Here is a 71,298-nt window from a genome sequence, read left to right on the forward strand (position 1 = left end):
GTTTTTAATTTTTCGGTTTTTCAAATTTTTATGGATTTTTGGGTATATGAGAAAAGTAAAACAAAACAAAAACAAACTAGACAAAAGTAAACTAAGCAAAATAAAACTAGACGGAAATAAACTAAGCAAAACAAAATAAAATAAAACAGAGAGAGAGGTGGAGTGTACTCCCCAGGTGAACTTATGAGTAGAGCTATGCCTCCCCGGCAACGGCGCCAGAAAATAGTCTTGATAACCCACAAGTATAGGGGATCGCAACAGTCTTCGAGTGAAGTAAAACCCAAATTTATTGATTCGACACAAGGGGAGGTAAAGAATACTTATAAGCCTTAACAACTGAGTTGTCAATTCAGCTGCACCTGGAAAAGCACTAGTAACAGGGTGATGTGAAAGCAGCAGTAATATGAGAGCAATGGCACCAGAAAATAGTTGATACTACTTCCAATGACATGTAGAACGAGTATATGATGATGAGAGATGGACCGGGGTTCCCAGCTATCTACACTAGTGGTAACTCTCCAATAACAAGTGTTGGGTGAACAAATTACAGTTGGGCAATTGATAGGATTGAAATAGCATTAAGACAGAACATCAAGATTATTAATCATGTAGGCATGTTTTCCATATATAGTCATACGTGCTCGCAATGAGAAACTTGTACAACATCTTTTGTCCTACCAGCCGGTGGCAGCCGGGCCTCTAGGGAATCTACTGGAAATTAAGGTACTCCTTTTAATAGAGCACCGGAGCAAAGCATTAACACTCCGTGAAAACATGTGATCCTCATATCTAAGCCTTCCCCTCCAGTTGTCCCAATTTCTGTCACTTTGGGGCCTTTGGTTCCGGACATAGACATGTGCAAACAACTTGTAGATACAATCTAAGCAATAAGTATAGAGCTTAAATCTAAGATCATGCCACTCGGGCCCTAGTGACAAGCATTAAACACAACAAGATTGCAGCAACAATAACTTCACAAACTTTATAGATAGACTAATCATAATGTAACAATCCATCGGATCCCAACAAACACAACACCGATTACATCAGATGAATCTCAATCATGTAAGGCAGCTCATGAGATCATTGTATTGAAGTACATGGGGGAGAGAATACCAACTAGCTACAGCTAGAACCCGTAGTCCATGGGGGAACTACTCAGGGAGCATGATGGAGGCGGTGGCGTTGATGGAGATGGCTTCCGGGGGCACTTCCCCGTCCCGGCAGGGTGCCGGAACAGAGACTTCTGTCCCCCGAATTGGAGTTTCGTGATGGTGGCGGCGCCCCTGGAGTCTTTCTGGAGTTTCGTCAATTCGTATCGCGTTTTTAGGTCGAAAGGGCTCTTATAGGCGAAGAGGCGGAGTCGGAGGGGCCACAGGGCCTCCTCACACTAGGCCGGCGCGGCCAGGGTGGAGCCCGCGCGGCCCTGTTGTGTGGGGCCCCCAGGGCTCCCCTCTGGTCCCCCTCTGACTTTCTGGAAGGTTCCGGGAAAAATAAGGTTCTGGGCGTTGATTTCGTCGAATTCCGAGAATATTGCCCGAACAACCTTTCTGGAACCAAAAACAACAGAAAACAGCAACTGGCCCTTCGGCATCTCGTTGATAGGTTAGTTCCGGAAAATGCATAAAAACATTATAAAGTGCAAGCAAAACATGTAAGTATTGTCATAAAACAAGCATGGAACATCAGAAATTATAGGTACGTTGGAGACGTATCAACGTTCCTTCAAGTCGTTTCAATAACGATGGCAGCGGGAAGGTCCACCTTTGGGTAAAGCGGCCCCAATTCACCTACCGCATTGGCAATTGCCAGCAGGTCTGCCGAAGGATGACATACAAGGACAAGGGCGAGCGCAGCTTTAACTCCTGCAAGAAGTTGTGCTCGAACCAAGCTTCGGATCTTCTAGGCGTTACTAAATTCTGGCATTAAAGTCAATAGCGTGGGAGGCACCGCGTTCAAAGGGAACATCGTCTTCCAGATTACTCTCAGTCCTTTATAGCACTTGTCGAAGAAACGGTGGACCTGCTGGACCTTATCTTGGAACTTCGCGACAGTGGAAGCCTTCGAATGTTCTTTCCAGAAAACTTCATCTAAAGATGATAGTTGAGCCAATGCATTTACACGCTCGTGAATCCGCTTGTTCTCCTCAGCTGGGTTCAGAGCTATAACTAGAAAAAGAAACGAAGGAAGATAAGAAGATGCCTTTTCATGGAAAAACAAGGAGCAAGAGGACAAGGGCGCTTACAGTTCAAACTCTCTGTGGCTCTATGCAACTCAGCAAGAGCATAGCATTCTGCGTCAACCGCAAGTTCGTTCTTCTTCCTGATAATAGCAGCCAAGCCGTAAGTACTATGCATGCCTTTTCCATCTGAGCGATTCGATCCTTCATGCGCTGGAGTCGATCACTCTCAGAACAAGCACCCGAAGAATCATCGGTAAACGAAGGCACAGGAAAAACCTGCAAAAAATTGTTAAAAGGCATGATGGATTATATGGATTCAACACTGGAATTTACTCCCATCGGGAGCGTGCAAATAAAAGTGTTATAGCAAGAGGAGACTGGCAACATTGCCAGCACGAAATTCGTTACAACCATAGAAGTCTGATGACAGGACATTGTTTTAACTGAGCAAGATTACAAGAATAAAATCAAGGGGCCTGGGTCTGGTTTGACAAGCTTGGTCCAATGGACGATTTCTTTGCCGAGACCAGCTCAAGGAGCTGGCGAGCACACTTAAGTGCCGAGGTCGTAAAGGCACCCAAGTCAACAAATCGCCCATCTTGCTCTTTCGGCAGCTCTTTGGACATCTCTTCAATATTGGCTTTGAAGCCATGATCCATCATTAGCTGAAAGGCTAGGAGGGCACCGTAGGTACGCGAAGTACGTTTGAATACCTCGATAACCTCCCTCGTGTTGATGGCAAAAGCGTCGATCAGCTGCCCCAAGGTCTTGTTCTGATCAATCTTGGGGAAGATCATCGAGTGCATCCTCCCCATGGCTCCCTTACCCTTCTGAAGGAGGTCCTGAACGAGCTGGTGAGACTCGAGGGTCATCGACAAAGCATTTGCTGGAGAATTGTTCGGGAGCTTGTCCAGAGCTTCAGCAGGGATGTCAGCAGCCTCTGCAAAGAACGAAATAAGAGGAGTTCATTAACTAGGAATTGAATTAATAAAGCAAAAATCAATGAGAGAGCGAAAAGGGAATTACTGAGCAAGGCCAAAGAAGACTGGCGAAGAAGATCATCATTTTCGATCATCCGAGCTTCGACAACAAGCCTGGATGCTTCTTCATCCTTCAGCCTCTTCTTCAGGCCTCGAGCTCATTCTTTAAGGAGTCAACCTCCTGCCGAGCCTCGGCAGCTATTTTTATCGCACCCTCCAACTTCGAGGAGGAAGACTTGACCTCCTTTTGCAGCTGGGCCTTGTCAACTTCCAGATAGGTATATTGGGAGGCGAAGGCCTCCAGAGAAGAGATAACAGTTCGCAAATCCTTAAGAGATAAGGAAGAATGATTATTGGATGGAGAACTAATTATCAACGAACTAATAATTTGATCAAGGTCCACTCTGGAGATGTCGCAAATAGATATATCATTAAAACAAGAAAGGCTTACAGGTTTCCCTGAAGGAGAAGCTGTAACTGCGGCAGTCAAAGGAATCTCCTTCCCTTTGGAAAGGGAAGAAGATGTCGATATCTGGGCCGTGGGGGCTGCAGCAGGGGTCGAAGCCTCGGAGGCTGCGAGATTCGGCAGGTTGGTACAAGATTTAGCCTTCTTGGATGGAGGCTCGATGAAACCCTCGTCACTACAAAAGTGAGAAACTGGCAAACTTAGAATCAAATACGAATGACAAAGACAGAACATAACCCTAGAAAAAAGAAGCAAGGACTTACAGATCGAAAAGATCATCTTCGTCGGCAAAGCCGCCGGATGGTCTCTTTGAGGGTAGTGCCTCGGCCTCCTCCACAACTGCATCAACAAAGGCAACACGATCAGCGTCGTCATCATGCATTGACCCTGCTATATCACTTATGTCATCGGCAGAGGATTGAGGATTGATGAAGACAACTTCAGGGTTCATTGGATCATCGTGTTCGTCTTTTGGACTTGCATTTCCTTCAGTATGAGATCCTACAGGGACTGAGGAATCCCTTTTCTCGAAAGTATCGTTCGACAAGTCTTGCAAACGTTTGGGAGCTATAGGGATCTGTCGAAGTAAACAAGTGATAATAATGGCAGTTACAATAATCAAGAGAAATAGGACAATAAGAGCACGGAGGGAAAAATTTACCTCGGTTGGTGGATGATCAGCATTGAATGGTCGTTGGGAAGATATCAGTGGGATTGAATCTTCCTGGCTAAAGAGAGTGAGGCGCCGGACTTCATCAAGCAGTTCCTTTTCGGATAACTCAGCGATATTTACTCTAGTCTCGTCCTTGGGACCCGAATACAACCACATCGGATGAGCCCTAGACATGATCGGCTGAACTCGACGTTTTAGGAACACAGCGGCTACCTCCGTACCTATCATGGTTTGACCATCGGATTCCTTGATCCGAAGGAATCTGTCAAACAATTTATCGACTGTTGGTTTCTCATTGGGTGAAAGGATATTTTTCCAAGACTTCTTCGGCTTGGCTTCTAGAACATCAGAGAATTGGGGGAGCTGGGAGTCGGCTGCTGATGAGTCTCTGATATAAAACCACTTCAGCCTCCATCCTTGCAAAGACTCTTTCATTGGAAAGTTGAACTAGTTAACTTCTTCACGAGCAACAAACCCAACTCCGCCAATGATGAAAGATCCACCGCGGGAGTTGTATCTTTTCACGAAGAAAATCTTCTTCCACAAACCAAAGTGGGGCTCAATGCCCAAAAACGCTTCACAGAGGGTGATAATGATGGAAAGATGAAGGATTGAATTGGGAGTTAACTGCCATAATTGAATCTCATACACTCGAAGGAGGTGACGAAGAAATTTGTGAACGGGGAGAGAAAGACCTCGATACAAGAAGGATAAGAACATCACAGTAAAACCGGCGGGGGGATTGGGCCGTGAAGTCGCTGTAGGATAACGTTGCATAGAAAACAAAAATTTTCCTATCGCGAACACGAAATCCAAGCCAAGATGCAATCTAGAAGACGGTAGCAACGAGGGGATTATCGAGTCTCACCCTTGAAGAGATTCCAAAGCCTACAAGAGGAGGCTCTTGTTGCTGCGGTAGACGTTCACTTGCCGCTTGCAAAAGCGCGTAGAAGATCTTGATCACGATCGGTTCCGGCGCCACGAACGGGCAGCACCTCCGTACTCGGTCACACGTTCGGTTGTTGATGAAGACGACGTCCACCTCCCCGTTCCAGCGGGCAGCGGAAGTAGTAGCTCCTCTTGAATCCGACAGCACGACGGCGTGGTGTCGGTGGCGGTGAAGAAGTCCGACGGAGCTTCGCTAAGCTACGCGGGAGATATGGAGGAGAGGGGGCGGCTAGGGTTTGGGAGGGGGTGGCCGGCCACTTCAATGGGGCGGCCAGCTTGTGGTCTTGGGGTGGCCGGCCCCCTCCCTTGGCCCCTCATTATATAGGTGGATTCCCAAGAGTTAGTCTCCAAGTCTTCGAATAAGACCCGAACCAAAAACTTCCCATAAGGGGGGGAAACCTAGCCAAGCTAGGACTCCCACCAAGGTGGGAGTTCCACCTCCCATATGGGGGGGGGGTGGCCGGCCCCCTAAGGGGGAGTCCACTTGGGACTCCTCCCCCACTAGGGTTGGCCGGCCATGGAGGTGGAGTCCCATGTGGACTCCACCTTCCTTGGTGGTTTCTTCCGGACTTTTCTAGAACCTTCTAGAACCTTCCATAGAACCTTCCGCGACATTTTAATTCACATAAAATGACATCCTATATATGAATCTTATTCTCCGGACCATTCCGGAACTCCTCGTGATGTCCGGGATCTTATCCGGGACTCCGAACAAATATTTGAACTCCATTCCATATTCAAGTACTACCATTTCAACATCCAACTTTAAGTGTGTCACCCTACGGTTCGTGAACTATGCGGACATGGTTGAGTACTCACTCCGACCAATAACCAATAGCGGGATCTGGAGATCCATAATGGCTCCCACATATTCAACGATGACTTTAGTGATCGAATGAACCATTCACATATAATACCAATTCCCTTTGTCTCGCGATATTTTACTTGTCCGAGGTTTGATCTTCGGTATCACTCTATACCTTGTTCAACCTCGTCTCCTGACAAGTACTCTTTACTCGTACTATGGTATGTGGTCTCTTATGAACTCATTCATATGCTTGCAAGACATTAGACGACATTCCACCGAGAGGGCCCAGAGTATATCTATCCGTCATCGGGATGGACAAATCCCACTGTTGATCCATATGCTTCAACTCATACTTTCCGGATACTTAATCCCACCTTTATAGCCACCCATTTACGCAGTGGTGTTTGGTGTAATCAAAGTACCTTTCCGGTATAAGTGATTTACATGATCTCATGGTCATAAGGACTAGGTAACTATGTATCGAAAGCTTATAGCAAATAACTTAATGACGAGATCTTATGCTACGCTTAATTGGGTGTGTCCATTACATCATTCATACAATGACATAACCTTGTTATTAATAACATCCAATGTTCATGATCATGAAACTAATCATCCATTAATCAACAAGCTAGTTTAAGAGGCATACTAGGGACTTCTTGTTTGTCTACATATCACACATGTACTAATGTTTCGGTTAATACAATTCTAGCATGATATATAAACATTTATCATAAACATAAAGATATAAATAATAACCACTTTATTATTGCCTCTAGGGCATATCTCCTTCAGTCGCACCTAGAAGAATAACGTTCCCCTCGTCAGAAGAAATTATTCCGAGGCTCCGAGCCTTCTTCTCGTCGCGTTTTGTAGTAGTGGAAACCGGCGCTTGATGGCGCTGGCGGCGCCGGAGCTGGGGGAGGAGCATCTAACGCGCTTCTCCTCGACGGGTTCAGAGGAGTCTTGGTGGCGGCGCCACTGCTTGCATCACTTGTGGTGAGAGTGGGGTTCTTCTTCTTCACCATTGTGAGATCTGAGGAAGATCTGGAAGCGGCGGCGGCGTAGTAGTTGTGAACGAAAAGGATGAATGAGGAAGAAAGGACGCAAGGATGAAGTGTGGAAAGGGGAGAGTTTGCCCCGAGAGATTATAAAGTACAAGGAAGCCTGAGGATTGAGCGGGCACGTGTCGTTGTTTCCAATTTATTAAGGGGATTTCTTCTCATCATCGATCGCAGAAATCGAGGAGTCACCTTGGTAACTGCACGCAAGTGGTGGTCATTTCTTAAAACAGAACCGCGCAGAAACAGGATGGGCCCGTCAGGTCACGTCCTGTCAGTCAGAACTACAACAGTAATTACATCATCAGTGACGTCGTGAAGTCCGCTTGAGGTATCCGAAAAAGGTTAAAACTATCGGATGTCCAATTCGAGTCTACGCACGGATTGCGAGCATCCGTACCTAGACTCGGGGGCTACTCCCATCGGGAGCGCTGGACGCGCACCCGATAGAAGGAGATGGTGATGTTACAAGGAGGACAAGAATTATCAAGAGAGAAGAACATTCGGTGGAGGCATGCTTTAGTCTCTACCCGAAATATCTTCGGCTACACTCCGGGGCTACTGACATGGGCATTACCCTTCGGGTAACTGTTATTGACCTATCCTGTACGGCCCAACTGGAGGCCCATGAAGACACCCGATGGCAAGGTGGGCCACTATGTCGGTGCCGAAGAAGATTCCTTGAAGAACAAGACGAAGAGACAAAGAATACAAGGAAAGTCTAGAACTAGGGTCCTTGGTAACCTAGTCGTACCGGACAGATCTCTCGAGACCTGGCTCCCTATATAAGGGCCAGGAGAGGGGCTGCCGAGGGACACACAATCAATCTTAGCAACTTTAGGCACCATAAGTCCAGAGCTAGGTCCCCGTAGAACTTAGCCTCTCGACGAGATCACAGCCGAAACCTTCGGCACCCCATTGTAACCCGATATTTTCATAATCAAGATAAGACAGGCAGGACGTAAGGGTTTTACCTCATCGAGGGCCCCGAAACTGGGTAAATCGCTTTCCTCGCTTGTTTGATAACCGATGTCTCGTGTCAGCCTACAGAATTCCATGTACCCTAAGCCCCAAACGGAGGGCATTGCCGAGGAGTACCCTCGACACCAATGAACACACCCATGCTCGTGAAGGGGCAGCTTGGCTCATGTGATGGTGAGAAGGATGTGGATCAAAAGTTATACCGTTCCATGATTGGATCCTTGCTCTACCTTTGTGCTTCTAGGCCGGATATCATGTTAAGTGTCGGGATGTGTGCTCATTTTCAATCTGCTCCTAAGGAGATCCACTTGGTGGCGGTCAAACGGATTTTAAGATACCTTGTTCTTACTCCTCCTCTCGGGTTGTGGTATCCAAAGGAGTCAATCTTTGAACTAATAGGCTATTCGTATTCCGATTGGGCTGGTGATAAGGTTGACCGGAAGTCTACCTCCGGGGCTTGCCAATTTATTGGCCGATCATTGGTTACTTGGTCATCCAAGAAACAAAACTCCACTGCCTTATCCACCGCCGAAGCCGAATACATATCTGTGGCATCTTGTTGCACTCAGTTGTTATGGATGAAGCAAACCTTGAAAGACTATGGTGTGTCTCTTGGTATGGTGCCTCTTGTATGTGACAACGAAAGTGCAATAAATATCGCCAATAACCCAGTTCAACACTGTTGCACTAAACATATTGACATTCGCCATCACTTCCTACGTGACCATGTTGCCAATAGGGACATTGAACTCACTCATGTGGGAACAACTTACCAATTGGCGGATATTTTCACTAAGCCTTTGGATGAATCCCGGTTTGTGAACTTGAGAGGAGAACTTGGTATTCTTGATCCTAACAACTTAGATTGAACAACTTGTTGCACTATATTCTTGCATTTAACTAGCTATCTAGCTTAGTTGTGCAACACATATCGGGATAGTCATCTTACCATGTCTTGGTATGATGCATACCTATGTGTGCAACATAAATAGACTCAATGTCATTATATGGACCCAAGCATGTCTCTTCGAGGTCTCATGACATTTGTGCTTTAACATAGGGGGAGTAATCCCCCGTCCCTCATTAACCTCAACTGCAGAATGATTTCATTCTATGAGGCCAAATGATCTTATTGCAAAACAATTCTAAAATGATTTATGATTCTTCATATATTTCGAATCATGCCCATTGTTGCTATTTACATCTTGCTTGGATTTCACTCCAATGGGTATAACTAGAAAATCTTGCGTTTTCTACCCCATGTATGTGCTCCTCTTATCATGTGTCTATCTATCTATATTGTATATGTCATCCTCTGATCATACACACACAGATATACAAAAAGGCGAAAACGGACTGATGCCAGCAGTCCGGTCCACGCCCAGCCCGCGGCCCTCGGCCGGCCGACCCGATGTCCATCTGTCAGTCTGCCCGTCGGCTGACGGCTGTTTAAGTGGGACTGGGGGTTACCTGTTGGGGGTCTTCTTCCTCACTTTCCCCTTTCAACCACAACCTCCATTGGCATCACCCCGTCCCTCTCCACCACTCCCTAGGGCATTCCCACCACTAGACTCACCCCAAACTCCACTCCACCATAGATCGAGTACCTTGGAAGATCTTCACCAAGGGATTTGGTCCATCTCAAGCCACATTTGGAGTTCTTGGGCTTTTACCCCTCAAGAATCTCCTTGCAGTTCTTCTTGCTCCTTTCGGCAAGGGAGAGCAATGTCTTCGGGTAACACCCCTCCTCATCTTCCTATGTCTTGATTCCCTCATAGATTGCACATTTGTTGAGGGATTTGAGAAACTAGGGTTAGGGTTAGGGTTTGTCTAGTACCTCATGCCATTAGAATGTCACACACCTCTATGCACAGGTCTCACTCTACATTGTTGTAATATATGTACAAGTATATGAGCTTTTGCATGACTTTGTGTTGAAAATATGGAAAATACATATTATTCATCAGTGTCCGGCCTACGGCCCGGCGTGCCGGCTCTCACACCGGCCGGGCCGGCGTGTCGCCCGGCCAACCGGCTGGTCCGGTCTACAGCCCGGTTGTGCCGGCTGATGCACCGACTCGCCCAGATTTTCGCGCAACTTCGTCACAACACTTGTATATATGTTATACTTTTGGCCTCCTTATTTATGATGACATGTACACTTATCCCACTGCTATTCTCGCTTTATTTCCTCATTCACAGGAGATTCTGGTGATGACACACGTGTTGCTGCCAAGAGGGGCAGGAATGAGAGGCCCCCGGGGTGCCGAACGAGCACTCGTATGCCTAGCAGAGCAGCCCAGAGCAGTGGACCAGGCAGTTCTGCATGATGTAGGACCAAGTCAACAGGAAAGAGAAGGAAAGGCAAAGACACAGTTCCAGATGATGATCTTGTTGAGAAAGTGCCAACATTCAACGTTGGTACAATACACGTTGCTGCTTGGAGGGGACTCAGAGAGGAGAATCCCTATAGGTTCGAGGAAAGAACCTACAACAGTGGAGATAGGGAATTCTGGACCAACACTCAGTTGAATATATGGGACGATTTCTACAACTTCTCGGAGCTCATGAGGAATGGTGTCATTGTGCAGCCCAAGGCCATCAACAAGGAAGAACTTATCATGCTCCAAGCCACTCAATATCGCTTTGTGGTTGATACCTTGCAAAAGATGGGGCTGTTTGATCTTGTGTGCTTGAAGCCTGGAAGTACAAAGGGTGTTGGGGTGTATTGCCCAATCCTTGTCCGTCAATTCCACTGCACTGTCTTCTTTCATGATGATGCTGCTCGCACTATGACTTGGATGACTGGACATGAACAGTATACTTGCAACTACCTTGACTTCTGTCAAGCCATGGGATTTGGTGGTGGCCGTGCTCATGGTTTTCAGATTCACACTCAGGAGCAATTCACTCATGGGGATATTGCTTTCTGCTACCCTCAAGAGCCTACACATGCTCCTCCAACCATCTCAGGGATGTACTACTCTTATCTAGTGCCTGCCAAGACATTCCGTGAGAGTCTCATCAGCAAGTCGGGAGACTCAAGTGAATGTCGTGCCTACCATCTTAACCTCATGCACTACTGTCGTCCTGAAAATATTAGGACGATTGATGGATGTGACTTCCTCTACTGTGAGTTGAGGCGCTCTGTTCGCAACCGTATAACCCCAAACTATGCTCAGTATGTCCAGGAGCTCATCAATACAGTTGTGCCATCTCCTAACAACAAGAAAGATCAACTGATAAAGATGGAACCGTTCAAGATTCCTCAACAGGGAAACAAACTGGAAATCCCATCTATGATGCCTTGTGAGCGCCGGTCCAAGGAAAAGCATGACCATGCAGCTAGCTCTAGCTCTTCCGTGCGTCCCAAACAGGGTGCCTCTCGCTTCTTAGCTAGCCTATGGCAGATGTGCAGGAATACCAACGATGTTGCTCATCAAAGCCTTGCCCTGAACCAAGAGACTAGGAGGCGCCAAAATGAATTCATGGCTGCAAGAAACCATCATGTTCCTCCAGCTGGACCTGAGATGGAGCCTGTGGTTGCACCAACTTGGGAGATGCCTCCCATTGATGATGCCATGCTCCAGAACTTTGATCTCTCCCTGTTTACTCATAGTGGTGCTCCTCCTCCTAGGACTAGATCTGCTCCTGCTCCTGATACTGCTGGATATGGAGGATGATGAAGATAATGAAGAGTATGATGAAGATGATGATGAGGACTCCCCACCTACTGGGACAGAGTTCTATTGTTGGGAACGCTAGCATCCCTACTCTTTCCTTCGCCTTTTTGGTGTTCCGATGCCAAAGGGGGAGAAGAGAGTAGAGTCTAGGATCACGGGGTTCCTCGGTTGGTGCACAAGTCATGCAATTGATACTTTATTTGCTTCTTACTTGGCTTGTGATATTTGCTTGCTTTCATTTCCGGAACCATTTGCTACTTTAAATAATTCGTGTATGAACAAGTTATTGTATGCTTAATCTCTATGTTAGGATGATTATGCTTTATGCTTATATCTTGATATATATCTGTCCATACCATGCTTGTTTCCTAAAGATATTGGGGGAGCTTCTCATATTCTACAAATGGTGCACTTTGCATTCAAACGTAAACTCTCCAAGTGCACACATTATGGGGGAGCTGTCTTAATATCTTAGATGAAATCAAGGTTTGAGCTTATCATAATATTTATATGCGACTCTAGCTCGGTTTGTCATCGTATACCAAAAAGGGGGAGATTGTAAGGGTATTTTACCCTTATCCATTATTTTGGTAACAATGACACCGTTGCTAGAGTAATCGGACTAATACATGTCTATAAGATTGTTCCCAGGTATTACCCAAATAGGCATAATGGTGTATCAATGGAACAAGAAGGTAAAGGGAGACCCCCCCCCACTTCGACAAAAATGAAGAACGCCTGTTCTGCCTCTGGCTGGTCTGTGGTACGGCTTGACAGGCCGTGGCACCGGCGCCGACCGGCCCCTGGACCGGTGCCATCAGGGCGCTATCCAGTATCGCTTGCACCTCCGCCTGGTGCTGGCCCGACGCACAGTCCGGTTCGGACCGGGTGGTCCGGCCCCTCGTCCGGCGACGCCGACCTGTGCACCGGCCTCCCCGGCACATGCCGACTCCTGCACCGGTGACATCTGGGTCAATGTACTGTAAGCCCAGATTCCACCCCGGTCTCGGCCCGACGCACAATCTAGTTCCGGACGGATGGTCCAACCTGTGGCCCGGCTGGACCGGCCCGTGCGCCGGATGGCCTGGCCCCAGGCCCGGCAGATCGGCTCCCTCGACTGTTTGCTGAGCTGGACAAGTCACAACGGCTGGATTTCAAGAAGACATATAAATGCCCCTTCACCTAGCTCAGAATACTTAGGCACTATACTACAAACTGTTCTTGAGCTCTCTCTCTCTCTCATACTCCATTGGTAGAAACACCAAAAGCCTCTGATCTCCCTCCTCCTCCACCCAAACTTGAATCCCTCCAGGGAAAAGATAGAGGAGGTCTTGATCTATAGTTCCACCGAGCCAAATCTTGTTCCCCTTGTATTCATCGAGATACCTGCTCTCTAGGGTTCGTTGGAAATCCTAGGTGGGCAAAAGAAGTCCGGAAGCATCCGGGCTGTGGATTTGCTCCTGACAAGATTGTGTAGGTTTGGAGGCTGCCTCAACTCTACCACAAGTGAGTGAGCTATTCCTTCGTGGGACAGGCTCCGGAGAAGAAGGTGAGCCTTCGTGGCGTTAGGGAATCCTTCGTGGGACCCCCACCTATCCAAACGTGACGTACCTTCTTGCAAAGGAAGGGAACATGGGAATAAACCTTCGTCTCCGCGTGCTATCGGTTATTCCTAACCGATCTCTTTACTTGTGATATAACTGCATGTGAGAGCCTTCATGCTTGAGTCCTTGTATCATCATCTAGGGTGCCTCACCTAGTTTGCATTAGGCTCACCTTTATATTCCGCAAAGCCTAATATTGCAAAGAAAGAATTAAAATCTGTAGAAACCTATTCACCCCCTCTAGGTTTACCATCTCTGAACTTTCATTAATTCATATAATAATAGTACTAGGGTTTATCCATCTCCCCCAAGAACGGGATGAACTACTCACACATGGAGACAATCAAGAACATCATCATAAACTTGTGTATGGAAAAGGGATAACGGTATGAATCCAAGTACAAACCCACAATGGTAATGGAGATTATAATCTAATGGGATGGAGAGAATGAAGATGGTGATTCGTTGTGGATGATGAGGAGGGTGATGATGCCTTGTCCTCCAAAGATCCGGGTAGCAGCGTAGATGGGGCCCCTTCTTGATCTCCTTTTAGATCTCTTCTCGGGCGGTGTTCTGGTGTTTCTGGTTGCGTATATTCCTGGATCTCAGATCCATCTGCGGGAGGTGTATGTATTTGACGAGGCGGTGCTTCCGACGGGTGGTACATGCAAACCGTACGGGCAAGGTCCGCCCGTACCGATGCCCGTTAAACTTACAGAAGGTTGTCCTCGCATTGTCCTTTCGCCCATGCACATTATTAAGTGTAAAAATGATTTTTATCACGTCAAAATGCCAGAAAATGACAGTTTTCATTGATATTTCATTATTGAAATATTATTTGGAGATCTTGTGTAGACAAGCATAAAAGGGCGTGGTAGCGCGGTGAAATACAAAATCCCTACCACTACTTAATGATAACTTAATGAAATAACGGTACGAAAACATGCTAAAAATGCACTCATCAACTTCCCCAAGGTAGACTCTTGCTCGTCCCCGAGCAAGATAGAAGCTTAATGGACATAGTCATCTTTGTTCATGGAGCTTAAGTCGCTAAAACAAATGAGGCATTTTTAAGAAAAAGCATTATAACATAGGATGCAGAGCTAGGTTATGAACAACACTATACCATTCTCAAAATCAAATGACTTAAAGGCCTCCACACCTTTCGAGGTTTGATAGTAGACAAGAAGACTACTTTATCTAAATATCATAAAATCATGAAGTTAACTTTTCTTCATGAATTATACTATCAATTCTTTTTTTCTTTTTGCACTTTCTCTTTTCTTCCCTCTTTTTTCTTTTTTACTTTTACTTTTTTCCTTCCCTCTTTCTTTCTTTGCTTTTTTTTTCATGAAGGAACCAATGATTGTAAAACACTTTGTACATAATTTTCATGTATCCTATCAAAGCTTTCTGGTGTGGAGGACTATAAAATCATCATGATGCAAGTACATGCATATTCATCCTAATTCATACATCTAATATAATAACCATGATTCAATCAAGCTTCAAACGAAATAATGACTTAAATTTCATAGGATAAGAGTACTTCACTATCCAAAGGAAATACAAGATATAATAATAATAATGCAACAAGTTTCTATTCTTAGATGCATGACTAAAAATAAACTTGCTTAAAACGAGTGGTAGAATTTCGCGAGGCTCGGGATGATCTTCCCAAGCTTAGCATCAAGCCAGGCGGGATCACACAAACTCCTTGGGTGTACCTATTCCTCCTCTGGCGTGAATGATGCTCCACTAATAGTATCACGGACCTCGTCCAACAACGACGAGGCGTAGGCTAGGGTTAGCAAGCCATGACTTTTTTTTTACATTTTCATGTTTTTTCCGCACTATGTAAATTGTTTTATCAATGATTTTTTTTGGGGAAACAAATGCATCGAGCCGATGGGCAAACGGCCAGCTGGTCATTTTCAGCCGATTTCACGTTTGCGGCCCGATGCAAATCGACACAGAGGGCCACTTTTAGTGATTGAAATGCGACGGGACCAGTGGAGATGCTCTTACTACTATAGTTTCTAAACATCCCGGGTTTCTTTTGAGCTTGTTGGCTCCACTGCAAATATTTTTGGAGACTGCCGTTTATAAGAAACCGCTCCAACTTTATTATAATCATACAGGAATTTGCGTGCATGAGGTTTTTCTTTAGAGTTGGATTTTCTTTTTTGTGCAAATTGTCTCTAAGGTTCCGTCTTGTGATACTCAAGTTTGTAATATGAAAAGGGATTTCTATTTTCGTGCCCTCGGTTCTTTAGTTGTACTCAGTTTTCCCCAGCTCCTTAGTTTTTCCTCAGTTTTCCCCAAGCCCTTGTCTGAACCGCAGAAGGAGCTCGGACGGAAGGAATCCGTTAAGTTGACCGTTCCGTGCTGACGAGTGGGGTCGTGTCGTTTGTGGGGTCGCGTCGTGTGGGACCGCGTCGTGTGGGGCTGGTAGGAAGGGACCGCGTGGGACAGGACGAGGCCGTGTTTGTGTGGCCGTAGCGTGTGGGGCCGTAGCGTGTGGAGCCGTGTGGGTCCGGGACGGGGGCACGAGTGGTTTCTGTCTCTTTCGCCCAGATTAGCAGTTTTCAATGTACCTTTTTCCTCTCTATCGCTCGATCTCATTCATATTTGATAGCCCAAATTGGTAGCAAATCTAGAGCAGCTTCTCCTTCTGTTTTTTAACGCCATTCATTTCTTTATGCCTTCGTTTTTACCCAATCAGGTAGGAAATCTAGGGCACAAATCGAGAGAAAAAATATAGGATAAGCTGCATACAGCAACCAACATAGCATAGATATATTCAGGACAGATCCAAAAGTAGTACCGATAGATCCAACATAAGCTACATTTTACATGAAATTAAGCTGCTCTACAGATAGAGCAGTCACATACGTAGAGTGCAGTAGGCACGTTCAACGCCTCCGGGTAGCGCGTGTGACTCGCTTGGAGGTTGCGCAGTGAATCCCAAGTGCTTTGTGTTTGGCCATGTACGCATGCACGTTCACGGTCCTTCCAACTCTAGCGCCACATCCGCCAATGGATTCAGCATGGTTCACCAGGGAGTTGAAGTCGGTGGCGCGGAGCTTCTGTTGCGTAAGGGGCACTTGTAAATGCCTCGAGCAAAAGGGCCATCGTAATGGCCGGACTGCAGCCTCCCGAGGACGTGACGAGTCTTGGTGTGGAAGGACTCGTCGCCGGCTGCCGACGTCGCTGCTCGCACCTGTCACGTAGCACCAAAGATCGTGCAAAAAACACGGAGTCAATTGCAACGATGATGGAACAGAGAGTGAACAAAAAATCATGCATGATAATATGGGCTCGAAAAAAGAGGTAGCCTCGATTACATTGGACACACTTATATCCAGATTTGAGTCAGCAAACCAAAGATCATGCACAACAAATTTGTACACACCAATTGTTTACCGACCAAACCTGAATCAATTTATGCCCAAATATTCATCATCATCGGCACAAATCTTAAACAAAAGCAAATCACAAACACTAATAACGCAAGATCTAACACAAAAGGATCGAACTAGGAATGTACGAACAGTAATAACTCAAGATCTAACAAAAAAGGATTGAACTAGGAACAGACGAACCGTAATAACGGTAGATCTAACACAAAATGATTGAAATGAGATAAGAACAAGGGAACAAAGGGTTACCTCCGGCTCGTTGTCGACGATGGTGGTGTCATAGGGGTTCTCCGGCGCGTCGTACCGCACCGGGTTCGTACGGGTCCCAATCGACGGGATCGGACGGTGGCGGCGGCCGATGCGCCGGCTGCTACGTTGGAAGCAGCGACAGGGGCCTGGACGGGGGCGGCGGCCGATGCGCCGGCTGCTACGTTGGAAGCAGCGACAGGGGCCTGGACGGGGGCGGCGGCCGATGCGCCGGCTGCTACGATGGAAGCAGCGGCGAGGGCCTGGACGGGGCGGCGGCTGATGTGCCGACAATGGGCATCTCATTCTTCTCCATCGCCGGCGGTTTTCTTCGGGGTTTTTCTTCGGTTGTGGAGAAGATGATGGGACAGGAGAGGCGGTTGCAAGGAGCCGGTGAGAACGTGCGTCGAGGGAGAGAAAGAGGGGCTCTATAAAGACGAAGGTGGCGTGTACGGCAACACGCGTCCGCTATGCACGGCAACACGCGTCCGCTATGCACGGCTGCAGCGTGCACCGCTACCCGAGTCTAACCCTGGGACGTTTGGTGTACTCAGTTATAACCTCAGGCCTTATACAGAAATTTTATCTGTACTCAGTTTTCCCCTCGAGGACTTAGACCGGCAAGTGCAATATACTCAGTTTTACCCTCAAGTAGCTGGTCAACAGAGAGTCAACAAATGAGATTAACATAGCTAATTGAGTTATTTCATGCGCAAAAAAATCCAAAAAAATAAAAACATAGTGGCAACTACTCATGGAGTCTTCGTACGCAACCTGCCACCTAGAAAACCTTAACAAACATATATAAATCAAGTTTTACCACAAATTGCCACTTCTCAGAATCACTAGTGTAGCTATGAAGATGCATGGTTTTCCACCCAAACCCCTTTGCAAAACATCTTTCCCAAAACATAGTTTATCTAAATGATGCCATAATTGTCACACTCATGTATATTTGAATTGCAAATAATTTGATGTAGCCCAATATGAATTATATTGTACAAAACACACATTTTTCATTTTGTAATTCTTTTGTTTGAATCCCTTAGTCTATTTACTATTTATGTGCCCTTGGATTCTTAGTACTACTCAGTTTTGCCCTCAAGTACTGTCACAAATGCTCGAGAAGCCCAAACTTATCCCGATTGGTTGAGCCGTTGTCACACGGATCGACTCCACGAACCGTTGATCCACTGATCTAACGGGCAGTATACCCCTATCCGTCTCTTCGTGGCAACCTCTCTCTCTCTCTCTCTCTCTCTTCGTGGCCACCCATCTCTCTCTCTCTGTCGGTGGAGAATGCAATGACGAGTTTGCCACTTAATATAGTTTGGGATATAGTATTGGTATAAACATGAGGCATACATATTTGCGGATTTCGGTGATTGCATTATTTGTCAGCCCTCTAACAATTATCAACTATCTTGAGCTGTCCTTTTCTTTTAGGGAATATAGTTTGGGATATAGTATTGGTATTTTGAAACGGCCTAAAAGTGGTATAATTTTGTTATAAACATGAGGCATACATTTTTGCGGATTTCGGCGATTGCATTATTTGTCACCCCTCTAACAATTATCAACTATCTTTAGCTGTCCTTTTCTTTTAGGGAATATAGTTTGGGATATGGTATTGGTATTTTGGAAAGGCCTAAAAGTGGTATAATTTTGGTATAAACATGAGGCATACATATTTGCGGATTTCGGGATTGCATTATTTGTCACCCCTCTAACAATTATCAACTATCTTGAGCTGTCCTTTTCTTTTAGGGAATATAGTTTGGGTTATAGTATTGGTATTTTGAAACGGCCTAAAAGTGGTATAATTTTGTTATAAACATGAGGCATACATTTTTGCGAATTTCGGCGATTGCATTATTTGTCACCCCTCTAACAATTATCAACTATCTTTAGCTGTCCTTTTCTTTTAGGGAATATAGTTTGGGATATGGTATTGGTATTTTGGAAAGGCCTAAAAGTGGTATAATTTTGGTATAAACATGAGGCATACATATTTGCGGATTTCGGTGATTGCATTATTTGTCACCACTCTAACAATTATCAACGATCTTTAGCTTTCCTTTTCTTTTAGGGAATATAGTTGGTAATTTCGGTGAATGCACACACTAACTTTGAAAACAACTACAAGTACATGTAACTGAATAATGGATTTGTAACAAGGTATCCCTTGTAACAACTTCTAGCGCTGGTGAGCAATGATAAGAATCCGATCGTAATTATACAACCAAAAAAACAACCAGCCATCGATTAGCTTGCTTCTTCAACTCAATCAGCTGCCTTAATCGCTTGTTCATTTTCTTCAGTTCTCCCTTCACTTCCACCAGATTCGCATTGGGAGCATTAGGCATAATCGGAAGGTCCCTAATCGGAACGGCTCCTCTCTCCGCCGCATTCTCTACAAAGCAAGTCCCCCTCCCAAATTGCGCCCCCAATAACGCCAATTGATTCCTGCAATCGAAGCCTACGAACGTACACATCGATCCACTCGAAATGCCTGCATTTCTTCAAGATCTGAAAACAACAACGTGAACCCTAAATCCCAAATTCGAGGGAATAACAAGAAAATCGAGAGAAAACAGAGAAATTGGAGCGAGATCTAACCTTATCCCCCTCTCTATATGGCAAGCTCTCGCATGCAACGAACTCACGTCCACGGTTGCCGTTCTCGTCCGTCTTACAGATCGACCGCTTCGTAGGCTCTGGCGTGGGCGATCGGGGCATCTTGTCAAAGGCACGGGTCCATACTGCGGCCATGAAGAACGGGAGGTCGAAGAGAAACTAGACATCACCCGCCTACCGGAGAAGGGCTGCCGCTGGCGGAGAAGAAGAACAATGGGGCGCGGAGAAAGAAAGGCGAAGCAATGGCACGGGCACGGGCGCGGGGCTGGCTCGGGCTCCCATTTTGCAACGGTCACCTGGGTAAGCTGTGGGTCCGGCGCACTTAACGTGGACAAGTTGTGGGTCCCACGATGATCTGGATAAGTGAAGACGTGTCCACTGCGGGGCACCAACAGCGGCCCCACTTGCCAGCACCAACCAACGTCAACTAACGGGATTCCTTCCGTCCGACCTCCTTCTGCGGGTTTCAGACAAGGTTTTGGGGAAAACTGAGGAAAAACTAAGGGGCTGGGGAAAACTGAGCACAACTAAGGAACCGAGGGCACGAAAATAGAAATCCCATATGAAAATCGGAAGAGTCATGGCCTAAACCTTAACCACTGAGAAAATAAGAAGGATAACTGTTTTGTTCATCAATTGCATTTATATATACATCACCAATTGCAAAAGGGGAATTTTTTTTGGAGCGTCTATATGTAAGTTGATTGGCGAACTTTAGAGATTGTTTGCACTTTAGTCGTTATACAAACAATTATTTTTCACTGGACTTAGATACAGAGAAAATCCGAACATGAGCATCGCGGAAGAGTCATACCCTAAAACCTTAGCTAGCCACGTAAAATAGAAGAAGCACCACTGTTGTTTAATCAATATATACAGAGATTTATTACTCCGGGCAGGGAAGGATCAATGGTAGGTATCAGGAGTATCTGAAACCACAAGTCAGTGCATGACTCCGTTCTAGCTGATTTCAAGTTTTCAACTATACAACATAACATCATCATATCAAACAATGTATACATTTGAACGTGATTTACAACTCAAGGTTAATTCAAGAGCTAGCTTTCTCCATCCCTAAATCTTTTACTACTCCTTGAAATCGATTAATTGGTCTTCCAGGAACTCTGACACCACATCGAAGCGAGAATCGTGATTCATCGAAAGAGTCATACCCTAAAACCCTAACCATCATAAAATAGAAGAAGCAGAACTGTTTCTTCATCAAGAAGAGAGATTCATTACTCACGACAATCACATGGAACAGAATTACAATCCGCAGCCACGAGGTCTGCAATGGGGAGCATCCTGCAACCACAAGTCGGTGCATGACTCCGTTCTGCTAGCTGATTTCAACTATATGACGACGTAATAGCATATATCAAAGTAACAATGTACTCATGTACAACATTTTAACCTGATTTACAACACGTACAAGATTCAAGAGTGCGTCTCCATCCCTAACCCTAAATCTAGCACCTGAAATCCATCAACTGGCCTTCCAGGAAGTCTGGCACCACGTCGAAGCGAGAATCGTGATTCAGCATGTACAAGGACTCGATGCCAAGGATGATGTCCGTGGGCCAGTACCCCGTCAGCTCCTCGAAATCTTCGTTCCACTGCTGCACGTCGATGGCATTCGGGTTCAGGATTGGCCTGGCGAGGAAGACCGCCGACGCCGCCACCACGGACGGCAGGAGCTGCAGCAGACTGTAGTCGTAGAGCGATCTGTCGGCGAGGTGATGCGCCAGCCGCTGAACCTCCGAGTCTTGCTCTCCTCTGCCGCCGTGCCTGGTGAAGTGCTCGACGAAGGTGTATGCCGTGGGCCTGCTGAGGTCGTACGCCAGCGCCTCCACTATGCCGAGCTCCATGGCGATCACCTCCTTGTTGGTCGTGTCGAGCCCGCAGATCCCGGCGACGGCCGTGGCGTTCAGCTTGTGTGTTGAGCACTGCTCCTCGTATTTCGCGGCGGTGTAGACGGCCGTGGCGCCCAGGAGCTGGAGCGCGTGCTCCGTGTCAGTCTCCGGCAGGGTTCGCTGCGAGAGGACTCGGTCGACGTAGGAGACGGCGCGGTGCAGCGTGCCGGGGGCGAGGTCGAAGTAGCGGGTGAAGTCGTCCATCCAGGACACGAGCTCCGCGCGCCTGGACTTGGTCATCCGACCTCCCTGCACCGTCTTCAGATACTCCGGCGAGGGCCACTGCTTGGCGTCCTTCTCCATCTCCCGGAGGTTGACGTCGATGTCAGCATCGTAGTCGGACACCTCGCACGTCGCCGGGAGCTCGATGGAGTCGTGGAGTGCCGCCGCGTGATGGATGGGGGAGGAAGAAGCGAAGCGGACAGGTGGAAGTGGAGGAAGTGCGCCGATAGCCCGGAGGTAGGCGTCGTCAACAAACTCAGTCGTCGTCGACTGATCGACGCAGCCTGAGAAGACGGCGGAGAGAGGAGTGCCCGGAATAAGCTCAAAGCTACAGGGATCCATGGCTTGATCCAGATGGAGAAGAGAAGGGATCGACTATTCGACTCTAGGAGCTAGGGTACGAGAGGAGGAAGGGTCTGGGTCGAGTCCTGCCTATATATCCATGGCTCCAGGATTGGAAACCATATCGGTCTCGTAATACGTAGTGGGTTTAATCGCTAGAGTCGGATTCCAATTGCAACCGTGGAAGCTACGCTACTGTTGTTGCCGTCGCCCGTCGGTAAGATTTCGATCACGATTGGAATACAGGCGCTGCGCGGAATACATACGCGACTGGAAACGCGGCAATTGTGCTGACATATCCACCAATGGTATTTGCGAGTTTGGTTATTTGATGACCGAATTCCTTGAAAGAAATATGCATGCTTTTGCTATGTCTCACTGAGATTTTCTTAAGTCTAAGTCACTTACAAAATGTGCTTTCAGTTGCATTTTTCTGTTAAGAAAGTGCAATTGCACTTTTCTGATAGAAATGTGCAATTGCACTTTTCTGATAGAAATGTGCAACTGAACCGAGTTGCACTTTTCTGAGTTGATTGAGACTTAAGAAAATCTCAGTCAACTTAGACATAGGCACACCCACCAGCGGGATTGCTAATTGTATTTGCGAGTTTGATTTCCTCAGAAAATGCACACCAGGCAAATGGGATGCAAGATCAGAAACAATGAGGAATTCTCAAGAAGGCGAGCTTTCACATAAATACTGCTCAACTACGCAACTTCAAGATCCAAGATCAGAGCAAGAATTCACAAGGCATAATACTGCTACCAGAGGAATTCTCAAGGCAGTGAACATCGGTAGTTGAGCATCTTCACGATCCAAGATCAGAACGAGAAAACAAAGTGCCTGAATCCTAGTCCAAGTGGCTCTAGCTCTGAGAAAATCTCCTGAAGAGTTCTCGGGAAGCAGCAACAAGAGAGAGTAAGCTGGACTACTCCTACACATGGTATCGTCACCCTACACAGTGGCATCACATCGAGATCGTCTTCGCAAAATAGGAAAGCAAATAGCACTGCACCCTTCTCAACCCAGGAGCTCCTCTCTATTCTCGATCAAAACTCATAACTCCGTGTAGCTAAGTTGATGGAGCCACGAGGGTTACATCTTACTTGTTCTCGGCGTTGGTGTCAGTAGTGGCCTTGGCGTCAGCACCAGTGTCTTGAGTGATGCCGGCACTGGAAGAAGATGAGTTGCTACTGCCACCAGCGTCGGTTGGGTGGGCCACCTGCAGGTCGGGGGCCACCAGTATTCTTGATCCTAAAAACTTAGATGGAACAACATCTTGCACTACATTCTTACTTTTAACTTGCTATTTAGCTTGGTTGTGCAACACGTATGGGGATAGTCATCTTACCATCTCTTAGTATGATGCATACCTATGTGTGCAACATAAATAGACCCAATGTCAAAATATGGACCCAAGCATGTCTCTTCAAGGTCTCATGACATTTGCGCTTAACATAGGGGGAGTAATCCCCCGACACTCATTTAGCCTCTCTTTTACAAAGTAATTTCATCTTATGAGGCTAACTAATCTTATTGCAAAATTCTTTTGTTCTAAAAAGTTTGTGATTCTTGATATAATTCGAATCATGCCCATTGTTGCTATTTGTATCTTGTTTGGATTTCACTCCAATGGCTATGCCTAGAAAACATTTGTTCCTACCCCGTGTGTATGCTCCTCTTTTCAATATCTATCTATCTATACTGTGCATGCCATCTTCTGAACCTATACACAAAAATTCCATAAAGAAAATACAAAAAGGGGGTTAGCAAATGGCAGCCCGGCGCCAGACCCGATGCTACCGGGTCTGTCGCCGGCCGTCCCGGTGCACGGCCCGGTCTGCCAGCGCACACACTGGCCGACGAAAGGTTAAGTGGGATGGAGGATACCCCTTGGGGTTTCTTCCTCATTCTTCCCTTCAACCTCTCTGCTGCCATGGACGCCGCCCTACCTCTCCCTCATCTCCTAGGGCATTCCCACCATTAGAAACTACCCATAGTCCACTCCACCATAGATCAGGCCCTTTGGAGGTTATTCACAAAGGATTTGGTCTCTCTCTCTCAAACAACCTTTGGAGTTCTTGGGATTTTGCTCACCAAGCCCTCTCTTGAAGTTTTTCTTGCTCCATTGAGCAAGGAGAGCAATGTCTTCAGGTAATTCCTCTCCTCTCCTCCCTATGTCTTGGATCCCTTTGTCTATTGCTCCACATTTGAGGGATTTGAGAATATAGGGTTAGGGTTAGGAGGTATTAGGGTTAGGGTACCTTGTGCCATTAAAATACTATACACCTCCATTCATGGGGTTCACTCTATCTTGCTATCATATGTGTACAAGTACATGAGTTTTTGCATGAGATTGTGACAAAAATCTGGAAAATTTATAGCAATTATTATGCCCCGGCCTCTGGCCCCGTGTGCCGGTTCACACGCCGGCCGGGTCGGCGAGCCGCCCGATAGACCGGCTGCCTGACCGGCTGGTCCGGTCTACAGCCCGGTGCTGCCGGGCGACACGTTGACTCAACCAGATTTTTTCTCAGTTTCGTCAAAACACTTGTATACATGTGATATCTTTTGGCCTCCTTATTCCTGATGACATGCACACTTACCCCACTGCTATCCCCTATTTTAGCCTCCTTATTCCTGATGACAATACTGATACAGTTCAAATTGCTCGTTGGAGGAGACTCAGAGAGTCTAATCCCTATCGTTTCAAGGAAAGAACCTACACCGGTGGTGACAGGGAATTCTGGACTAAGACTCAAGCTTGTTTCTGGGATGACTTCTACATCTCTCCAAAACATATGAGGAATTTCACATTTGTGCAGCCCAGGGCTATCAACAAGGAAGAGATCCTCATGTACAGTGCCACTGAGTATCGCTTTGTGGTTGATGCTTTGGAGAAGATGGGACTTCTTGATCTTGTGTGCTTGAAGCCTGGCAACTCTTATATTACTGGGGAGTATTGCCCGACCCTTGTTCGCCAGTTTCACTACACAATTTTCTTTCATGATGATCCTGCTCGCACTATGACTTGGATGACCGGGATGGAGCAGTATTCTTGCAACTACAATGACTTTTGTGAAGCAATGGGACTTGGTGGTGGTCGTGCTCGAGGCTTTCAGGTTCACACAAAGGATCCGTTCAATCACAGTGATATTGCATTATGTTATCCTCCAGAGCCTGCCCATGCTCCTCCACTAATTTCAGGGATGGCTTCATGCCAACCCTACTGCTGAAGTAGAAAGCATCATATTCCGTTTTTTCCAACACTTGATTAGGAACCGAGCGCAGAAATTCCTTGAAGAGAAGGGGATGCCTACATATTACTCTTACCAAGTTCTAGCCAAGATATTCCGTGAGAGTATGATCAACAAGTCTGGAGATTCTAGTGACTGCAGAGCCTACCATCTCAACCTCATGTTCTACTGCCACCCTCAAAACATTAAGAGGAATGATGGCTGTGACTTTCTCTACAATGAACTGAGGCGTTCTATTTGCAATCGCATGACTCCGAACTTTGCTCAGTACATCCAGCAGCTTATTAATTCCGTTGTGCCCACTCCTTTCAACAGGAAAGACCAAGTGATAAAGATGGATACTTTCAAGTTTACCAACCGTGGTTACAAACCCAAGAGTCCTGACTTAATGCCTTCAGAGCGCAGGACCAAGGAAAGGCATGATCCGGCTGCTAGTTCCAGCTCCTCTATGCGTCCCAAGCGGGGTGCAGCTCGCTTCTCAAACTTATGACAAATGTGCAAGAATACCAATGATGTGGCTCATCAAAGTCTGGCTATGAATCAAGAGACTAGGAGGCGCTAGAATGCATTCATGGCTGAAAGAAACCACCCCGTTCCTCCTGTTGGCCCTGAACTAGAGCCACTGACTTCTCCACATTGGGAAATGCCTCCCATTGAAGACGCCATGTTCTAGAACTTTGACCTCTCCCTGTTTGCTCCCAGTGGTTCTTCCCATGCCGCTCCTTCTCCCAGGACTCGGTTTAGGACTGCTCCTGCTCCCGATGCTTCTAGGTCTGGCTCTGATGGGTCTGGTGATGATGAAGACGATGGAGAGGATGACGAAGAGGGCTCCCCAGCTACTGGGGATGAGTTCTATTGATAATATATGAACGCTAGCATCCATGCCCTCTCCTGTCTTTTTTGGTGTTCCGATGCCAAAGGGCGAGAAGAGAGTAGAGTCTAGGATTACGGGCTTCCTGGGTGGGTGTTGATGTTTTGCACAAGCCATTGCTACTTTATTTGCTTTTTCTTGGCTTGTGCCATTTGCTTGGTTTCATTTCCGGAATCATTTACTGCTCTAATAATCCGTGTGGACAAGTTATTGTATGCTTAATCTCTATGTTGGATGATTATGCTTGATGTTTATGTCTTGTTATATACTTGTCTATACCATGCTTGCTTCCTAAAGATATTGGGGGGAGCTTCTCATATTTTACAAATGGTGCACTTTGCATTCAAACGCAAACTCTCCAAATGCATACATTATGGAGGAGCTTTCTTAATATATTATATGGAATCAAGGTTTTAAGCTTATCATAATATTTATATGAGACTCTAGCTCGTTTTGTCATCGTATACCAAAAAGGGGGAGATTGTAAGGGTATTTTACCCTTATCCATTATTTTAGTAACAATGACACCGTAACTAGAGTATTGGACTAATGCTTGCCTACAAGATTATTCCCAGGTGTTAGTCCATCAAGCATAATGGTGTATCAATGGAACACGAAGGTGAAGGGAGACCCCTAATTCGATGAAAAAGGGGAACACTATTTTCCCTCTTCTGGCTGGCGCCTGGTCCGGTGGCACCGGGTGTGGCACCAGCCGGCCCGGCGTATGCCGGCTATGACGCCGGTGCACACCGGGCACCTTCCAGTAACCCCATGCAGTTCGCCCGGTGTTTTCCCGGCCCCTCGTACGGTTTGTCGGATGGCCCGGCGACGCCGGCTTCTGCACCGGTCGGCCCGGCGTAGGCTGGCCCCTATGCCAGTGCACACCGAAGACGTTCCAGGAAGTGGGCAAAATGCTAGTACGGCGGGTGCCGGCTGGTCCGGTCTATAGCCTGGTGACACCGGGTGTACCACCGGCTGGTCCGGCGTCTGGCTCGGCAGACTGGCCACCTCGACCAAATGCCGAGCTGGACACTTCCCAAACGGCTGGATTTCGACTTGGACTATAAATACCCCTTCACCTACCTCAGAGCAGTTAGACACTACACTATACTCTGTTCTTGAGCTCTCTCTCTCTCATACTCCATTGTTCCAAACACCAAAAGCTTCTGATCTCACTCCTCCTCCACCCAAACTCAAATCCCTCTAGGCAATCGCTAGAGGAGGTCTTGATCTATAGTCTCACCGAGCCAAATCTTGTTGCCCCTTGTATTCTTCAAGAGACTTTCTCTCTAAGGTTTCTTGGAAACCCTAGGTGGGCAATATCGTCTAGAAGCATCCGGGCTGTGGATTTGCTTCGACAAGGATTGTGAAGGTTTGGAGGCTGCCTCAAAGTCTACCACACGTGAAAGAGCTATTCCTTCGTGGGATAGGCTCGGAGAATAAGGTGAGTCTTCGTGGCGTTGGGAAATCCTTCGTGGGATCCCCACCTCTACAAACGTGACGTACCTTCTTGCAAAGGAAGGAAACACGGGAATACATCTTCGTCTCTGCATGCTTTCATCCCTAACCGATCTCTTTACTTGTGTTATATATCCTGTGAGAGCCTTCATGATTGAGTTACTTGCATTATCATCTAGGTTGCCTCACCTAATTTGTACTAGGCTCACATTTATATTCAGCAAAACATAATACTACAAAGAAAGAATTAAAATTTGTAGAAATCTATTCATCCCCTTTAGATTTACCATCTCTGATCTTTCATAGGTATTCTATGTGGCATGTCTTATTTGATTTGAAGGACCGAAACCAGATTTTGCAAGAAATCCTTAATTTAAACTGCATTTTATTTCATATGATTTTTTCTTTAGCTTTAATATTTTATTTTATTTTTGGAAAGAATGGGAAGCCTATGTGTTACGGCATTAAGAAATCCTCAATTGATTCCGGCAATAAACAGAGGAAATCACCAATTGAATTTCTTCATGGAATTTTCATTAATGCTTTTCCTGCTCTTGCATTTTTTAGAGCTCAGCAAGAATAGAAAAAGCTTCAATAACACTGAAAAAATCAGCGATACGAGCAATATATAAATACGCAGAAACACCCGCCTTGCTTCCGCGTCTTCTCCCTTCTCTCGCCCTCACACCTTTCTTCCCCACCTCTACTCCTGCCGGAACCCGTGATCCCGGCGCGAGCACCTCACGCGCACTTCACCTCATCTTCCCGGATCCAACCTCGTCGCACTCGCCGGAGTCCCGGAGCTAGAACCAACCAGGCCGTGCCCGATTCGCCGACCGCGTCGGTGGCCAGGCCCAGATCTGCAAGATCGCCACCGACCACGCCCCGCCTTCTCCGAGGTACGGTGGCCAAGCCGTACCCCTCAGATCCGCTCTTCTCCTCCACCCATCTCCGACGCGCCTCTGCTGATTGGCTGAAACGGTGCGGCGGCTCTACTGATGTTCCCGGGATCCCTCGGGCTCGGACGCCGCCGGTACTGACCGGCATCTAGTTGGTGGCGGCGGTTCGGGCGAGATGCAGCGGAACGGGGTGATGGAATGTACGGCGTGCCGGTCCCGGCTGGTGGTGCCGAGCCCGCGGAGCGTGTCCAGGGCCTACGACAAGCACCACAACAAGATAACCTCCAAGTTCCGCGCGCTCAAGTTCCTCCTCGTCGTCGGCGACTGCATGCTTGTCGGCCTCCAGGTGCGGTTCTACTTCTCTCTGTTTAACAGTTATCGAACTACTACGTTATCAGCTGCTCAATCGATCCATAATACCGTGTGTTGGTAAAATGGTCTGAGGCATTGTCTGCTTTTTTTTTTGAGATGACATTGTCTGCTTATATTTCCTGTAACAACTAATAAGTAATACTAGTAGGTTACATTCTTATGATTAGCTTTCTGTTACAAGTAAGTTGGAGATCTGTGTTCATGATCACGTCCGTCCGTGCACTCATTATATACCTCTTGGCTGCAGCCCATCCTAGTCTTCATGTCAAAAGTCGATGGGAAGTTCCAGTTCAGCCCCATCAGTGTTAACTTTTTGACGGAGGTTGCAAAAGTTATCTTTGCCCTGGTGATGCTAATTATTCAGGTTTGTTCTTGCTCCATTGTGCTTTGTTCGTGCACATGATACATGAAGCACAGTTTGTACACAATAGGTTTTTGGATAATTCTGAATTTTTTGTGCTTGTCAGCATGTTGCCTGCTTTTGGCATGTCTTGCATAACATATGTAGTTTTGCTTGCAGCATAAGTTCTTTGCTCATTTAGTCACTGAAGCAAAATGTACCACAATATGCTGTTTGGAATTTTTGTACAGTATTCCTCAGTCTGTTTTTATATGGCTCACAATAGCTGTACAGCAACATATTTATTTTGTGATAGCTTCTCTATAGATTATGCTAAATTTCTTACTTCTTATTCACCTCTTTAATGTTGTTGTACTATGTGACAGTCTCGAAAACAGAAGGTTGGGGAAAAACCACTTCTGTCACGTTCAACCTTTATACAGGTGATTTATCTGGCCACATGATGACACAGTTTACATTCCCTTATGTTATTTTATACTAGTATCTTATTGCTTGTTTTCCAAAAAAAAATCTATTTTTCCAATTTTCCTATGGCCACATAAAAAAATTACTACTATTTTGTCACATTGTTTTGTTATCTAATAATTCAATCATTTCTTTTGTAGGCAGCCCGTAATAACGTACTCCTAGCTGTCCCTGCACTTCTATATGCCATCAACAATTACCTTAAATTTATTATGCAGGTAAGTTTCATTGGATTAGAGGCAGAGTCTTGCAGTTGCCATGACTATTGTTTGCATTGCCTTATGAGATGTACAGTTATCACCTGACATATTTTACCGATATTGCAGTTGTACTTCAATCCTTCAACTGTGAAAATGCTAAGCAACCTAAAGGTACACTTTTCTCGTCATACTCAAGTGTCATGCTTTAGCTATTGCTGTGTATGCACATATATCACACGTTTATGGTCCAAACTTCTCTAGGTACTGGTCATAGCTGTTCTTCTAAAATTTATAATGAAAAGGAGGTTCTCTGTAATTCAGGTAAGGTTGAGGTTTACATCGTGTGCAGTTATTTATGCACTTTTGTTTTGATTTGAGGATGGAGTTTGCGAAACTATTTTATGCTTTTTAGATATCTTGTCATCTACTATTATTACTTAACTTGATTACTGGGTTAGGCTTCACCTGCCTAATTTTCATGTGATCTCTTACCCAATCACATTAGGAGTGTTAATTTACATGGATTAATGTACTCTAAACTTATTAATAATTGTTTAGAACCATTATATCATAGATTTTAAGGCATTGCCAAAGGGTACAAAACAAATACACTATGAAAACATATTTCATGATAGATCTACTGATATGGATTTGGTATTGTAGATATTGATATATTTTCCTCTTAAGTTTGACTGAAGACGAAATCTATCAGTCATATATACCCGGCTGGATGGTGTATTTAGAAGGCATTTTTCATCCCAAATGCCCTCAACAAAGTTAGCAATGGAAAACTTTTGATCTTCTTACTGTTTTCGCTTCAGCCTCCTTTTGGGACTTGTGGTCCATTCCAAATAAGTCAGCAGGATACCGACTAGGGTTACAAGCTGTGCCTTCCTAGAATTGGCATGTCCTATCAACCATTTATTGGCCAAAACCATAAATTTCGTACAAATGACTGAGAAATAAAAGTGATATTGACATTTCCATAAATTTTAGCATAATGTCTGACGAGAAAAAGTACATCAAAAGTGTCAAGAAATGTCTGAGTGTCAGCCTTATAACTTATCTCCTCCGCTCTTGTTTCAAATGTTGGCAGTGGGAAGCTCTTGCACTATTGCTTATTGGGATCAGCATCAATCAACTTCGGACCTCACCCGCGGGCAGTACAGCATTTGGTCTTCCTATCACTGCTATCGCATACATCTATACAGTGATTTTTGTAAGTTGCTGCCAGACCATCTGGTCCTTAATGTTTTATCTATTCCTTCACTCCTTTTTATAAGCTCTCAACAGACAATGAGCTTAAATTACTGTATATTCAGATGAAACTGTTAATTGTGTAGGTAACTGTTCCATCACTGGCTTCTGTCTACAATGAGTATGCCATGAAAAGCCAAGATACCAGTATTTATCTTCAGGTACTTATGAATTATGATTGTGTAACAGCCGTAACTGTCATTTTTTCATTCTTCTGTTCAACTATCTGGTAGCTCCTTTTAGTTTTCCAAACCTGTATTCTAAGAGAAGGACTCATTCTTATTTTCATATCTGTGATTGTTTCTCTAATTCGATGCTCTTTTGACATGATTCACAGAATTTATTTCTGTATGGATATGGTGCGATATTCAATTTCCTTGGCATCCTTGGGACGGCCTTATTCCAAGGTATGAACCTTTGGTGAATGCCAATATGTTTATGCTAGGTTGATACTTTAATGTTACATGGACAGGGAATTTGTATGCTATGTTAGTGCTTTCGTAGTAGTGCAATCCTGTAGGGACGGGAGTTGGGTATCACTTATTCGTCTCAGCTCATGCCCTATCTTCTTGTAGGGCCAGAGAATTTTAATATCCTGCAAGGGCATTCCAGGGCTACAATGTTTCTCATATGTAACAATGCTGCACAAGGCATTCTTTCTTCATTCTTCTTTAAGTATGCAGGTAAATGTTCTAGCTTCCAGTCTTTCTTTCGTTTAAATGGTATTTTTGTATTCTCTATGTTCTTCTATTATTCTTGATTATTAAATTAAATGACTAATTGAAATTTCGCTGCAGACACAATTTTGAAGAAGTATTCGTCAACTGTTGCTACCATTTTTACTGGCCTAGCTTCTGCTGTTTTTCTGGGACATACCTTGACCATTAACTTTCTCCTGGGCATATCAGTAGTATTTATTTCAATGCATCAGGTACCCTTACCTATTTCTGAACTTAATTTCATTGAGCAAACCTTCTTCCTCTTACATTTGTTTAACTGCTGTTTGTTCCCAGTTCTTCTCACCACTAGCTAAAGTCAAAGACGATAAACCAGGTGAACCATTGGAGTTGGAAGTTACACAGAATCATCGGTAAGTTTTGACCCTTTGAAATCATCGTAGTTTGAATTTTAATCAGTTTGTCTGCCTTTTTTATACTGAATCCTTGATTCCCTAACCTTTGATATGTGCACCTGAACGAATTTAAGCTATTATGATGGCAAAGTGATTTCCAAGTTTTTTCTTGACTCATATGATGCTTATTATATCACAGGTCATCTGAATCTTCATTTGTAAATATGACTGCTGGTGCTGCCGATGATGTAAGATTCTCTCTTACTTAAAGAACAATAGAAGCAACATTTAATTTTGGACACTTAAGTTTTAAGTTGCACATGTCATTTCAGGCTAGCCATCGGGTTGGAACTGATGAGAGGCAACCACTATTGCCAATCTGAACGTATACTTTTAAGGTATGCATGGCTTATTTTAGCCAAAATTTGTATAAACATTGCTAATTTTACATGCCTTGTTTGCTCTAGCGACTAGAAAAGAGTACATGCCATTTTTTTTCTGCCCATATGTTTATGCTTCTGATATTTGAGCATCTTACAAACCAAGTTCTGAACAAAATAAACATGTCTCCATGCCTACAAACTTGTGCATATCTAGGATAAAAGATGATATTAATTCGAGGAGAATATGTGACAGATATCCCGATCATAAAGTAATAATGTTATGAAACAGGAGTCGCATGATCCAAACATAAGCTTCCATTGTTTTGGAGGTAAGTTTGAAGATTAAAATAATCCATTGGCCGCACTTGCTCTGATGCCGTCTCCATAATTAGATTTTGTTTTTAGGATAAGAAATTGTAAAAGCAACTTAAGCTTGCTTAGGTTCTTTTTGTAGCTCGCTAATCCAGTGCTAAGTTTGTGGATTTGCCGGTTTTGTAAGAATTCTCACTAGCTCCTTTGAACTCCTTTTCTTATGTCTCTGCAGGTAGGATAGAAGACATTCTATTTTTTGCGGTGTCACCAATGGCCGGTCGGACAGCAGATTTTGTGTAGTGCTGTGAGTGAAATAAACTATTGTACACTGTAAAGGCAAAGAAAGAAGTTACGAACATGTTTTCCCTTTCCATTTCATGATTCTTTGGAGGGGCGCATGGCCAGGTGTGGCCTTGTGGGGGGTGGCCGTGGCATAACGACTTTGGATAGACAAATATAAATACCACAGCAAGTCCCTAGTACGATACACATAGAAATCCTTTCTTTTTGTTCTTCCGAACTCTACACTCAGAAGTATTAGTGAGATATTCTTTTGTATCGAAATTTTGAGCTAAGTTACTGATCATTATAGAAAATTATTGAACTTTGTTTTGCTTATGTTTTCAGTTACCTGTTGAGTTTTTTTTTTCAATAGATACCCCTGTTAGGGATGCAGTGGCTTCCCACTTATATCCTACCTCTAGTGGTTTCTAGTTTAACTTTTTGCTGAAAGGATTTACCTAGAAATATTGTAATGATCTAGAACTAGGATATATTGATATCCCAGATGAGTGAACTCGTAAGTTTGTAAGATAAAGGGTTTGATAGTAAGAGTTGATGTTATCCAGTTGCACAGGAAGAAGAGAAGACTGCACTGGTCTGTATGGGAGGTCGATCACTGGCTGCTGGCGAAACGGGGTTTTGAGCATTTTGTATATCGGGAGTGAATCCCGCTACTCTACCAATTTCCCTCTTGGGGAATAACCATGACTGCTAATTGTTGAGAAAAACCGAAAACAGAGATTTGTTATTACCAAGCAGAAAATGTAAGAGGAAGCTTCCCATTCTTTGGCCTCGTTGATCATGCCTAGTAGATTTAGTAGTGTAATGCCGTGGATGGCAGAAATCTCATTTGTGTGCTTGTACTGAAATGCCCTATCTATGCTGGCCCAAACTGCACTCCAGTTTGATCACACTTTTGATTTCATGTGGTATGCATGAAGGCAATTGGGATCTGATCTACCTACACCTTCAGGATCAGTAAATCACATTGGGAGCTACACTTTGTAAACTAACTATGTTTCAGCATTTTTGTTACGATTGAACTGTAACTAGATGTGTAGATGATGAGAGGGGGAAGCTGAGAAGTTACTCTAGGTGGCACAGCAATGAGATTTTGGCTAAAACCAGATACATTCATCGGATTTGATTATCGGTTTAGTGATTCATGGGAGTAGTGAAGCTTCGGCTTGTCCCTGGTTTTGTTAGCCATTAGCTCCCCGTTGATGCCTGAACATGACGAAGGCGAGTTTGTTGAGAAGCACAAGAGAAAGCAGGACGAAGAATAGAGAAGTGCCGACATATCCATTACTCATGTTTGTTTCCTGCATGTAACGAGTGGTCCTTTCGTCCATTCTTTTATCAAAGAAAGCTGTTTTTTCTCAGGTTCCAGTGGGTTTTAGTAAAAACGGAATTTTCATTCAGCTGCGGTGACTAGTTCGTACTGAAGCAGCAAGTTAATCCACAAGCCCCAGTACTGCTGGGCAAGTTGAAGATGCCCTACAAAGGCTCATGTTGCAGTAAAGTTTCGCTGTTGACACTCATGACATCACCTTTTCTTTTTTCCTTTTTGGTGGCTTGACATTTTTTTAGGGTAATGACGTTCATTCATTTTTTTTTTGCGACGTGTTCATTCATTCATAACAGTAACACGAACATTGTCTTGTTTACAAAGATAAATGAATAAAAACAGGGACCGGGACAGAGGAAATACTCGCTCCTGCGCGCGTAGCAAGAGCAGCAAGGTCATGGGCAACCCCATTTCCTTTTGTACTCCCTCCATTCCTAAAAACACTTCACAACTTTACCTAGATTTAGATGTATATAGACACATTTTAGTTATAGATACATCTGTATCTAGAAGAAGTTGAGAAACTTTTTTTGAACAGCAAGAATACCTATTTTTGAGAAAATGCACTCAGATTTTTTTTTAAAAAAAACGAGGCAAGACTTGTCATTTTCATTAATAGAGAAGAATAGGTGGCTGGTTTATTAGCAGAAAACCTGCCAAAAACCGGTACAAACACCCATACCGACCGTCATGGAACACGACCGTTGCAAGAGCACACATAACCACCCTGGCAACCCATCAAAGCTTGCACAAACACCACTAAAGCGAAGATCGTCATTGTCTCATGGAGGTTGCTCACCAGCGTCATCGTCATAACTTCGCACTCCACAGCGACTCCAATTTCCCCGAAAAAGCGACCACAAAAGAAGAACTTGCCAACCATGGGCGCCGTGGCCAGTACGGCCAAGGCTGTAGCTGCTGCTGCCACCGGTTTCCGTAGCGTGGAGAACCACAACTGTAGTTTGCGCAACACCACCGCCGAGGTTCCAGCGACGATGATGACAGTGACTACGACGTGACAGCGCCAGCGTCCCCCATATGGGTCAAAAAATAACTATGTCGGACGCTATATGGGGGACCCGAGTGAAGATGCTCTTAGATCATGCATAACAGATTTCAGCGTGGAATACTGTGGACGGGACAAAGCTCATTTGGTATATCTACTGCACTTGTACAGAAATGACATATCTATGCTGGCCCAAACTGCACTGCTTGATCACACTTCCATTTCTTTGGCATCCATGCATGGTAATAGCGTTCTATAAAACCAACTTGCAGGGCAAATCATGCATACGCTATGCCATTTTCAGTATAAATAACCCCCCCCCCCCCCCACCCCACCCCCCCACCCCCAAAAAAAAGATCTGTAAAACATGGTACGAGCTCTACTTTGTATACTAATTTTGTTTCAGCATCTTTTGTTACAATTGAACTGTACCTTGATGTCTGATGGTGAGAGGGAGAAGCCGAGCGGTTGCTCTAGGTGGCAAAGTATGGGATTTTGGAGCAAACCAGATACATTTGTGAAGAAACGAGAGAAGTGAGAGAGGGTGAAGTGAAAATGGATGCTTTATTGATTGTGACTGCAGGCTATATATACTAGCCGAACAGACGTGGTACATATGTCGGTTTACATCTTTCCGTCGCTTCGGAAGAGTCACAGCGACGGTTCGCTATAGACAGCGTTTGGACAACACGAGATTCTAACTGCTAGGCAGAATATTCCATAGAATATTCCTATACAAATATAACTGCCTAATTAGCCTGATACTAACGCTAATAACAGTTCCTAACACTCCCCCTTGGACAAACGTTGTATTCCAAGCTTCATTGTCTTAAGAATCTTTATATGTCTTGAGTGTTGCAAAATCCTTCTTTGATCTTGAAATCTTGAGAATCATTGATCTTGTATAGTCTTATATCTTTCTAAATCCTGTGGAAAAATATAAGAGGAAAATATAGAAATTTTGATATACCGTGGGTATATTATTCTCTCATTAAAACCTATATGAGAAATCCGTTGGAAAACTCATAAGGAAGAGAATACAATATTTATTTATCAGATGATAATTAATAAGTTCAGCTATAGGAGTTTTCTCCCCCTGAACTTTGCATTCATTTTCAATATTGTTCTATATAGAAATCATATGCATTTGAGTAATACAAATGCTATTATCTTGATAGATAATGGTAGATGATTCTGTTGAATCTGAACTACATAATATCCGTCTAGATATGATTGCGAACACATTATGTATTGAATAGACTCTGATGATAAAATCATCGGCATATACATAGGTCATGTAGAATCCAGGGAGGGATTTTCTTAACAACTAAATGTATGCAATCTTATCCGAGTATCCTTTTGAATAGGGAACTCTCATAGTCGATTGTACCACACAATCTTCGACTTTATTAATTCATGGAGTGACTTTTGATTTTTTTTTTTTTTTTTTACACAATATATGTTGTGATTGTTCTTGGACATTCATATAGATATCCAAGATGAGTGATCCATATGAGTATGAAATCACCGCGTCTATCAACTGCATGGATAGTTTATTTGAACTGCCAATAATATTGATATCGAAACGTAATTCCACTTATACCAAGAGGGTATGTTACATCATAATCGATGTCGGGTCTCTGCGTGAACCCTTTGTGCTACAAGCCTCGCTTTCTCACCACCTCATTGTTTTCGTTATGAACGAAAAGTCACTTGTCTTCCAAGAGGGAAGATGACTATGAGGAGAGTCTATTACTGTGGTAAATACCTCTCTCTTGTTGAGCGAGTGCTATTCTTATTTAATTGCCTCCTTCTAGTTGAACCAATATATGAGTGCATGAGGCACTCTACCATGGATTTTGGTTCAGGGCCCTAAAGGTTTAGCAATCTAAGAATAAATATTTGTCGACAAATGTAGTCTTTATGTTATATGATTCTGTTGAATCAAGAAAAATTGTGGAAATAATATTTACATCTTTTTAACTCCGCGTGATTTCCCATAACAATGGAGTCAAGGTGTTTCGATTTCCCAACATTTCAAATAGTGTGCACATTTATGTTGGGTTTGGATGATGAGCATCCGTTATGTTTTATTCAACTTGAGGTTGAACTACATTTACTAGTTGAGGATATAATTTCCTCTATTTCCGCGGATACATAGGAGAACTCATTTCTCATGTGATCATGTTTCTCCCCCTAATGCTCTCATTTGGGGAGAATAGTGGTGGTACGAGATACTTCCACTTTTATGGTACATTGCATGCATGCATAATGTAATTTCATGACGTTTTTGTCATAGGTAAATGTATGTGGCAGATTTGTAATGTGTTGCAAATATATTGAACTTTATGTTCAGTTAATAAGTACGTGAATATGAGGACTGAATGTCTGATGGCATTTCTAATTTATCGGCATTCTTTGTGGTACGAATCTCCCCCTAATGCCGAAAATGTCCTTATATTAAGTGTAATCAGCGTATGGGTTATAAGCTATTCTCCTGATAGGAGCTTGAGATATTCATGATTGACGGACAATAAATAAATAGTAATATCTCACATAGATCCTATACGCTGGAGTGGTGACATTGGTAAGAACCAAAATATCGCAGATAGGAAATACTTGTTTCATTTCCACGTACTTACTGCAAGGGGAAGCAGTATGATATGCAGTTGGAATGATCTAGAATAGATCTGCGCGTGTAAGACCGCAGGTCTCCAACAAGATGTTGGTATATTAAGATTATGTATAAAGTGGTCATTGTAATTTTAAGGTGAGAGAGCCTTAAAATTATTTTTCTCATGGCACATGTGGTGCACATAAATTCTGATGACTTGAGATTTGCAACTTTTAAGTTGTGACCAACAGAATTGTTAATAATTTTCTTATCATACCTGTTCCAGGATGATCAAGGCAATCTTGCCAAGTCTTGAATTTATCAAGATTTTGAAAATTATCTTGTAACATAAGGTATGGGTTTTATGTATGTATAACATAATCCGAATGAAGGTATAATCAGGACACAAGGGTGCATTCTGATCTACAATAATAGTACCTATAGGGAGTATGAATATGGTTCTTTAGGAACCAATAATTGTTGTGTTATGCCTATTTACGGTCATAACATCGTCCTTACTCTTAGTAAGAGTTTGGAAATGTTTCGTTTCCCTTAAAAATGATAGAAGTGGTGGTACCACTCACTTAAATAGGATTTTTTTTTTTCATCGGATTGTTTCCCGTAAATAGAATTGAATGTATAGAATATATTTTTACTCATATATTCACCAACATAGTATTTATGTTACAAATATCAAATATAAATACATTGCAGTATTATGTCTGATTCACATAATACAATATACATGGTCTGATAGACTTTTATTCTACATAGTCTGATAGACTTTATTCTACGTATTGTTATACAATATAACAGTTTGTAGTAATTTAATGGCTAAATGACATCAAGTGTTTATGGAGTTTAATTGAGGTCTCCAAAAACATCTTGGGTGTAGTCCACAAGCATGTCTTCATCGAGGATGATATCGTCTTTTGGCTCGAATTCTTCAATAGAACTTTGAGATGGACCAACTTGAGAGTTGTCTTGTATGTCGTTGAAGTGAGCTTCAGCTTTGTTTCCATGAACTTGTTTGACTTCTTTGCCATACTTCATGTATAGTTCCACGAGGTGGTCGGGCATACTGCATTCATTAGTACGATGATTCGTACATCCACACATTTGACAAGTTTGAGAGTTGTCATTTTGGTTATTTTTATTAAATTGACCATTCCCCTTAGATGGACCGTTGGTCTTTTGACCATTGTTCGGTTTCCACTTTCCCTTGAATTTTCGGAAGTTCCGTTTACGGTTTCCAAATTTACTAGTAAAATGAGCATTAGCATGTGCTTCAGGGATTGGCATGGCGCCCGTTGGGCGAGCATTGTGATTTTCCATGAGAAGTTCATCATGCTTCTCAGCCTGAAGTAATGTGTATATAAGCTCAGAATACTTTGTGTATTTCTGTTGACGATACTGCTGTTGCAATATCCTCATCGAGGGGTGGAAAGTGCATAAGGTTTTCTCTATTAAGTCCTCGTCTGAAACTTGCTTATTGCAAAATCTCAGTTTGGAATTAATCTTATGCACTGCAGAATTATATGCAGCCACAGACTTAAAGTCCTGGAACCTTATGAGAGACCATTCTCTCTGGGCTTCCGGCAACATTACTGCTCTTTGTTGGTCATATCTCTCCTTTAGGGAGTTCCATAAAGCTAGTGGGTCCTCTTCCATCAGATATTCAGTTTTTAAATCAGGATGGAGGTGGTGCCTTATGAAATGCAATGCCACATACTTTACCACTTGTGGTATTTCTGGAGCATTTTCAGGGAGTGTGGCAATGCAAGGGCCAAGGTTACGTCCAGTCAAATTTATTTTCATATCCATGGCCCATGATAGATAGTTACTTCCATCAACTTGTAGTTCTTCGAATTCTTTCTTATTGATGCCAGCCATTTTTCCTGCATGTATAATCATGCATTTTATTAATTTTACTTGATAGTAAAATTATTTTGGTAAACAAAAATTTTGTTCTAGAGGAACAATTTTAAGCTGATGCTTTTCGAACCAAATATGTGTAGATCTTCGAATTTGAAGTTAACACATTGTAGATAATCTCCATTTTATGGAGTACATCTCTCAGTACTAGGAAGCATAATCTGACGTATGTCAGTAGACGCCCATCTAGCACCCTGTGTTATACTTTGACTGTAATATATTTGGAAGAGCACTTTGGAGATAATCATTCATTGTAACGACAAATGAATATACCTCACAGTAATGGATAATCTGTATTTGTACAGTAGATGCCATTACCTTGTGATTCGCAAATATGATTCGAGATAGTCACATTTTTATCTCTTAATGAGAAATTTGCACGAAATTTAAATTTCAAATGCAAAAATAAAATTATTGTACCAAATAGACATGTTAGAATATGCTACAGGCACATATATAAATAACATGTCATATTTCTTATTCGAGTAGACATGAGGTCTAGAATATAAATTTTGCAGTACGATAGACGAACTGAGGTTCCTAAAGTATTGCACACGGATACAGATACAGTGGCAGATCTGCAGCTTCCTACAAATATACAGGCTACTGCTAAAACGCCTAACCAATAACATGTTATTTATTTAATATTAGCATGACACGTAAGGCCTTTTGCCCCACAAGCCTGTGTCAGCACCGCTTGGAGTCTTGGACCAGCAGGTCAAAGGGGATCGTGACTCGTGAGGAGTGGATAACGAATCAGTTCGAGCGTCTCCTCCTACCACTGCTCCCCTGCTCCATGCCGGTGCCTACGGGCAGTGCCATCAGCGGCGGCTGGCCCCTCCATGGAAGAAGAGGGGCGCCTAGTGGTGGCCTCGTCGAGGCGGAACTCCACGGCGCCGGTGAGGCCGAGGGCCTCTGGTGCCCAAGTGCCCGCGCGGATGCCATTTGGGCGGGCCGCCATGGTCGATGCGAGGCGGCGGAGGAGCACGCGGGCTTCTGACGAGGGCGTCAGGAGTGCGAGGGATGGCGCCTCGTCTTCGTTCTTCTCCTCCTCCATCACCGGTGCGGGGAGGTCGAGGTCGGGGAGAGCCCGAGGGGCGCGTGCGGGAGCCGCGGCGACTACCTCCTTCTTCTTCACCAGTGGCGGGTGCGCGTCCACGAGAGCCGCAGCCGACGACGAGGAGAACTCCAGCACAGGCACTGGTTCATAGCCCGGCGGAGCGAAGTGCTGCATGTCCTCGTCAGATGGCGTCGGGGACGGGAGGCACGGTCCGAAGCCGTGGCGCATGCAATAGTACATCGTCGGAGGTGATGCCGGTGGTGGCGGTGGTGCCAGGAGTTCCTCGTCGCCGAAGTCGCGCTCGGGGTCGTCCACGAGCCAACCGGCGCTTGGTCCGCCCAGCAGCCACTCCATGGGCGGGACGGCGAACTCCGGCGGCACCGGAATCAGTTCGTCGGCGTCCGCGCTGATATTTGAGGCTGAGGCCTCGTCTTCATACACTGCGTCCACCACTTCTTCCGCGGCGACCTCCGGCGCTGCGACGACGGCCGGCTCTGCAGCGGCCACCGGGGTTTGTTCCCGGCGCACAACAGCCGTGGTGCTTGGCCCCGGTGCTCCAGGGGAGCGGTGGCGCTGCAGCGAGCGGTTGCCATGACGGTTGTGCTGCTGGGGCGCCCAGCGGTTGCCACGAACGCGGCGGCGGAGGCCACCGCCAGGGCCGAAGCGGCGACGGGACGCCCAGCGGTTGCCGTGGTGGTGGCGGCGGAGGCCACCGTTCCACTCCGGGCGACGCTGATGGCGACGGTCGGAGTTCCAACGGCGAGCGGCAGCGCGAGTGAAAGTCCGGCGGGGATAGCCGGAGCGACGGTGTTCCCTAGCCACAAATTGAGCGAAGGAAAAAGCAAGTTGCGGCAGGGAAGCCATCTTTACTCACCTTTCTCTGTTCTTCTACTGTTGCCTATTGCTTTGGCAGAGACAAGTGCATGATAACGTGTGAAGAAACGAGAGAAGTGAGAGAGGGTGAAGTGAAAATGGATGCTTTATTGATTGTGACTGCAGGCTATATATACTAGCCGAACAGACGTGGTACATATGTCGGTTTACATCTTTCCGTCGCTTCGGAAGAGTCACAGCGACGGTTCGCTATAGACAGCATTTGGACAACACGAGATTCTAACTGCTAGGCAGAATATTCCATAGAATATTCCTATACAATTATAACTGCCTAATTAGCCTGATACTAACGCTAATAACAGTTCCTAACAACATTCATCGATTTCAACTATTGGCTTAGTAATAGACTGTAGGAAAGCTTTGGCTTTGTCCTGGTTGTGGTAGCAATTTGCCCATCAGGGTGGATCAAAGAAGAGTTTGCTGAGAAGTAAAAAGAAGAAATGAAGGTAGGATGAATAATACGAAACTGTCGACATATCCAATACTTATCACTCATAAGCAAGGCTGCGAAGAGGGCTGTCAAGTGCGTCGGATATAGGGAATTGCATAGATAAATAGAGTTCCCGTCCGTAGTGACCTGGACATGAGATTAGGGCGAGACGAGCGCAGTCAAAAGTAAAGAAAACGCACCTTCAAACAAAGAGTTCAACCTTGAATTGCACACAGAAGGATCCTTTGCCCTCATCTACCCATAAACCTTTGACGCTTCGTCTCTGTCAATCGCGACTGATTAAATATAGGTCGGTCGAACAAACTGAAAGTTACCAAAATAATAAGAAATTTTTCAGTCAGAACTTTTGTCTTGTAGATTATGTGCCAACGCTGTATGAAGTTTAAACCTTATTGGCGTTTTGAGTATAACAGGATTTTCATTCGGTTAAGTTTGCTATTTTCTTATGGCCACGCACCAGAATCTCTACAGTCCAGTTGGATTGAACCAGCAATAGCATATGAAGGCAACTCAAAATGAGGCAGCCAATTTTGCTGAGCCCACTTCAAACCAAACCAAACCAAGAGGTTTTGAAAAATAATCTCAGGAAGAACTACTGAAAAACAATGTCTGCATTCCATACATTCACTCCAGAGGTAGCAGTGACTATTCCTGCTGAATGTTAAGGCGGCAGAGCAGCAAGTTAATCCACAAGCTCCAGTAGCTAGTTAGTCCTTGCTGATGCCCTACAAAGGCTCATACTGCAAATACTGTTTCACTCTTGACATTCATTCTACCATGGCATCAGCCTTCTCCTTCGTTGGAGGGATTGGCATTTTTAGCTTTCTTTCTACCTGCGGAATGAATCAATATAGCTTGAGTGAATCTTTCAACCGGGTAAACATGGAAAAACCAATTCGAAGATAGAAAATGGGAGCAACATGTTTGTGTTTGATGTATCAAGTTACTTGAACATCATAGTAACTAACCTTTGCCTTTTAGTCTTTTGATCTGTATCCTTGAGTTTTTCTTCACATTAAACTTAATCTGAGGCTTGTCTTTTCCAGTTTCTGAAGATGCTGTATGTAGAAGTACAACGATAAGCAATAGGAGGATGACCACATATATTTGTCTAAATTTGGATGTATTTATACACTAAATAAATCACGTCTAGGTACATCCAAACTTTAAAAAATCAGCGACATCTTTTTGGGGATGGAGGGAGTATATATATACATAAGTTATGGCATCAGAAAGAAGAATGAAGTGACAAAACAAATATAGGCAGAAATGACAACAAACAACCCAGAGACATTGTTACAAAATAAAACAATGGAAGACAACATAATTCCCTCCATAAGCAGCAGATAGATTAAGGTCCATCAGCAATCAAGATTGCTTATCAAAGTGTCCAGGTACAAAACAACAACATCATTATTTTGCAAAAATAAGGACATAATATTAGACCTTCCAAAATAAAAAGGGGGACATGAGTAGCCCAACTAAACTAGTCGGAACCTACATGACATGTTATGCAGCCCTACCATAACAAAAATCTATGAAGAGTAAATACAGGCTTTTCTTCACAAATGATGAATACAATCTTCAGCGAAGAAAATGAACGTGCTAAAAGTCCGTACACGAGTACATACATCTGAACAAACATGCATAAATTCATCACAGCCATCTAGGCACTAGCACAAATTAGACTATGAATATAGATCGGTACTTTTCCATCACTAACTCTTATTTTTTGGGAGCATTTCATCACACCAGTTAAGGCATCTTCCTTGCTTTGCTTACAGAATAAAAATAGCCATGCATAACTATCAAGATAATTCATGAAATCAAGAAACAATTAGTGAAGCCCCCACTCCTATGGAATAAATACAATCTTGGCATTACCAGGATAATCACGTGAGGCGTGATGATACAGAGCACTAATCTTTTAGCAACAGAAGGTTAACAATTGGTATGTAAAAACAATAAATAGCAAATGGAACTTGTGCTATACACCAGTTGGTATAGATTGGCCTCACTACACTTAAGCTGTCCAGAATGTTTTAGACTCTTAAATGTTATTCTGATATTTTGTCTGCATAGAATCTTAGATATATTTTCTTTGCTTGACTTGAAATTGGATTAACCGATACAAATTGCTTGGGGACATATTTCATGCTGAAATATAGAATGCATTGTTCCTAGCTCGATTGTACGATGAACAGGCTCAATTGCACCATGAACTGCCCAATTGAAGTTAACAGAAACGCACAACTCTTAGCTCACCTACAAATTCTAGATAACTCAAGTTAAATAACCAACGACCATGGGCCAATCCTCACGAATGATTAGTACACTGAACTCTCGTGCAAACTACCTAAGACAGACAAATAAACAACTGCCTAATTTCCCCCACACCAGGCTCGAACAATCAAGCAAACCAAGAAGCCGTACCTTCAGCAGACACCATGTCGACGTCCCCCATGTTGTTCTCCAGAGCCTTCACCAACGCAGCCTCCTTCTGGTCCTGCACCCGCCGCAGCCAAGCCCCCACCAAACAAGCATCAGAGAGCCATCAGTACAACAATCACTAGGACGGGGAGGCGGCAGGAAATCAAACCCTACCCGTTTGTCGCGGCGCTGGAGCTTGCGCTTGCGCTTGCCCGAGATGACGTGGTGGTCGGTGCGCTGCTTGAGCTTTCCGGAGTTGGGGTCCCCATGGGCGCGGCGCTTGCGGTCCTGGCTGTGCTCGCGCTTGTTCTTCGTCACCACGTTGTACTTGGCCATGGCGGCGGGTGGGTCTGGGCCGCCGCGGAAGAGGGAGGGGGAAAGAGGAAGCCGACCGAACCCTTCCGCTCCGGCCTTTAACCCTTCTCTACCGCCTGGAGATTCGTGCAGGTACGGATGGCCACTCGGCCCGAACGATTTTCTCCACCGCTTCGGGCCTGAATGGTTGTTTGCATAGATGCCGTTGGGTAAATGCAATCTCTAATTTATGTTGTGTATAAGTTGTTTGGTTGCAAATAATTTCTACTTGCATAATTGTGAAGCAAAGTCTCTAGCATTTGGTTGCTCATAAATTGCGTTTCAGCAAATGCAACGGTCTTGTGGTTATATCTAGCTTGCCGAATACGATCATCTCCTACCTTCCTCGGTGAGCTTACCCAGTTCACCGTATATGTCCACAAGTTGTTCCGCGAAATAGGAAATAACATGATAACAATCATAGATCACATAATCAACAAGACTAGCATATGGATATGAGTTCTAGCAGTGGAGCTGCACCACGAGGTCACGAGCAGCAGCTCATGATGCAGCATAAATTTATCAACCGAGGGGTTACGTAAATACCGCCTCGCAAAATATAGAGACGTGCCATCGGTGCAGATCAACCCTAGCCACTCCAAAATATACATCATGGATGCGGTGTTCGTCATCAGCAGCAGAGCAAGCAAGACAACAAGCATCCAAAGCTCTAGCTTCTCACAGATAATACTTCGTCGGGAAGGTGTTGAACCAGGCCATCCTTCCATCATGGGTCGTCGCGAGATGCCTGGTCACCTGTGCCTTGCGATCCATGAGGTGGCTCAGAGCACGGTGGACTGCGGTGGGAGTGAGCAGGGCAGCTGGAACACCGCCTTCGTAGATCTTCTTCATCTGAGCATAGTTCTCTATGGGCTTGTTAATGAGCTCCGCGTCCCTAGGTAGAGTCTGCGATGATAAGGTTACTTAGTTCTTCCTTATGTGCAAGCTAACAACATCCATCATAAATGACTTAGTGAATGAAGTGCAAGAGAAGTTGCAATGCGCTAACCTTGGCATACACATAATACACATCATCGTCCATCATGATAGTTGATATCTTCTCCACTCAGGGCACCCCCTCCATCTTTTTGAGCCTGCAAACATGAACCCACCTTGCTCTCCAATGCCTCAAACGGTAGACCTGAGTGACACCAACCTCACGGCCAGTGAACTTCAGAACAACATGTACAATCTCCTTGAGGTCACGGTTCCTGATGAACCGCACTCCGACCTTCTCTTCCATGACCAACTCGCACAGCCGATTCAACACGGAGGTGGACAGAGCGGCATGCCATATCATGTTTTTTTTCTTCCTAATAGTGCAGTACCTATCAGGAACCGGGATGTACCGGAGTGACACAACATGCATCACAAACTTGGACGACAGATCAGGGGACTTCGTGTCCTATACATACAATCAAAGTAGCAAAGTGCAAGAACAAATGGTAAGCGAGCTATTTCTTTCACACATAGATGCTCTCATGACAAAATTATGCAAGAATGGTAATCAAGCAAGCATGGTAAGAAGCTTCACTCAATATCCAAATATGTTGTGCGCACAAATAATGACCATAACACAGTGTCTTCTTCCAGATATAATTGCATAGCTGGTACAAGGAGTAGTTGTACACATTGTAGAATCAATCCCCGTACCAACTATCGCACTTATAAATGAACAACTTGGCTTAGAAGAACGCATAAATATGTGTTCGATGAAATAACGGCCATTAAAAATCTTAGGAATGCACTAAACGCTTACAGATCGAAGCAAGAACTAAGCAAAACAACTACACTCTTACAGATTGAAGCAAGAACTAAGCAAATCTACTCTACTCTTACAGATCGAAGCAAGACCTTACAGATCATAGCATAAACTTAACAAAAGTACACTAAAAGTAAAAGTACAGATCGAAGCAACAAACTAAGGTAAACTACTATAGGTTTTACATATCAAAACAACAAGTAAGCAAAACAAGTAGATCGAACCAAGAACTCTCTATCCCTACAAATACCGCTCTGCCCATTTTGTTGGATGATGGCATTGAAGATCAAGTTGTGCTTTTTTTTATAATTTTTACGATGTTTGGTAGATGTTCTTTCAGCACCTTGTAACTATGTTGTTGTGGCTTTACTATGTTAAAGTTGAGCCTTTGGCCTTATTGTTAAAAAAAATATGTGCCACCCAGTTAAAAGGTAGAGGGCTTCAAAGTACAACTAGGCATGGGCAGCCCGGCCCGGACAACCCGGCCCGAACCGACCCGAAAATCCCAGGCCGGACCGGGTTGGGCTTGCACTTTGTATCGGGCTCGGGCTTAACTTTTAAGCCCGAACGTCTGGCCGGGCCGGGCTCGGGCTTGCAATTTTCGCACTTTAGTGTAGGGTCGGGCCAAACTTTTGCCTGTTTGCGCCTGGTTTGGGCTTGATTTATGGACCCGACGATCGGGCCGGGCTGGGCTCGGTCTTGGCATTTTACGTTCGGGCTTTTCGGGCTTGGCCCGAAGCCCGGCCTGGCCCGAGTTTTGGCCAGGTGTACTTCAAAGGAACAACAAAGAGATCGCATAACTGTGCAAGTATTGTAACTCTTTATTTCATGGATGGAATAACAGGGTTACAATAAAAAAAAAAGGTACAGTACTATCATATAGCATAAAACTGAATTTGCTGCGAGATTTATTCGATGGCATGGGAGGAAGCTTCCGTCAACTGACGAGCCGGTAACAGTAAATAGTCCGACGGGCTCACGAATCACGACTGCTTGGTCGCAGCGCGGTGGTGGCCAAGAGCGTTCCTCCAATGGAATATCGTCCAGATGATCGACGGGACTGCGAGCGATTCGGAGGATCTAACAGTTAGTATCCATCTACATATGAGGTAAGTAATCATCAGAGGCGAGTTCATTACCGGCAAAGAAGCCGAGAGTGCCGAGGCTTGCTGCGGTGATGGTACGGTAAACCAGGTACTCCACGACGAAATGGCCGTAGGCGTAGACGAAGGACAGGAGAGTCGCTGCGCAGAGCGGCCTGTTGTCGAGGTTGAAGGCGCACATGAAGCAGAGCGTGCAGGACAGGAGCGTCCACACGCCGACGGTGCGGCCGTGTACATCGGTCACTGCACGCGCACACGTACGTACGTACTACCGATTAGTTAGGGGCAAGGCTATGTATATATGACGAGATATAGCGATCGAGGAGGAGGAAGATGACCGTGCGTGCCGGAGTAGGTGCCGGCGCGGACCGCCCGGGCGTCGAAGAAGCCGGACCAGGCGAAGCCGAGGCGGACGGCGCCGACCACCACGAGCCACCACCCGAGCGCTGGCAGCGCGGCAAGCTTCCTCCCGGCCACCGCCACACCCATGTCTGGCTCAAGTGCGGCGCGAGAGACGCAAGGGAGTTGGTAGGAGAAGACAGCCGCGAGCTAGCGCGAGAGGGAAATGAAATTGGTCTGACGTTCGAGGTTCACGAGTCGATGCTTTATTGCCGCTTCAGCCGCGGGTAGAGCGTCAGACTGGTCTTTTGTTTCTAACAGAGGAATACATACCCTGCATATGATCCAGAACTTCTTTATAAAAAAAATAAAGGCAAAATCTGTCTTTTTTTAAAATTTAGAATAAGGTGCATATTTAATTAGTGAAAATTGGGAAAATCTATACAACAACGCCAGCGTCACAGGACCACGTTCACACTGCTGGGACATTGCCAAGTCAAGTCAAGATGCGAGAACAACCAAACTCAAGTCCGTAAAGACCAGACAATTTTTTAACACTACCAGACAGAAGACACCATAACTGCTATGAGATGACGATGACCAGATACGGGAATTTTGAACGTGGATGAAGAAGCCAATCCTCCAAAGAGCTGCACCAAAGAGACACGCGTGACCAACTTCAGGGCAACCTCGTCTTCCACACGACACAAGGTTGGGGTCCTAAACACTATCAAAGTTTCGGGGCCACCGCCCCGACATCCGGATGCTCTGCCACGCCCAATGGAAAATCATCACCACCTTTTGTAACATTCCAAATTTTAAAACAAAGAGAACATGAATTTTCTTTTTCTAAAAATGAGAACCAACAAAAACTTTTCTTACATAGAGTGCTCATACCTAATACTTGTGTTTTGCCATGATGAGTGTTATTATGCTTATGTGCTAAACCCTAAAACCCTAAAGTGATCAAGTGAAGATCACCAACCAAATAAAATAAAAGAGAAAGAAATCAAATAAGAAAAACCCTAAACCCTAACCTTCTCAAAAATCATTTGGATCTATTTTGAGAAACCAAAATAAAAGGAAAAGACATATGTGGGCATGTAGCCCTAATATGTAAATTTTGAACCCTACTTTTCTTACTTTGCTAAATGATGGTGAACCATTGCAAAACTTACCAAACCCTAAACCTCATCCCTCTTGTCATCAACCTTTGAAAAACAAAATAAAAAAAGAAATGATCTTAATTAAGAAAAAAGGGGCATATGCAAGCCTATGACTACTTTGTGTAAATGCTAAAACTTTGTTTGACTACCTTGGGTAGATGATTGGAAATACATCAACACACTCAACCAAGTACTTACCAACCAATTCAAGAGAGAATTAAAATAAAATCAAACATATGCATAGAGGTATATGTGGCACTTAGCCAAAATATCAAATCTTACCCTAGGCATCCCCATTGCCCTAAAATGGTTTGAACCTTTTACCCAACTCAATCTAACACCAAATAAACCTCACTCTTGTCAAAATGAAGCAAAGAAAAAATAAAAGAATAAGAAGTAGGAAATCACAAAACCCTCACATATGGTTTATGCCATTTTTCCAAATCTCTGACCTAGACCAATTTGGCCTTCACCATTAGTTGTATTATGTTACTAAACACTTATTACAACTTTTGGAATCAAAGAAACACAAATCAAATCAATTTCAAACTCAAATTGTGGTCACATATGATAATGGTCAAATCTGCCATTTATATTATGGTCACTACTTTGAGCCCCTCTATCTCAAACTTTTCAAACTAAACTTTCCCAATTCTGTGCATGTCATCCAAGAGAACATCAAGGAGAACAACTTTGGTAAAGACCACCATGTCAAATTCATCTTGGATCAAATTCTATGCTCATGCAAAGTTGGAACTTTTTATCAAATGCAACAATCTCACTTTGTCAAATTTTGCTATTCTTTGATTTTTAAAATTCCACCACCACACATGGTTGTCTCTGGTCATTTACAACTTAACCAAACTCACCACTTTCAAATTTTGAATCCATTTGAGCTCAACCAAATTTGGGCAAAATTTGCAAATTTCAAATATGGAATAACTTCAAACCCTATTTAAAATAATGTTTTGGCCAACCCTACTGCCCCACTCGACCCTACCTGGTTCCCTTGTCCCCTCTCTCTCTCTCTTCACCAAAATAGAACCCTAGGGAGAGGAGCTAGCAAGCCATGGGCATGGTCATGCCGGCCATGTGCCACACGTCGAGCCACCCCTCTCTCCCTTCTTCCCCAACCACGACCACCGTGTCCTCCAAGTCCCCCTGGATCTCCTGAGTACGATGGTACTCGAGGTGGATCGCAAGGACACCGACACGCCCCGAAAATTGCGCGCCCAGATCAGCCCAGCCATGCCGATGACGTCGCCCACGGACACCACGGGCCACCTGTCGCCTCGCCGTACCACGGCACCGCCGACCGCCTCCGCTCGCCATGGTACTCGCCACGCTACGTGGAGCGCGCCGGACACGCTCGCGTCACCTGCATGTACCCGCCGTCGCCGGAGAGGACGATTCCGCCCGCCACGGCCGCGTCAGTACACGCGCGCGCGCGACCAACGTACACCCTACCCTACCGCACCGTTGACGCTCACTGAGTCACCGTGACATGGTGAACACCACCGCGTCGTCGCCTACCCCTTCGCGCCTCAGAACGCCGTCGCCATCGTCGACCTTCCCCGCACCCTCGGCCTCTCCTCGCTGCTCTAAAAGGAGGACTCCTCCTCTCAAATCGAGCACGCCATTCACTTCCCCTCATCTCACAGTCCCTCCTCGCCACCTTGCCTCGCTCGATTAGCCACCGTAGGCCACCAATTGCAAGATCGCCGCCGCTCACAGTAGCCGAAGCTCGCCGGAGAAGGAGGCCGCCCCAGACGACGCAACTGCTTCCAAGAGCTTCCTCATCTACTACAACGTCGCGGCGCACCCCTCCGACGATCGCCGAAGCTCCGACGTGCTCTCCGACCCCCTGCCACCGCCGCCAGTGAGCCCCCTTCTCGTCGGAGACGACGATGCACCAGCGCCGTCGATCTAGCCTCTAATCCGACGATCCACCACGCGCGTACCATTTCGCGCGTTTAAGAGACGCTGACGGGTGGCTCCCACCTCGTCAGACGGCCCACGTGCACTGGATGCGTTGCTGGGCCAAGTTTCTCTGTTTTGAATTATTTCGGCCCAAGTTCATTTCCCGCCGGCCCTTTTATTCAAATCTCGTTTAATTAAATTCAAATCAAATTCAATACTGGACATGACTTTGAAATTAAATAGAATCTGTTTGACTTGGCCAAATTTAGCAAATTTGATGTTGTTGGAAAGCTACTGAAAAGATCTACAACTTGCCACTGGTCTCACTATGAGATATGTTGTAGAATTAATGTGACAAAAATAACAAGTCAGAGACTTTTCAGTATTCAAATAAATCTTAAAAATCAACCAATTTGAATTTTGAAGTAAATCCAATTGATATAATTCACATTTCACTTGAACTAATTGTTTATGCAAAAATATGGTGTGGTCACTTTGAATGATCATGGCCTAGCTTAATTAAAGGACTATATGGCTATTTCTAGTCAAAGATATTGTCCAAAACTATTAATAAATCACATGGGAGTTTTTCTCTCATTTAAATCTTGTCATGAACAATTCAAAATGAGGTAGAGACTCTGATCATTTAGGTCTCATATGAATTGTTTGATGATATTAAATCTCTACCATATTGAGATTAAATTGTATGAGGTGGTACACCTCATTTAAATCATTTTCTTAAATGATAAGTATGAAGAGGTTGACTTTGGTCAACCTAGGTCATATATTATTCATGAGAGAAATTAAATCTTAATAAGATAATGAGAGGAAATTATTTCTCTAAGTAATTGAAAATAACACCTAAGTTAGTATGAGAGGAAATTATTGTTCTTAGATAAGAAAAACACATCTACCCACTTAATAGTAATGTGTGATGCTAGTTTAAATTGTGTAAATCATGAGTGTGCCTAGTTTAGTAAATAAGTTTGGTATGATGATTGTGTACCCCGTATTCGTATTTTAGACGCTAGTACCGAGGAGTATCAAGAGGAGGAGGAGGAGGTCTACTTCCAAGGAGAAGAAGACCACTTTGACCAATTCCCCAACCAAGGCAAGATAATACTCTTGCAAAGTGCAAAGCTCACCATGGGCAAGGCATTACCCATTTACTTTATGTTCATGATCCTATTTCCCAGTTTTACTTTACAAGCTTTACTTACCTTTGTTTTATCAAAGTACTTTTTGATTCATGATTCATTTGGTGAGTATTGGATTAGTACAAGAGTATCAATGTTAGCCTAGAAGCAAAGAAAATTACTTAGCACCCCTCATACTTAGATGCTAGTGCTAAATTAAAATTGACTACTCTAGATGGGAACTTGTGAGTTTGAAAGGAATTTGAAAACCTTGGAATGATGAGTCATTCTATTGAAAGATTTTGAAGGTGAATGTGACTTGTGAAAGACATGGTGAACTTTACAAAAACTGATGGTTGGGTTCGGATGCGATACCATTCCAATTTTACAAGTACCCCCACAATACCTGATATGGGTAGGGCTTAACTAGAAGTTTATGTATCTTAGTATGGGTTGCCTCTACACAAGAATCATCGGGGTTATTCCAAGGGTTGCCTCCAAAGAAATATGAATGATGTGAAATGACGTGATTATGAGGTGAATGTCCGGCCCAAGCCCTGTGCAGTTCCCAGGCTGACAGTTTGTCTTCACTGGGAGGCCAAGCTCATGGGGAGAGATGCCTATTCTAGGGTATGTAAGTGAAAGGTTATGGTTGGTAGTCCGCACACGGAGTGTGATAAATCAGGACCAGTTAACCCTGACGGATTATTGCAAATGTTGTGGCACAAGTGTACGACCTCTGCAGAGTGTAGAACTATTCGAATAGCCGCGTCCACGGTTATGGGCGGTTGGAAAGGCCATACTATTCCGTCATCAGACCCTTTTCAAAAATGTGACATGTGAAGGGTGACTTGTGATTTGAACCTGAAATGGTGACTTTGCCTTGAATCACAACCAATGTTGTAGGAATGACACTAATGTTCCCACTTGAGTTAGTTAGCACATGAAGAGTTTTTATTTCAAATACTTGTGAACTAAAATTGGCTTTATGCAAAAGAAACTAGAGCTTAGCATCCTCCTTACTAGAATTGCTAGTACTTACATTAGTATTAGTTTGCGAGTACTTTAAAGTACTCACGCCTTTGTCCCTGGCTATTCAAATGGCTAGACTATGAAGAGGAACAACAGTATGAAGAGGATGGACAGCAGGACGTCTACGACAACTAGGACTACTCCTGACGTCAAGCGTTGGCCTGTGGACTATAGAGTCCCCTTCTATCTACGCTTCCGCTATGTATTTGTGATGTGTGTTGAAACAATAGTTCAACTATTATTGTAATATTGGATCATGTGATCTATTTGTAAGACGACTATGATATGTAATGAATGATGACTTATGATATTCAACTGTTATGTCTCGCAACAACAATATTCCTGGGATTGCGATGTATGACATAACAGGCATCTGGACTTAAAAATCCGGGTGTTGACACCTTTCGGAACTGCCTTCCTGACTTGCCACCACTCGCTTTCGAGCCACGACGCCGCACGACTTGGCCACCCGCAACCCCAAGCTGCACCATGGCAAACTGCTCGCAGACCATGAACGACGCATCAAAATGGGGGCTGCGTAAAAGTCAAATCGCCTCCGCTGAGACGAATCGAAACAAGCCGCCAATCTAATTGCCCGAGCGACACAAGATTGTCAGCCACCCCTGCAAGCAACTGCTCCTCACCATGAAGTGTTGCCCACCAAGATTTTGGAGGCCGCCTCCCTCGGCACACAAAATCATCCTCTCGGGGCCGCTGCCCTAGCATCCACCGTCCCGGCAATAGTAGAAACACATGTCAACTGCTAATTGCGGGTTCTCCAAAACGATGCCCACAAGAAGGAAGTGATTTATCGACCGCCGTCCTCCACCCGTGAACCAGAGCTAGTGATTTTTCCTAGAGAGCGCAAATCCCCATGAGTTAGGCACTTCGGTGTCCCGGTTTGCTAGATTTTCCCCTTGCTTGGTGGGAGGAGTTCTAGGAAAAGAGAGATGACTTTCAGAGCAGGTGCTTGGTGCGCACCCATATCTGGACCGTCTATACTGCATCAAGATCCGTGCTAGCTCTTGTTTTCCTCTCTCAAACAACTTCTCATTTTTTGTATCTCTCAGAGCACACAATCTTTGAACTTGAAAATTTGCATATCACTTAAACATAATAACTAGAATATGGGAAAATATTTTGGATTTTTATGTCATTGTGAACATATACATTTCAAGAATTTAATTTGAATTTTAAATAATTTGAAATTTGAAATTGCACAAAAAAATTCTGTGCTATTTTTGTCCCATTCTATTTGTTATTTTTGAGTGACTTGCAAAAAAATCAAATCAAAATGTTACATAATTTGAGAGATATGAAAAAGAAAAAATCAAAACATGTGGGGATGCGCATAGCGCTCTCACACTTTTTCCCTAGAAAAAAAGCCTAGTATTGACCTTGTTGGTGCTGGCAGGGGTGGCCTCCGGCGAGTTCCTTATTGACCTTGTTGGTCCCATAATAATAACACTATGTAGTAGATCGAGAGCGAGATACACCAATACTCAGCTCGGTCATATTGGCTGAGGGCCTCTACATTCAAACTGTTTTTTTTTTTAGGAAAATAAGTTTGGGCCTCTACATTCAATTTTTTTTATTTAGGAAATGAGTTTAGCTTAACTAGTTGGGGATACAAAACCAACACCTGAATTCAAATCCCCAAAGATGCGAGTTAAGATTCCTGTTTATACTTAATGACCAGACTTTCTTAGTACTCATGCTATTTACAGTGTTGGAAAAGGCGATGCATAGGAGACGCGTACTCACGCTTAAGCACTAGGCGATGAACAAATGCCTCGCCTAGGACATAAGTGGAAGTCTAGGCAGGGCAACCATGAAATTGTCTTTCCCATAAAGAAATCATGCCATATTTCACTGTTGAGACATATGAGCCATATTCTAATGGTAGTTGATAGTAATTTACTCATTAACATGCTCTAGATTAATGTGTATTCACATATGATAACCTATTTACACACATTATGGTACAAACTATATGACCGCCTAGCTTGCGCCTAGGACGCTTAAGCACCGTCTAGGCACTAGGCGCTAGCGCCTTTTCCAACCTTGGCTATTTATCACGAGGACTGGGCTTGGTGTTTAACCAAGATTAAAAGTTGTAATACTCGTTCTTAAAATGGATGTGTGCATACTTAGTTGGTGCAAAGGCTGGCAAGTGAAATTATCCCCCACTTTTCGCTGGCTCGAGTCGCTCGTAGGGGGCGGATGGAAAAAATCCTAGCCGCTGACCCCACCCCTCCTCCCATGCATCTCCCCATTGCTGCCAGAGGAAGACGCGGGCAAAGCCCCTCCTGATAGATGGTGGTGGCGGGCTCTCATCTCCGAGCGCGACTAGCGATGGCGGGGAGGGAGGGATCCTCCTTCCCGCATGGTGGGATCTTCGGTCGGAGCTTCGCGGTGGCCCTGGACTCGTCTGGCGAAGCTGCACACTAGGGTGGCGGCCCCAGACTTCTTCGGGGACCTTGGCGATCGCCGTGGCCGCAAGGGTGGCACGACGCCTGGTTCGGGGGGGGGGGGGGGGGGGCTCAGTACGGCTCAGACCCTCATCTTCGTGTGGTGCGGGTGGTGGTGCCCACTGAGATCTCTGGCATGCTACTGGGAGCCAGCGGGCGGCAACGTGGGGGTCTGCCGATCTGCTTAATAAAGGACGTGGTGGTTCTTCTCGAACCAAGACAACGTTCTACTTTATGTCGGGCCTCGTTGATCTGGCAAGTGATAAGTTACGGAAGGCTCCGCCATGATTTCCATTTGCGTATGATGCATGTAAATTGCTGGATATGATCGAGATTCGGTAGTATACGCCATTTTTTTGGCTGTGCGGGTTTGGGAGGGAGTGATGAGAAGTTTCACTGGTTTTACATTTCCATGGAGAAGATAGTGGCGGAGAATGTCATGACAGCTAAGGCCTGAGGTTTAATAATGGCAGACCGAGTCTTTATCGTGAAGAGGACTTTGCTTGATGTTTCTTGACTTGCAGAAACAACATCGGCAAGCGGGGGCATCAACACATGAGTACATAGTTTTATATTTTTAAAATCTTAGGTTTGGCTTTAGTTGGCAGTGCGTGGAAATGTCCTTGTTAAAGACATTGTTTTGAAAGCGCAGATATATTTAGATGTGAGAAGTTCATGCTTTTACTGGCTTTTTGGCCGTTGTATGTATCTTTTATCTCTAAATAGTAGAACCCCACTACATGATTTTCCTGTGATATGGTGAAGCCACGTCACCCATTGACATGTTTTTCCAGATATCTATGTCTGGTGGTCCAGGTATCCTTCAATACTTTCGTTTCAGCTTCTCTTCAACACCACTTCCGCCTCCTATATTTTCCACGGCAGGTCTGCGCCATAACTCGTATTGATTCCCTCATCTCCACCTCCTGCGTCTAATGGTACTCCCTCCTTCACAGTTTATTAGGCGCGCGCGTACCCCTAGGTCATCAATTTAACCTATATAATTTAAATTATATAATACAAAAATTATATCATTAGAAAATAGAACATCTGAACTTTCTAATGATATAATTTTTATAATATATAACTAATGCTAACTTGATCAAATTTACGACCTAGGGGTACGCTCGTGCCTTATAAACTGTGAGAGAGGGAGTACGGAGTAATCACAATTTGCACCGATTGATTTCCACCCCCTCCTCATCTTCCCATCAAACAAACATATGAGTAACTGAAGCAAGTTCTCTCCATTTTAATAAGTGGACCAGCCCCATTCTCTTCATCATCTGCACAACCTCGTGGATGCGTCCCTGCTCGAGATTTTTCAGGTTTCTCAATAGGATAATCTGAAAGCTTGATGGGACGAATTTAACTCTGGAATGTCGACATCAATCTATGTTTGCCGCGGGTGCTGGCCCTCGCTGTCTCCTGTGATCTGTTTCAGTTTCCTCCCCGCCCAGCCTCCCAGGTTCTTCCTAATCCCCCATCCCCAATCATACTAATATGTTGCTTCTTTACTACAAGATTACTATCCTGCAGGTTATTTGTTGGAATGACTGTAAGGTCACTTTGTTAAAATAGCACTACGGCTGTAAATCACAAGAAAATGGATTGTTGTTCCAAGTCTCCAGCTGAGTGAGGGGATTAATGTCTGCAGGTTCAGCTTTTTTCTACCATTGTATCTGCAATGCAATAATCTCAATGAGTACTTCTCTTTGAGCGGATTCATGAATGTTGTACCAATGTCTATTCCTCTCATCCTAGGTATGCTGTTGTGTGCAAGTATACCGTCTGGAATCTCAATCATCTTGGTGAAAAAGTATTGATTTATGTTGTGCAAGTATGCTCATCACAACTCTTGGCCAACATAAATGGAAGCCCCCTGTCTATATTTCTTCATAACTTCAAATTCTCACAAGTCTGAGTTTTGGAAGTTTCACCACTGGGAAGATATATTCCATTTCAAATGACCTTGCCACCTACATCTCAGTCAACCACTAAGCCCAGAGAGCATTCATGATTATTCCGGCAGTATTTTCATTTGATGAGTTGCTATTGATGCTGTTGTATTCTTCAGATTACACAGGCTACTACTAGATAAATTCGCAAAAGAAGATGTATTGCTGGGGGTGTGATTTACCGAGCTAGATGTAGAGCACATTCACAACAGGGAGATGTTATGAAACAAAACCCTATACCCTAATCTTTCCCTTCTGAAACAATTTCTATTTTAGTCTGTAAGTGCAAGACACAAGCAGGGAACCTATGTGTGGCATCACTCGACTGGCGGTGCAGTTCTAGCTCTCATCATGCATCATTTTGACCACTTTTCAGATACTAAGTTGTGTTTTTATCTACTAAAAAAACTCGCCGAGTTGATGTGGATGCGTGTGTGCTAGAGCTCCCATCTATGCTTATAGCTCACCAGTATTTTCTCACAACGTTCTCAATTTTCTTTTGTAAGGTATGGGGCGATATATATCTTTTGCGTCAGATTACCATAGTAAATTGATTTATATGTACATGGAATTTAGCTATCCTATTTAGCTTCTTTACATTTAGCCATCCTTTTAACTGTACACGTTTGTAGTAGAATCAGCTTCGGATCGTATCAAGAGAAGTATATTATTCTTTTAGGTCTCCATATATCATGGTATATATGAAGTGTGGTGTGCCATTGTTATATAAGTATATTTAATTTAGCTAGAATTTTCACATGTCGTTGTGAATGTGCGGGTAGGCTTATGCGGAGTTTTCTTTGGTCAATGTCAAGCTCCGATGAATATATCACTCCGCCAAAACTTCAATGTCAGTAAGTGGACAACAAAGTAGTAAAAAGATAGGCTTTTATAGTCTTAGCCTTTAGCATAGCTGAAAATTTGGTGTCATTGGGGAAAATGCAATTATCCGGTTAGCATCATATTGTAACCTTTGTTTTGTTGGAAACCGTTGTAAGAAAAAAATATTTTAGAATGAATACATTGCTATTGTTTTATTGGTTTGACTTGCTATATATCTATCATTTGGTTCGCTGATCTCACAAAAATCCTATACCGAAGTAGTAAATTCATTTTCCATTATCTCTTATTCGTCCACTAAGAATGCACATCACTGTTCTTAAGAGTTCAACATAATAATATCCCGCAGAAACGCGCGGGGTATCATGATGACACACATTTGTTTCATCTAGCCGTATGCTTTCTGCAAGCATCATAGACGTTTTACATATGCAACAAGCATTACTCCGATGTACCCAGTAGCTCATAACTCAATATTGTATACAAATACATTAGCAAAACTCATTTCTATTTCATTGTAAATTTTATACACCATATGTATACATGTATTTTGACATAGATTCAAGTTCTACGAAAATAATTATTGGTTACATCGTTATCTCCATGCATCAGAAGGTTCCCTTGCAAAGGGTCAATCTTTGTTGAGAATATTCAGTGATCTTACGGTCACCTCTCTAATATTTTGGCAACACTGCATAGGACATTCTTAACTAAAAAAATATTTAATGCAATGGAACAAACCATCGCAATAGCGATGGGTCGAGGCGCAGCCCATGACTTGCAATCCTTGTGACAAAGGATTCTTATTAAAGAGCGCAATTGAGCTTCTTCTAACGGTAATCATATCATCTCATCGCAATCATTACTACACAAATAAATATTTGGAGTTAGAATATAAACATACCAAACACATGATAACTAGACTTAAACTGGTTAATTAAAAATAAGTTGTGGTCGTTTGTGATGGAAACATAAGACTATATTGCCCAAACAAGCCAATCAAATTCTTATGTAGTGTCACTAAAATACAATCCCTATTATAAGATGAGAGACTGAGTAAACAATGTGAAATAGATAGAAAAATTAGAAATGTATAGAAAAAAGTAGATTAAGCTTTAGAAAATAGCATATAGATCAAGCTATACACAACAACAGATCCGGTCATGCTATACACATTAACATATAGATCAAACTATACACAATACCATGTACACAACATGCAACATACAAATCAAGAAATCTAACCTTATCATATAACATAACATATATATCAGGGTATCTTATGTTGAATATATAAGCAAATTATCATATAAATTAATCTGAACTAATACTTGATAAATCATGACTACATAGACAGTAGATGAACTAATCATGAATATCAACAGAGTAGATGAACATATAGCATCTAGACAGGATAAACCTATCACATCTACTCCAAATAGCAGTAGTAGGAACTCTAGCAAGATCTAAAATGAGGAGGATAGAAACGCATACCATCCAGCGTTGGCGGCAGCAGCTGCTGCGGCGATGTTAGCGGCATCCTGGTTGTTGTCGCCCATGTTGAGGTTGCCGAAGAGGTTGTCGATGTCCGGGAAGAAGTCATCGTTCGGGAACTTGTCATCGGACGACGTCGTGTTTCCAGTAGTCACGCGTAAGCGCTCCCCAAAAACCTGATTGCCCCTCACCCGTACAAGTCTACGAGAGGCAGGGTTCTGGAGGCCTACTGTCCCGCCGCTCGGTGCACGCCGAAGGACGGGATGAGGAAGACGAAGGCGGCGGCGCAATGAACTTGAAAGAGGCGATCACATATGGTATCTCTTCCAGGCTAGGGTTTGCGTCCGGGCTTATTGTCAACACCCGGATTTTTAAGTCCAGATGTCTGTTATGCCATACATCGCAATCCCAGGATTATTGTTGTTGCGAGACATAACAGTTGAATATCATAAGTCATCATTCATCACATACCATAGTCGTCTTACAAATGGATCACATGATCCAATATTACAACAATAGTTGAACTATTTTTCAACACACATCACAAATACATAGCGGAAGCGTAAGTAGAAGGGGACTCTATAGTCCACAGGCCAACGCTTGACGTCAGGAGTAGTCCTAGTTGTCGTAGACGTTCTGCTGTCCATCATCTTCATACTGCTGCTCCTCTTCATAGTCTGGCCATTTGAATAGCCAGGGACAAAGCCGTGAGTACTTTAAAGTACTCGCAAACTAATACTAATGTAAGTACTAACATTTCTGGTAAGGGGGTGCTAAGCTCTAGTTTCTTTTGCATAAAGCCAATTTTAGTTCACAAGTATTTGAAATAAAGACTCTTCATGTGCTAACTAACTCAAGTGGGAACATTAGTGTCATTCCCACAACTCAGTTGTGTTTTCAAGTCAAAGTCACCATTTCAAGTTCAAATCACAAGTCACCCTTCACATGTCACATTTTTGAAAATGGTCTGATGACGGAACAGTATAGCCTTTCCAACCGTCCATAACCGTGGACGCGGCTATTCGAATAGTTCTACACTCTGCAGAGGTCGTACACTTGTGCCACAACATTTGCAATAATCCGTCAGGGTTAACTGGCCCTGATTTATCACACTCCTTGTGCGGACTACCAACCATAACCTTTCACTTGCATACCCTAGTATAGGCATCTCTCCCCATGAGCTTGGCCTCCCAGTGAAGACAGACAGTCAGCCTGGGAACTGCACAGTGCTTGGGCCGGACATTCACCTCATATTCACGTCATATCACATCATTCCATATTTCTTTAGAGGCAGCCCTTGGCATAACCCCGATGACGCTTGTTTAGAGGGAACCCATACTAAGATACATAAACTTCTAGTTAAGCCCTACCCATATCAGGTATTGTGGGGGTACTTGCAAAATTGGAATGGTATCGCATCCGAACCCAACCATCAGTTTTTGTAAAGTTCACCATGTCTTTCACAAGTCACATTCACCTTCAAAATCTTTCAATAGAATGACTCATCATTCCAAGGTTTTCAAATTCATTTCAAACTCACAAGTTCCCATCTAGAGTAGTCAATTTTATTTATTTAGCAATAGCAACTCGTCATGAGGGGTGCTATCTAGCTCTGTTTGCTTGAAGCTAAATTTGATGCTCTGGTTCTACTCTCTATCTAGACCAAGTGAATCATGAATCAAAAAGTAACTTTGGTAAATCAAAATCAATAAAGCTTGTAAAATAAAAACTTGGGATAGGACCATTAAGCATAAAATAAATTGTGATGAGGCCTTGCTCTTGTAGAGCTTTGCCGTTGGGTAACTTGCAAGAGTATAGCTTTCCTTGGTTGTTGAAGTGATCAAAGTGGTCTTCTTCTCCTTGAAAGTAGACTTCCTCCTCCTCTTGATACTCCTCGGTACTAGCGTCTAAAATACGAATATGGGGTACAATCACCAAGCAATTCATTGGCTATTCTAAAAATCACATGTATTCACACAAACTATTCTATTCCCACAATTAATACAATTTGGTGCATTGGTGTTCTTGCTTGAGGAAAAATAATTTCCTCTCATTTCATATATAAATGATAGTTTCCATATAGTTCTTGAGGAATAATTTCCTCTCATTGAATCTTCTTTAAGATTTAATTTCTCAAACAATCACTCATGAATTCAGGTTGTCCTAAGTCAACCATTCATCATCATCATTTGAGAAAATGATTTAAATGAGGCAGAGATACCTCATACTATTTAACACTTCTACAAATGATTTAAAATCTCCAAATATTTCATAGGAGAGCATTTGACCAGGGGTCCAAACTTCATATGAAAGTACTTGGGACAAGATTTAAATGAAGTGAAACACCTCATATAATTTACACAAATTAAACTAGCATCAACATTACTATTAAGTAGGTAGATGTGTTGTTTTCTTATTTAAGAAAAATAATTTCCTCGCATACTAATTAAGGTGTTACTTTTAATTACTTAGAGAAATAATTTCCTTTCATTATCTTATTAAGATTTAATTTCTTTCATGAATAATATATGACCTAGGTTGACTAAGTCAACCTCTTCATACTCATCATTTAAGAAAATGATTTAAATGAGGTGAAGCACCTCATACAATTTAATCCTAATATGGTAAAGATTTAATATCATCAAACAATTCATATGAGACCTAAATGACCAGAGTCTCTACCTCATTTTGAATTGTTCATGACAAGATTTAAATGAGAGAAAACTCCCATGTGATTTATTAATAGTTTTAGACAATATATTTGACTAGAAATAGCCATATAATCCTTTAATTAAGCTAGACCATGATCATTCAAAGTAAGCATGGCATATTGTTGCATAAACGATTAGTACAAGTGAAATGTGCTTTATAGGAGTTGGAATTAACTTAAGAGCATTTTTGGTTGATTTTTAATAATTATTCTAAGGCAGAAAAGTTCCTGCCTTGTTTATTTTCCTACTTTAATTCTATAATAGATCTAGGGTTCAATCCAGCGGCATTGTGTAGATAAAATCCTAAGCTTTCCAAATATATAAATTTTGTAAAATTCGGCCAAGTAGATTTGTCCCTATTAAATTTCAAAGTTAACATCAGATTGCATATTTCATTTATTTTGGATTTTTGAATTTGAAACGTGGGCTGGCGGGAAATAAACGGGCTGTGCCAAGCGAGAGGGAAATGGGCCGGCCCAGTTTCGCAGCGGGCCAGCTGACAAGGTGGGGGCCACCTGTCTGTGAGTCTTAACTAGCGAATCGGTACAGGGAGATGCTGGCCGTGCGATTAGACGATGGATCGACGGCCCAGAGGGGTCGTCGTCTCCGGCGAGACGGAAGCTTACGGGAGGCGGAGGTAGGGGTCAGAGCGGTCGTCGGAGCTCCGGCGATCGTCGAAGTGGTGCGCCGCGACGTTGTGGTAGATGAGGAAGCTCCGTGAAGCAGTGGCGTCGTCAGGGGCGGCCTCTTTCTCCGGCGAGCTTCGGCTACTGGTGGCGGCGATGAGCTTGCAATTGGAGGAGTGTGGTGGCTAATCGAGCGTGGTGAGGTGATGAGGAGAGGCTGTGAGACGAGGGGAAGCGGATGGCGTGCTCAATTTGAGAGGAGAAGTCCTCCTTTTATAGCAGTGAGGAGAGGCCGAGGGTGCGGGGAAGGTCGACGATGGCGACGACGTTCTGAGGCGCGAAGGGGCAGGGTGATGGGGGCGCAAGGTAGGCGACTGCTAGGCGGTCGTGTGAGCGTCAACGGCGCGGTAGGGTAGGGTGTACGTTGGTCGCGCGCGCGCGTGTACTGACGCGGCCGCGGCGGGCGGGCGTGTCCTTTCCGGCTACGGCGGGCGCGGGGAGGTGACGCCAGCTTGTCCGGCGGGCTCCGCGTGTCGTGGAGGGTACCCTGGCGAGCGGAGGCGGTCGGGGTACGGCGGAGTACGGCGAGGCAACGCGTGGCCGGTGACGTCCGCGGCGTGTACTGGCGCGACGTCATCGGCATACTGGGAGATCTGGGCGCGCGATTTCCGGCGATGGTCGGCATCCTCCTCGACAACGGCGTTCATAGGCAGGTGTAGGGAGGTGAGGTGGAGGTACTGGACACCAGGGCCAGGGTTGGAGAGGAAGGGGAAGAGAGGTGGTGCGGCATGGTGGTGACATGGCCGGCATGGCCATGTCCTTGCCTCCTTAGGGTTTCTCCTTGGGTTCCTATACATGCATGAGTTAGAGAGGGAACCAGGGGACAGGTTAGAGTAGCTTGGGGTAGTTGGTTTGGCCAAAACATCATTTTAAATAGAGTTTGCAATTATTCCATATTTGCCCAAATCCATTTCTTGCAAATTTTGGGTTGAGCTCATATGGTTGCACAATTTGAAAGTGGTGAGTTTGGTTAAGTTGTATAAGACCAGAGACAAACATGTGTGGTGGTTGACATGGGCATACCCTTCGGGTACCCATTATTAGTATACCTGGCTCGGCCCAATATGGAGAAGACCAAATATGGAGAAGGCCCAACAAGGCAACCTGAAGAAGTAGTCGACTAGAACTCTTGTAAAACCCTAGGCTGGTTGCATATATAAAGCTAGCCAGGGTACTCGAAATAAGGAGAACGATAGATAGACAACATAGCTCCGCCTACGGCGGCACCCTGTAAACACATCTATGATCATATAGTGGATTGCTAGCAGCACGTAGGGATCCTCCACCGAGGGGACCCGAAGCTGGGTACGTCGTGTGCCTAATCTCGTCCCCGAAATCTCCATCGTCGCTCTTCCCGAAAACCCTAGTCTACAATATGTAGGCATTGCCGAGGTGATCCCTCGTCAATTGGCGCTGTCTGTGGGAACTGCGACGACTAGATTTTGTCATCCGGCAAGATCCGTCAAATTTTTTCGTGCATCCGAGCGCGGACCGATCCATCCTCTCCACGTAATTGTCATCAGCAGCTGTTACGTTGGAGTATTTGTCTTTGTCGCACCAAAAAAGCAGTTTCCGAAAAGCGCGGATCAGATCACCAAAACCAGAGCGGAGGCAGATCAGAGCATCAAAAGCAGTGCGGAGGCAGCTATAGACAGAGATTCATCGGGATGCGTCAAGGAAATCGAGACGTAACTCAAAGTATCAGCCAAATCATATGTCAAGCCTAATACTGCTACGCGGATTCAGAATTCAGCTGCATCCGATCCAACCAGCACTTCACGTGTCAAAAAAAAAAAAACGTGAAATACAATAACTAGCAATCCGATTGATCGGAATCATCAGCTAAGCGTGCGGCTGGCATCCGCGCGTCATGAGACACCCTACATATCAAGGCAGTACAAGGAGGAGACCAGGTGCTACCGCAAGTCGCAACTCCGATTTCACGTATTTGCGCCGCAAGTCGTAACTCCGATTTCATCCGATATAAGGACCAGGTGCTATATTTTCAATCACGTAAATTTATTTCGCTTCATATTTTTCGACTCGTACTATTATTTGCGCGCAGTTTTTTGCGCCGTAATATAACTGCAGAATAAATTTCGACTACTTTGCTTCAACGACTCTATTTTCCATCATGCACTCGCTACGTTTAGGGGACCGCTAGTCGCGGAATTTGGTCGGTTTACTATTTCTATCGAAGAGAAAAGCTAAGTACCTGCTACTCCTATTTCTCCTATATACAAGAGCTATTACAATTGTCTTCGATTCGTTCACTGGTGCTACTCATGTTACTATGGTAGATGGTCGACAGGCAGTGGCCAGGTCGTTGTCTCCTGGCACACGAAATAATATTATTTGTATGCATCCGACAAGGCGCCGTTGAACTCTACACCATCATTGAATCCGAGGGAACCAACATCATCATCCACCACTAAGGCTTTTTTCGTCGACATCTTCTATCGGCTATCTCTGCCGGCGAGAATTGACCTTAAACGTCTATCTACTGCGTCGACTACTTTCGGCTATGCACCGCCTGACTTTACCGTCGCAACTCCATCGGCCTCATCATCTGTGAATTTATTTTCTTCGGTTCTGAATATATCTTCTCCGGCTCAGTGAAATTATCTTCTTCGGCTCAGTGGATTTATTTTCTTCGGATTACTGGCTTAGTTTTCTTTGGGTTATTATTGGTTCATTTATACAATACTACCCGATGAGCTTCTGGGTCAATGGATTCATCTTCTATGGTTATTACGGGAACTATTTTCTTCGGGTCAATGGATTCATCCTCTATAATATCAGCGGATTCATCTTCTATGGTTATTACTGGATTTTTCGGGTCAATGGATTCATCCTCTATGATATTGGCGGATTCATCTTCACTATATGATTCATATTTGATGGTGTAATCTTTAATATGGATTCATCTCAAGAACTTCATCTCGAACTTCATCTTCAGTATTTCATCATTAATGGCCTTCTTTCGGCGACACGGATAATACTCGGGGGCTCGACAACGACTTTGCCGCGAGTAACAACGGTGACACGGCGTCTAAGCAACAAACATGATATCACCCCAGCAGTGCTCGGGGTTTCGGCTATCTCTTCATCAACAATTTTGTGGCATCCACTTTCGTAATTCGGTGGTTTCTACTTCGGCTCAACTTTTTCGCTGCACTCGAAGACTTCATCGCACCGACTCCGTCGTGCCCAATAAGCTAAGTGTTCCTTTGATTTGCATAAAGTTGATTATCATTTACTTTCGCCGCACCCGACACTCGGGGGCTGCGCCATACTTCTTCACTTTGCATCTCAGGTCGACAGAAAGAATAAATGCGCCTACAAAAAGTATTCAGGGAGGAACCCGACGAAATCAAAAGAGAACCCGACGAAATCTTTTTCAGAGAGGAACCCGACGAAATCAAAGGAGAACCCGACGAAATCTTTTTCAGGGAGGAACCCGACGAAATCTTGAGAGAACCCGACGAAATTGTTTTCAAAAGAGAACACGACGAAATCTTATTCAGGGAGGACCCGAAGAATTATCTTCAAAGGAGGTCCCGAAAAATTATCTTCAAGGAGGTCCCGAAGAATTATCCTCAAGGAGGTCCCGAAGAATTATCTTCAAAGGAGGTCCCGAAAAATTATCTTCAAAGAGGTCCCGAAGAATTATCTTCAAGGAGGTCCCGAAGAATTATCTTCAAAGGAGGTCCCGAAAAATTATCTTCAAGGAGGTCCCGAAGAATTATCCTCAAGGAGGTCTCGAAGAATTATCTTCAAAGAGGACCCGAAGAATTGTCCTCAAAGAGGACCCGAAGAAATTTTCCTGAAGGAGGAACTCGACGAAATTTTCATCAAGGAGAAACCCCCCCCCCCCCCCCCCAAAAAAAGGTGGACAAATCTTCGGGTTTATTGACTCATCATATTGTTCCGAGCAAGAGCATCGGTGATGTACCCGACAATATAGAATAACGTATATATATTCAGCTGTCTCATCAAGCCCGAGAGAAAATAGAAGAACCCGCAAAATGGGTCATTGCATCAGCCGAACAAGGCACTTGACAAAATATTCTCAGAGCGCCAAAGTCGCGAATAATCTCTGAATGCCGCAAAACTCTGCGAAGGTAAGACCCCGGGTCCGTCCTGTGTGGCGTGGCATCGCCAAAGACTGCGCTCTGCTACTTTTTTCCACATCAACAGATGTGAAGAAATATCCCAGCGGACGCGCTGTGGACCCGATAAAACATGACTGGGGCTCGACAGATGGTAAGACCTTAAGCGGCACCTGTCGAGTTAACACCAGTATCCCGGGATCATGTCCAGGGACGTGATCTTGAAGTAGGTTTTTGCGGATTGCCACTAGAGCAGTTAACTAGTACCTGATCTGTCAGATGAACTAGCCCCAATTACCATTATCCCTGTACAATATAGATATGGATGTCAAATAAAAATAGCAACGGCCTGGAGTCGATAAAAAGAGGGGATGCGCCCAGAAATATAGTCAAGTTCTTTATCGAGTAGTACAACTTGAGCCTATGCCTAGGTGCAAGCACCTGCCCATAGGCTCGGGGGCTACTTTTATCGAGAGTATTGTTCACCCTCCCGATAAGATACAAGAAAGAGGAAAAATTGTGGTGTCGATTAAAAGCAAGTTGAGCCTACACCCAAGTGCAAACACTTGGCTGTAGCCTCGAGGGCTACTCCCATCGGGAGCGCTGGTCGCGCACCCGATAGAAAGATAACTTCGACAGCATCTACGGCAATTAAGGTTTGTAGACTCAACTCGATTCTACGACTCGAGTAGAGCCTACTCCCATCGGGAGCACATGGATTTCATCAAGTCTTCCAGAAATATAGTTAAGTTCTTCATCGAGTAGTACAACTTGAGTCTATGCCTAAGTGCAAGCACTTACCCATAGACTCGGGGGCTACTCCCATCGGGAGCGCTGCCGCGCATCCGATAATTTCAAGAATCGTCGACATCATCTATGCTACACATGATCTACGACATGGACCTCGCCTTGTATTTCTTCGACTTCGGAGATGGTTATGCTTGGAGTTTCTACGCAAGTCTTCGACTTCCCTATAAACTCGGGGGCTACTGACATGGGCATACCCTTCGGGTACCCATTATTAGTATATCTGGCTCGGCCCAATATGGAGAAGACCAAATATGGAGAAGGCCCAACAAGGCAACCTGAAGAAGTAGTCGACTAGAACTCTTGTAAAACCCTAGGCTGGTTGCATATATAAAGCTAGCCAGGGTACTCGAAATAAGGAGAACGATAGATAGACAACATAGCTCCGCCTACGGCGGCACCCTGTAAACACATCTATGATCATATAGTGGATTGCTAGCAGCACGTAGGGATCCTCCACCGAGGGGACCCGAAGCTGGGTACGTCGTGTGCCTAATCTCGTTCCCGGAATCTCCATCATCGCTCTTCCCGAAAACCCTAGTCTACAATATGTAGGCATTGCCGAGGTGATCCCTCGTCAGTGGTAGTATTCATTTTGAAGAAGATTTGCAAAATCTCAAAAGTGAGATGATCTTGTTTTCATTCTCGGGTTCCTTCTTGGCACCTCATTTCTGGTTAACCTAGTCAACTCTAGCCCTGGTGGTCAACAGCAACATTGTTCACCATCACTTGGTCTTGGATGAGGTGGCCTTAGTTGACCAAGTCTGGTTTAGGAATAACAAGATAAGGAGGGGCAAAGTGTTGAAGAAAATAAAAAGGTGACCTATGACCATTATCATATGTGTGAAGGTTTTGAGATTTTCTTTGGTTTGATTTTTGTTTCTTTGATGCAATTGTGTTGGTTTATCATATATAAGTATTCTACAAGCAAGAGATCAAGCAATGGTGGCCTGTGGTGAAGATTTGCAAAATTGGCCTTATGTGTATGCGAGTGAAATTGGGATTTTCTCCCTATTTGATTTCTCTCCATTTGATTTGACTTTTATTGACTATAATGTGATTCTTATTAGTTTAGAAACATTTTAAAACCATTGAAACCATTTCAAAAGGTCTTGTTCAAAGATTTGCAAAAATGGCCATAACACATAAGAGGTGAGGTGTCAAATTTTATTATTCTTGTAAATTGTTTCTCTTGCTTTACTTGGGCATGGGTTAGGGTTAATTTAGCATTAGATTAGGTTTGGAGAAGGTTTCACATCATTTGGTCAAGGTTTAAAGTCATAGTTCAAGGTTTGATGAAATGGCTATGTGTCACATATGTCTCTATGCATTTGTTGCATTTGAGTTGTAATTTGACTTGGCTTGACCCAAATGGTGTTGTTGAGTGTTGAAATGGTATATAGGAGTGATCCCACCATTCACAACAAGGCCTAGGGTCAAGATTCCCAAATTCACAAATTTGCTAGTTTACTCTCATATGCCTCTATGGCATTTTTAGTTTCTTTTTATTTTCTTTGGAAACCACTTGAATTAGGTTTGGTAAGCACTAGGTAAGGGTTATGAAGGTTTTCCAAACCTCTACTCAAGGTAGAAAAACTTAGGGTAAAGTTCCACAAAAATAGCCATAGGCACATATGCCTTTTTCTTATTTAATTTCCTTTTATTTTATTTTAACTAGGATGGTGAAAAGAGGGGTGAGGTTTAGGGTTTAAGATCATTTCAAACTACTATAACAAGCAATCATGGCAATTGCACAAGAATTAAGCAAGATCACTATGTCTCACACTTAATTTAATAAAAGTTTTTGTTGGTTCCAAAATTTGGAACTAGGGAAATTCATTTGTTGTATTTTGAAAATTTTGGGATGTTACACTTATATAGTGCTGTTCGGGAAGGTCGTGGGATGCAGCCCACGTACGAGTCCACGATCCAGAAAAACCGGAACGAAAACGGCTGCGTTAACGCTTTTGTTAATGACTCGTAATTGATTACACAATTAATTTTCCGAACAACAAAAAGATAAGCTCGGCTCGGCGAGATTTCCGCAAAGCGCGGGTCGTGACGAGGCGAGGCGTGGCGTGGCGCGGCGGGCGGCGGAGGAGGAGGAGTGTGCGAGAGCTCTCTCTTCTCACTCACCTAGGACTAGAACAGCCCACCTTATATACCACTCCAACTCTCTCCCAACTAGCAATGTGGGACTAAGCTTTAGTCCCACCCTCCTTTCCATTCCCACACGGGCCAAGAGATTTTCAGAATTTGTATTGGGACATGGGCTAAGGCCCAAGGAAAAATTCCAGCAATCCCCCACAAA

General features: G+C 44.2%; 5 protein-coding genes across 7 annotated transcripts; 1 reads left to right on the forward strand and 4 right to left on the reverse strand.

Moving 5' to 3' along the window:
* Window positions 1-21,122: 21,122 nt before the first annotated feature.
* On the reverse strand, window positions 21,123-22,190 carry LOC127309510 (putative cyclin-F2-1). The gene has a single exon (XM_051340339.2). It carries the CDS (start codon window positions 22,166-22,168, stop codon window positions 21,161-21,163), a length of 1,008 nt encoding a protein of 335 aa, XP_051196299.1. The 5' UTR covers window positions 22,169-22,190; the 3' UTR covers window positions 21,123-21,160.
* A 6,212-nt stretch (window positions 22,191-28,402) lies between these two features.
* Window positions 28,403-34,155, forward strand: LOC127307207 (CMP-sialic acid transporter 5). Of its 3 annotated transcripts, none has more exons than XM_051337940.2 (15): window positions 28,403-29,000; window positions 29,274-29,390; window positions 29,753-29,809; window positions 29,993-30,070; window positions 30,179-30,223; window positions 30,314-30,373; window positions 31,149-31,271; window positions 31,396-31,470; window positions 31,647-31,716; window positions 31,885-31,992; window positions 32,107-32,240; window positions 32,323-32,399; window positions 32,581-32,629; window positions 32,714-32,779; window positions 33,933-34,155. In XM_051337940.2, the coding sequence occupies exons 1-14, from the start codon at window positions 28,830-28,832 to the stop codon at window positions 32,762-32,764; spliced, it is 1,215 nt and encodes a 404-aa protein (XP_051193900.1). In that variant the 5' UTR covers window positions 28,403-28,829; the 3' UTR covers window positions 32,765-32,779; window positions 33,933-34,155. The 3 variants fall into 3 exon arrangements, with proteins under 3 accessions (XP_051193900.1, XP_051193901.1, XP_051193899.1); XM_051337939.2 differs by lacking the exon at window positions 33,933-34,155 and adding an exon at window positions 33,309-33,694 and having other exon boundaries at window positions 28,404-29,000; XM_051337941.2 differs by lacking the exons at window positions 30,314-30,373; window positions 33,933-34,155 and adding an exon at window positions 33,309-33,694.
* A 4,802-nt stretch (window positions 34,156-38,957) lies between these two features.
* LOC139832810 (uncharacterized) lies at window positions 38,958-40,578 on the reverse strand. Its single transcript, XM_071822749.1, has one exon. The coding sequence runs from the start codon at window positions 40,238-40,240 to the stop codon at window positions 39,188-39,190; it is 1,053 nt and encodes a 350-aa protein (XP_071678850.1). The 5' UTR covers window positions 40,241-40,578; the 3' UTR covers window positions 38,958-39,187.
* Window positions 40,579-43,233: 2,655 nt separating this feature from the next.
* Window positions 43,234-45,492, reverse strand: LOC127307206 (uncharacterized). Its single transcript, XM_051337938.2, has 4 exons — window positions 45,271-45,492; window positions 45,100-45,172; window positions 43,635-43,724; window positions 43,234-43,499 (listed from the first exon to the last, which is right to left on the reverse strand). Exons 1-4 carry the CDS (start codon window positions 45,430-45,432, stop codon window positions 43,450-43,452), a joined length of 375 nt encoding a protein of 124 aa, XP_051193898.1. The 5' UTR covers window positions 45,433-45,492; the 3' UTR covers window positions 43,234-43,449.
* A 2,517-nt stretch (window positions 45,493-48,009) lies between these two features.
* On the reverse strand, window positions 48,010-48,875 carry LOC127309509 (ergosterol biosynthetic protein 28). The gene is made up of 3 exons (XM_051340338.2): window positions 48,654-48,875; window positions 48,352-48,558; window positions 48,010-48,272 (listed from the first exon to the last, which is right to left on the reverse strand). The coding sequence occupies exons 1-3, from the start codon at window positions 48,802-48,804 to the stop codon at window positions 48,196-48,198; spliced, it is 435 nt and encodes a 144-aa protein (XP_051196298.1). The 5' UTR covers window positions 48,805-48,875; the 3' UTR covers window positions 48,010-48,195.
* Between the last annotated feature and the right edge of the window lie 22,423 nt (window positions 48,876-71,298).

Source organism: Lolium perenne, chromosome 6 (genome assembly GCF_019359855.2).
Source record: "Lolium perenne isolate Kyuss_39 chromosome 6, Kyuss_2.0, whole genome shotgun sequence".
NCBI lineage: Eukaryota > Viridiplantae > Streptophyta > Magnoliopsida > Poales > Poaceae > Lolium > Lolium perenne.

What these genes read in the sequence shown, in the direction of transcription:
- LOC127309510 (XM_051340339.2), bottom strand. Translation starts at nt 22,168, where the DNA reads ATGGATCCCTGTAGCTTTGAGCTTATTCCGGGCACTCCTCTCTCCGCC.
- LOC127307207 (XM_051337940.2), top strand. Translation starts at nt 28,830, where the DNA reads ATGCAGCGGAACGGGGTGATGGAATGTACGGCGTGCCGGTCCCGGCTG. An exon ending in ATACCAGTATTTATCTTCAG is followed by an intron (nt 31,471 to 31,646) that starts GTACTTATGAAT and finishes CATGATTCACAG; the next exon opens with AATTTATTTCTGTATGGATA. An exon ending in ATTCTTCTTTAAGTATGCAG is followed by an intron (nt 31,993 to 32,106) that starts GTAAATGTTCTA and finishes ATTTCGCTGCAG; the next exon opens with ACACAATTTTGAAGAAGTAT.
- LOC139832810 (XM_071822749.1), bottom strand. Translation starts at nt 40,240, where the DNA reads ATGATTATACATGCAGGAAAAATGGCTGGCATCAATAAGAAAGAATTC.
- LOC127307206 (XM_051337938.2), bottom strand. Translation starts at nt 45,432, where the DNA reads ATGGCCAAGTACAACGTGGTGACGAAGAACAAGCGCGAGCACAGCCAG. An exon ending in CGACATGGTGTCTGCTGAAG is followed by an intron (nt 43,725 to 45,099) that starts GTACGGCTTCTT and finishes TTCTACATACAG; the next exon opens with CATCTTCAGAAACTGGAAAA. An exon ending in CAAAAGACTAAAAGGCAAAG is followed by an intron (nt 43,500 to 43,634) that starts GTTAGTTACTAT and finishes TTCATTCCGCAG; the next exon opens with GTAGAAAGAAAGCTAAAAAT.
- LOC127309509 (XM_051340338.2), bottom strand. Translation starts at nt 48,804, where the DNA reads ATGGGTGTGGCGGTGGCCGGGAGGAAGCTTGCCGCGCTGCCAGCGCTC. An exon ending in CACCTACTCCGGCACGCACG is followed by an intron (nt 48,559 to 48,653) that starts GTCATCTTCCTC and finishes GTGCGCGTGCAG; the next exon opens with TGACCGATGTACACGGCCGC. An exon ending in CACTCTCGGCTTCTTTGCCG is followed by an intron (nt 48,273 to 48,351) that starts GTAATGAACTCG and finishes AATCGCTCGCAG; the next exon opens with TCCCGTCGATCATCTGGACG.